The sequence below is a fragment of the Acipenser ruthenus genome, chromosome 40 (assembly GCF_902713425.1).
Source record: "Acipenser ruthenus chromosome 40, fAciRut3.2 maternal haplotype, whole genome shotgun sequence".
Classification (NCBI taxonomy): Eukaryota; Metazoa; Chordata; class Actinopteri; order Acipenseriformes; family Acipenseridae; genus Acipenser; species Acipenser ruthenus.
This window is the reverse complement of record NC_081228.1, coordinates 1,409,237-1,476,992: the sequence shown is the minus strand read 5'-3', so window position 1 is coordinate 1,476,992 and position 67,756 is coordinate 1,409,237. Positions and strand designations below refer to the sequence as shown.

Genomic DNA, 67,756 nt, shown 5'->3' with positions numbered 1-67,756 from the left:
GTTCAGTCCAAAATCAGCTGCCATGCCCTGAATAATGCATGTAGGCCTTCAGGTAGCGATTTCTGTGATATTTTTCTCCAATATTTAAAGCCTTAGGAGGATGTCCTTCAATAAACCAGTGGGAGATCCTTCTGCGGCGAATACAAACTGTTTACCACGAACAGCCATTCAGTATGCTCTTTATATCCTGATATAATTCATCATCTATATACAGGCATTGGGTTCAATACAATACATGATAAAGGATCATAAACTTTTCTCAATTCACTTTTTTAATTTCTCATCTACAATTGTTTACCTAAACCTGTCAGTATTCGGGGCAGTTTTTATCAAAACTGTTCAATGAAAGTAACAAATAAAGTAGCCACACCTTTTTTTAAAAATTCTGATAAACCCATCCCAGTGACTTCCAAAGAAAATAAGACTTGCACATTCTTGCCCCTTATTGAACTCAGCCCATTCTTCTGTGTGCAAAGTTGTGATAGCACTGAGTCAAGTTGCTTTCAGACCTTTAACTTTTCAAATAGATCAGACCCTGAGGGTAAAATCTGTCTAGTGAGTTAAAGAAGAGCTACTTTGAAAACAGAAAAATAAAGAGGCCATCGAAGTACTTGGACCAGTTTCCACATTACAATGAAGGGTTATATACCCTTTCCACCCAGCCCCTCTTCTCCTCCTCTCTCCCCATGATGCAAACCAATGAAGACATTACATTTTTGACAATTTATCCTTAATGCAAAGATGTGTTGCTGTATGCAATATACCTTGCAACAAAGGCAGCATCATAAATCTGTAAGGAGACCTTACTCAGATGAATCTAATGAAACCCTTTCCGGATAAAACAAATTCTGTGGAGAATAACTCTAAGTTATTATCAGCCAAATAGCAGCTATTGATTTCTCTGTGACCTGCATCTTTCACAACAGATCGTAATGCTGAGAGATCAATACCATGATGAATGTGTCTACAGTGAGAAATATCTACAGTTAGAAATAGAGGCTATGTTAAAGAAGGCATATGAAAAAGATGAACAAAGGCTGTGTCACAGATCAGTCAACACACATTTCTTTAAATTGTGAGAGACAATTCAACTTCAAAGCTTCCAGTAGTTCCCAGATTGCATTAAATTGCACCATGCAGACCACTTTCCTTGGAATTGAATGATTCAGGAATTTGCATATGAATGCATTTTCATTTTTGTACTACACACACACACACACACATTATATATATATATATATATATATATATATATATATATATATATATATATATATACACACACACACACACACACACACACACAATGTTCTATTCATTGTGTAGAAGGCTTCAATTTTTCTTATGATTCATATGGAAAGTCATTCTGTAAATCATTTTTGATTGTGCCTACAATACAGAAAGATTACTGGCAATGATTTGGATGCAGCCCCACATGTATTAGGGTAATATTCTAAGATCACGTTAAACATTTCTAAAACAAAGCTATACATATGAGATGTTATTAGAAAAACAACTGACTTCGCTACAATTGGCTTTTACTTCATTTTGAGTAAAAAAAAAGAAACCTGTAAGTAAATAGTATGTTCTGTCATTTAAAATGTGACAGATTACAAATGCAGGAGACCAAAGTGTCATTAATTTGCACTGAACAGGGCTTGTAAAAATCAATAAAGCAATAAAGATACTGCACATTATTTACAACTCTTTAAAGTTTTCACACTTCCTACCTCATTAAAACAGTACCAGAACACACACTGTGGTCTGCTGTGGTTCTTTTTTTCTTTTTGAATGTGACACAGTTTTGATTGAGGTAAGAGATTATGAAATGCATTAACTACAAATAAATATTTTAAGTAATATTCAGTCATAACTGGTGAAAATCTTGGCCTCTGATTATCTGTCTGCTCAACATTTGAGAACGCCGCTCCTCGATTGAGGACTTGATCACGCTGCTGAGACAACCAACCACAGCACAATCACATACGACAGCAGTCATTTCACATTTCAACCCCAAACAAAGGTGACTTCAGCTAAAAGCCTTCCTTACAAACTAAACAGACACTAGAATCAAATCCTAGAAATGCACTTTTATGGATTGAAAAATCATTAAGCTGCATGTGGAGTATATCTTCCCATACATTATTACTTACATGTATCAAGATGCTAATTTACTGACATCTTGAAGACATCTAAGCATTAAATCAATGAGGGTGTCTATGGTCTAGACATTGCTGGTTGCCTAAAAGAATATCCCTCGGTTCTTGAAGCTTGCTCCAGGAGACTGAGTTGCCTTTCAAGCAGATCCCATGCATATTCTATGTATTTCAGGCTCAAGAGACCAGAATAGACAGCATACTCCATCCTGTGTTGTTTTTAATGTCTGGGGCCATGACAGAAACTCATCTAGACCCCAGTAAAGAAAATGTCAACCCCAGATTCAGTATAACAGTACTGTAGCATGCTTGCCCTTCGAGACTGGTACAGTGGACTGATTTCAGAATTACATCTCACTGCTTCCCCACACCACAGTGGATTATACATATAAAAAGGTAATGTTAATATAAATCTAGTCAGTCAACATGCCTTTGAAAGAAAAAAAAAAGCTTTTCTCTGGGTGAATATTACTATATAATGCAGAATCATGTTTATATATGTACTATATATGCAATAGCGCTCACCAGTGTGAATTTGCATGGTTACTTTTGCAATGCTTTTCCCTATGGTTATACTGTGCTTTTACCATAGTTTACCTTGGTTTGCCATGTTTTTTAATATGCTTTACCACACCTCTCTGGGCTTTACAATGCTTACCAAGCACTTTACAGTGCTTTCAGTGCTCTTTATTACACTCTGCTGTGCTTTTACTGTGAGAACGTTCTGTAAGGGAAAGTTGACTACTGGGAACGCATTAATATGGTTAAGGAATCATGTGATCTAATGATCCAGTAAAATAAAAACAGCTGGGAAGGACCAGTGCTTGTTTATCCTCATCAGGGCTGCTAGTTTGAACTGCTCAAGCTGATTTAAGAGCTGATAATTATGGCTGAAAAGCTGGACAATTGTTTTTTTTTTGTAAAATCGAATTGCAATTTACATAACCTCCCCTATCTCGCATAGCTCAACAGCAATTGGATTAGGCAGTGGTATCTTCAAAGCCTTAAAATGGAAACATAAAAGAATTATGAGAACAGCAAGTATAGAATAGTTTCTGAGATCTTTGACACCATATAAGATTAAACTGCTCTGGGAATATGAAGGTGTCAGTGAATAATTATCACATGTTATTGCAACTGCTGTTCACATCAGTAAACCAGCCAAGCTTACTAAATCATAATATGCAGAAAAGTTCAGCTGTTAAAGGTAACTGAGTTGTAAAAGTTTATTTTGTTCAGTTCTTCTTTATATATTCTTGGCTACATAAGAACTCAACTATATTTGTCAGTTGCTCTATAAATTACAGTGCCTTATGGTTTATTTGCAATATTTTGGAAGCAGCAGAATTTGCCCGTGGATGATTTATTGGTCCCACAAAGCAGATATTTTTTAACACAACCCGGTAAGGTAACAGCCTTGTAAATATCAAAATAAAAATAGGTTTAAAGTTGTATGGGGCACTACACATTGGAAGGCTGTCATTGAAAGAGGTAGTTATTTTGAACCCTATGCTTCTTAAAAAATGCTCACATTGAAAATCAAGCTATCCCTTTCAATTAGGATAAATATATAATATAGAGACGTGAGGTTCAGGAACCTCAATCCCTCCTGCTGTCAGATGGGTGTAGAAATCCATATTCCATGTCACAAACACCCCACGTAATTCACACAATTATTATTATTATTATTTATTTCTTAGCAGACGCCTCTCTCTCTCTCTCTCTCTCTCTCTCTCTCTCTCTCTCTCTCTCTCTCTCTCTCTCTCTCTCTCTCTCTCTCTCTCTCTCTCTCTCTATAAATTGATTGCGTTGCAGTCCCGGATGATGTTTTGTAATGAGTTCCAGACCACCTGTGTAAGAGTATATAGAGATTACCCTCAGTTGTTATCGAACTGTTTTCCATTAGATACTGACCAAGGTGTTATCATTTGAGAAGGTGTGCTTTGTGTACTTAACCATACTCAAGACAAAGCCTAAACCAAATCCATCACTCCAGAAACAGTTTACACTGTCACTTTTAATTTACTGGCTTTCCGGATTCAAGGGTATTAGAGGCCAGTTCATTCATTTTGTTTGTTTAAGGCTGCTTCATGGCATTCAGGGACTATAATCACATTTTCATTAATAATGAATATACATTTACAGTGAAACTGTCACTGCTTATTCAAGGTCATGCACTGTAGGTGTAAATACACTGACAGCGGTTTTAGGAGAAAAAACTGAGACATGTATCAGATTCATATGAGAATGAAAAGAAAAATCCTCAAGCGTTTCTTGAAGAAGTGAAAGAGACCCTCAGAGACATATGAACCACCCCTCTTGGTCAGTTAACACCATGAGAAGAATGAAAGGTTTTGTCACGCAGAAGTTTTTCTGCTTTTGCTTAACCTACTTCCCATTAGGGATGCATCAGAGAGCTGAAATTGGTATACCAAGGGCCAGCCTGTGGAACAACAGGAAAGTGAAGTTTCATTCTGAGGATTATCCTATCAAAATGTGTTCCTCTCATTTCTAGCCCCACGGGATGCTAGAATGCAATAACCTTTACTGTAATTACTGTGATAAGCACTTTTAATCTTACCTCGGAGTCAGATATAACAGAAAGCTATTTCCAGGCTTGCCTGCAATAGAAGGTCATCTGTAAGAAGTAGAACCTGACACACAAGTAAAATACTTGATTAAAGTCCACACAAGGGGTCTCGTTATGTAGGAAACTTGAGATAAACCAGACTATCTCCCAAGATAATAACTGAAACAATGCAAGCACCAAAGTGTCAGTCCAAAGAAATATTATGTATGCACTGATTAATACCACCCGTTGAAATAACAGAGATAAACACGAGGCCAGAAAAGATTTCTCATCCTGGTTTAAAGTTTTCCTCGTTTTGTTTTGAGACACGTATCACGCCTGTGAAAGGAGAGACACAGGCACCTACTCTGAAAAGCAAGCATATCCCAATTAAACTTACATCACACAGGTCATTGTAGCCTCTCTTTTTAATGATCAAAGAATTAAGAAACAATAGTGAAAGAATGCAGATAGTGGGAATACAGAGGTAATGTGATGTTCTCTTACTTAATTAACATATATAGTACTTAACGGCTGATTGCAAATCAGTATTATTACCCATAAACAGAATGAGGCTGAAACTAAATTTGTGGCCTTGTTAGGAGCACAATGGGACCCAAGCTCATGCTTTAAATGTTAATGCAGAAATAAGCAGCAGTCAGACTCTCATCAGCAACCAAATATATCAGTTTGTCTCAGACCGCATGTAAAGAATGTATTCAAAATTTTGATTAGCCCTCTAGATCCAAGCTCATACATTTATTATTATTATTATTATTATTATTATTATTATTATTATTATTATTATTATTATTATTACATTTTGCAGTTGCCTTTTAAAACAATCTCATTTTGCAATGTTAGGACAGCTCTTTAATAATTGGGAGCTTGACTCTGAAACACAGAGAATAGAGAAGCTGAGCAATGTTCTCTAAAGGTTGACAGAATGAAATGTTTCACAAAGTTCGAAATGATATCTACATAGTTGTACTAAAATAGCTTTCTTGTTTGGAATGGAGTGGTCCTTAACATTGTGGCTGTGGATATTGCTTTACCTTACATTGTCTATCCTTTTTCAACGAGTTATACTTAGTGAGGATTAAGTGTGTTGTGTGAGAGTAAGTGATTTCTCTAACACTGAGCAGTGGTTGAGCAGTGGTTGAATGCTGATACAATTGCTCCTTTTCGCATGTACTTGTCCAGTATGACACAAGAGAGGGTTAACCAGTAGTGAAGAAATCTTTGGCCATCGATCTGTTAAAGAACCTGCAACACTTTGTTGATGATCTTTTTGCTCTTGCTTTTGAACACTGTGTCTCAAAACAACCAGCTATGACAGAACTGGACAGCGAGATTCACATCGTCCTGAAGTGATTCCAAAAGAGATACGAAATAGGTCAAACGCATTGTCTCCTAATCTAATCCAACAATGCACAAGCACTGTTAATATATAAACTAGTATGCATGGAAAAGTATCTTAAGGATTTTATTAAGCAAGGCACACTCACAATCCCTCCTTCGACACCATGCAGCCCACGTGGAAAACATTTATTATGACATAGCAACACTATCGATTGTGTCTAGGAATCATTCGGCAGCCGCTGTCCGTCCTTAGATAACAAAAAGGTTGCTTTAGCTTTGACCATGTCATTCTTTAATTATAAACAGCAATCCGGTCACATTAAATGCGTTCTGTCTGATGATGAGCCGAGTAATTCAAAATCAATAGAGTTAGCAATGGTGTAGAAAACATCTCGCAGAGAACACTATTGATGTGAGCTCTCAGGTCTGATCAATAATTCTGATCAGACGTGCGTGTCTCAACAAAGAAAGAATGCTATTGGAGCCTGGGGTCAGCACAGATTAATGTTGGGGTAATTGGAATTTTTGTTTTGGAGAAACATTTCAAAAATCCATTTACATGTGACACACAGAAATGGCTAGCATGTTAGCGTGTTTCACTGAACCCATTATTATGCAAATGAAATAATTCACACCCATAATGTCAATTAATTCTGGTGTCAGGAAGTATGCTAATTACACCTCCAATGTGCTATAAAAGTGTGGGTTTTTCTAATTAGATCCAGGAAAATGCCTTGGATTTCTTTTCTTGCTTTTGAAAGACAGGGTTTATAATAATAGTCTTTACATTACATTCCAATACAAACCTGATTGTGCCATGTGTTTGTGTTCAAACACATAGGTCTAGAAGGGATTTGTGTGCCAAGACTGTTCAACTCTAACAGTAAACTTGTGTCGTCATGTGTATTCTGGTTGTTTAAAAGTGATTGTTGCTAACAAAATAACCCTGTGAATTTCTCATTCACTCTACAAGTCTTAAATGTGTAGTTTTTAAAGATGTGTTTTCATTTTAAAACGTGATATCTGGTACCACACTAGCTCAAATAAATCTCTGTTCTCATACCATGCTTTCACACTGTCTTCAACTTTCATGGTTATTTTACCAGGAGGGTGAATGTGTCTCGACCCCTTCAGAGACTTCCTTCCTCTCAGTAACCAACCAGCTGCTCCCCTTAATGACTGACATGCTTATCAGCCAGTATATGATAAATATTTAAATATATATATATATAATTAAAGGAGCTAGTGTAATTGAATGTGACGTTTTCACGTTAATAGAAAATTCAATTTCTAACTATTGTGCAGCTGACCTTCGGAGAACTGTCACCTACAACCACCAATTTACAAGGCAGACTGTAAAATCTCATGGCAGATTAGCAACATAGTTTGCATGTATAGCTATGGCCAAATGTTTTGCATTGCCCTATACAATTAACACATTTTGCTTCATAAATTCGAATGAAACCTGCTGAACAATGTTACGTTAACTTACTGAATTACATGCCGCTTTGTAGTTTTCCACAAACTTAACGCAAAAACAATTTGTAATTTTTATTTTATTTTATGACATTTCAAAATCTAACATGAAATACTATACTACTACTATGACTTCCGGCAGACTTTTGTATTAAAAGTTTGTAGTTTCTTTGATTACATGTTTTCATAAATTGTTTTCATTTTTTTTTTCTTAATTATGTCACAGTCCTAAAATTGGTAATGCAAACATTCAGTCATAGCTGCACTGTAAAGAACCTAACATGAACTTTTTTCATCAGACAGTGACTCTTTATATTCCAAAGGAAGGAAGAAGTTTTTGATTAATGGCACAGAAAGTGGAAAGGACACTGAGTTAAACACAAGGGTCCTTTTCATTTATTAACTAACAAGATGTCGAAATCCTACTGACTGAACGTTCCAGTGGAACTGCTGTAAGGCGGAGAAATTAAAATGAAATAGCAAAAAACCCTACAGCATACAAGACCATAAATCAAATGCAGCACACCCCTCATTATTAAGAAAAAACAAACACGCTACAGTCAATTCTTGTTAGGACTACAGCGGACTGCATTACTGAACACACAATGCTAAAGTCAGGCTGGTCTCCATTGATACTTATAGAGCTTTTAATCTTCATCTCACTAACAGAAAACGTTACCTACACAGTGTTTATGGTGAGCAAACCTTGAATTCATACAGGAAAAAAAAAACATGTTGGTGTGTGTGTGTTGTTTTTTTCCCCCATTTGAAATCAGAATCTGACTTGCAATTTGTACCATTTGGTCGTCCAAGATTAGTGCTAATTTGCTTGAGTTACATTCATGTGGCTTGTTAATGTTTCACATGTTATTTTATACCTACAGCATAGAACTATAATGGACACAGACGATTCAACCAAACCTTGCCTACAGAGTGAAAATGTATTGGTAGTCACATGAAACAACAGGTGTTGGTAACGTTCAACCAGTTTGCTGGAGGTGATACTGGCAGAAGCAGAGTTGCTATGGCAACTCCACTTGGCCTCAGACTTAGAATGAAGACTGATAAGGCATGTGCAGAAATGTATGGGGAAGGAGAAAGGGAAACAAACAAGTTCATTCCATGTTTAACTACAATTTGAACCCTGACATAGCCTTGCTTAACACATTCTACTGTGTTTTGATTAGCCACATTTTAATTTTTAAAAGATAAATATGATTTATGAATATGGGTCCTTAATTATCAGTGAATACAATTGTATTTGTGACTATTAGGTATATTGGTGCAATAAAAAATAATGTGATATCTTGTAACAATTGTAAGTCGCCCTGGATAAGGGCGTCTGTTAAGAAATAAATACATACATAAATAAATAAATAAATAAATAAATAAATAAATAAATAATATAGATGCTTTGTTCATCTTTAATGCTTTGTTAAGAAGATGAGGCACATGAATATGAAAAGGGGAAAGCTATCAATTCACTTCAAACTGTTCCAATTAGGAAACAGATAATAAATTAATGCAAGTTCGGTGATAAACGGAAATCAAAGTTACTAATTATCCTGTATTCAGAAAATACTGATGTAATTATTGAAGATGAGATGCTGATTGGGAATGTGTAATTATATATCTTATTCAACACAGACACATTAACACATAATTAATATTTACATTGTGCTTACAATGGGATTTGAACAACATGATTTATACTGGCTTGGGCTCTTTGCAGTGAATGTGTTGGCAGCCGTCCTGTTCTTACACTTAGCACTTAATTGCCCGTTGTTTACCTACAAAGATAAAAACATGATCTGATATTGAGTATAATTACATTTGAACTAAGGTGGTGATGAATGTGGTGATTTTGTGATTGATGTAAAAACCATTCAACGGCATGATGTGTTTTAATGGTTATATCATATGGCAGTTTATTTTTTCGTTGATCAAATTCTTGATTTTTTTTTTTTTTCCATGGATTGAAAGAGTCAAAATCCACCAAAAAAATACAAACCAAACCAATGTTTTATTTAAAGAGTCGGTATCATGTCTATATAAGTTATAACAGTGCCTATTAGATGTATTGGACCTTGCTGTGTTGGTTGCTGTCTTTCCAGATCACTTGAAATAACTTTCAGTCATGGTTTGGAATTATGAACTGCTTGGGGCAATTCTGATTAATCTGGAAGCTTGGTGACACTCTCGTCTGCTGTCCTGGAATTAGAGTCGTATTCTTTCTGGCCAGGTAGCAGCATGGTGCATCCCCATAAAAAGTCAGTGGGGCGAGGGAAGGATTTCATTTACGCTTCTTAAATCAGGAATCTACAAAAGGACATCCTGAAGTGGGGCTCTCCGATAAGGGAAAACGAGAAAGGCCTAAACACTTTTTCAGGTTAGTTAAAACTCATAATTGAAAACGAAATGCCTGTACAACACTGTCTGTTTCAACGCAATAGTGGGTTTCTGTGCTTTAAAAAAAAAAACTCTGACTTGCTATTACAATGAAAACCGAACAAGTGTTAAGTTACTTGAACCCCCCCCCCTCCGTGGTTATGTTAAAGGAAGGTCAGTGAACACATGCATACGTGCACATCCCCAAACCTGTTTCATGTTTGTGCATGAGGTCACAAGTCCAAGGCTCTGTGTAGACTGCTCCAAATCCACCGAGTTGTATAACAGTATATTTTTAACAGCATTTCCCCAAGCCACATGAATAGCATTTTCTTCAGTAGTTTAACAAAAACGTTCAAGGTTATTAAGGTGTGACTTTGAAAACTTGTGAACTAAATATCCTTTTCTTCTCTTTAGGAGAACCCTGGGGTGGGTGGGCATGAGAATAAAAGCTGCTGAGCATTTTCTATTTTTATGTTTTTTGAACACCAGGTGCTTGCCTTGTGAACTTTCTAAACCACAGTATAAAGCAAATGCACTCGGGGGTTTCCAGGCTTTTTAAAAGCAATAGCGACTCAGTGTGTGCTTTTAAAAAAATAAATGCTAAACCAGGGTTAAAGTTCCGTGGACCACCCCAGGCTTTGGAAAGTGTGTCTTCTTGATCTTTCAAACCAAGGTTAAAGGAATGGCAGAATTCTGAAGACCTGCTATAGTTTCATATCCCCTGACTTTTCTAATGCTATGGGAGAAAGATAATTTTCTTTTTTCTTTTTTTTTTCATTATCGTACACACCACTATGACAATACCAGAACACATTATAAATTACACTTGAAAACATAAATGGACGTACTCATATACTTTAATGTATCAAAAACACCCTGTTAAAATATTAGGAAGAGGAAGCTGACCAGATGAAAGCTAGGGAAGAGTTTGCACAATATCTAGCATTACAATAAAAGGATCTTTTCAAATATTGATATCAGTAGGGGTTATTTTAGGAGTCCCCGTCCCCCCCCCATATAGAAATAAAGAGGACAAATGTGTTTCTTGCAGTTTGATAAGTGAAAGGTTATGCATATCGTCATCAATGTTTAAGTAGAAACCATTTAAAAAAATCTGCTAATCTCAGTTCAATGACACTGTGTAAACATGTGACTCAAACCTTACAACCTTACTGTATGCTTTGTTTATCACATTTTGCAACTAAAACATCCCCGAAAAGCTGCTGAAAGCATACCCCCCCCCACCTCCCCCGCTAATGTCCAAGGTAAATATTTGGAGTAATAGTGTTTAGTGGATGGAAAAGCTACTGAAACCAGCTCAAGTGTTTCAGTGACTATGTAAAGCTCAGGTGACCTGCAAGTTAAACAGATGGCATTGCACTTAAATACACAGATAAGTATTACATGAAAAGTCTTGCATTTTCTGAGCGCAACAAGAGCACGAGGGCTCCAGTGTGAACGCTCGCAGCACAGAACGGCCTCTTCCACTCTCCTCACTGCAGCAGCATGTCTAATTTACATGAAAAGCGGCCGCAGCTGCCTGTGTCTTTTGTAATTGCTATTACTAGCAGTATTAATTCCAAGGTCAGCATTTCCACATGCTCTTGAGGCTTGTGTTTATGAAGGCCCTTTCGCATTCCTTTTCATTTGTTTTCTTCATTAAATCGTTTAAATCTCACAAATACAATGTTGTTTTTATTATTTCTGTCATTTATGAGCACAATAGTTAATTGTGTTTCAACCTTAAGCCTGTCGACATCCGTCAGAAATAAATGAAATGGAACAAATACGCAAGCTGAATCTGTTTCTGAGAGATGAAATGTCAGAAAATGTGTGACACGGAGAGTCACCTACAGTTGTTTCAAGCAGAACGGATGACTGAAGCATTCTCCATTTTAAATGACTATTTAACACTTCCAAAAGCAATCTATAGTGGGCTTTAGTGAACTTCAAAATGAACTGCCCTTTTTCATTAAGTTACTCCATAGACCTGTGGTGGAAAAACTCAATCCGTCAAACTGAAAAAGAACAGTTTAAAAACTGCTGCTTGCCCTTTCTTTTTTTTTTTTTGATCTTCAGGGATTCTTATAGCACAGAGAGAAAAGGTGATGATAAATGTTTTGAAAAAGAACAGGGATGGAATGGAGAATGACACTAACAATCTAACCGAGGGCTCTGTCTTCTATGATTAATGCAATACATATATACATCCAGTGATTCAGCACAAGAATTAATTGGATTTAATGTTAAGTATTAAGTTTGGAGGTCTGCACATAATAATAATAATAATAATAATAATAATAATAATAATAATAATAATAATAATAATAATAATAATAATAATAATAATAATAATAATAAATAACCACAGTGAATTTAAAAAGGAAACTGCATGCCATGAACTGTTAAGCTGGAAACGAATATGTTTCTTTGATTCATAAGTACATTATTAAATGCATCAATGACTATAATTAAAAAAACACTTTCTTGAAATTGCACTTGCAATACTAGCAAGCAGAAAACATTGTCAAGCATAATCCTGGGGTGCTGTCTATAATTTAGTTGGCATTACATTTGCTTTTAGATGCTGCTGTCAGATTCATGCCAGACCGGTCTTATGCTGTAAATTGCTGCAGCTAACAACATTGAACGTCAGTGATAAAAATGCATTTATTTTCTCAGCTTGGGTTCTTTTTGTCCAGCTTTGCCAGCGTGAAACACACATTCCTCCAGGTTTCTAAAAGTTGTATACTGCTGTGATGTATTATGCTTCACAAAAGTAAGAAACTTAAATATTTAATTCCCACTTGTGCCAAGTACAATGTTGACATATGAATTCTGAATTATATTACCGTATAACATATCAAAGGTTGCAATTTGCCAAGAGCCTAATCCTTAACCGGCTGTAACACCTGACTCATTGGAGCACCACCAGCAGCTGTTTACTAAGTTGTATTGGTTGTGAAGTGCCACAAGGCTAGCACTTTTTTCAACCTTTTAAAGACTTTTGAGGTCACAGGTGAAGCATTTACTAAATTCTAAGCAATTGAGTGGTGAGCATCCAAACTCCTAATTGACCCAGTGTGCCCAATTATTTAACCCCAGAACTGTCTGACTATGACACCCTGCACGTGCCTGTATCAGAGGAGCCACTGGGCAGCCCGAGAAGGGTGCTCATTCTGATCACATCTACGAGCTGTGCGCTTGCTCTTCCTGTAGAACTGTGCTGGTGCCCCCTAGCATGCCAGAGGGAAGAATGGAAAGCCAAGCACCTGTCACGCCTATGATCTCAATAAACACACCGATTTAAACCAAGCAGCTTGTTACAGTAACAGACAACTCATTGGTATGTGGATTTTCCTGCTGACATTTCACTTGATGGGAACTTTAAAATTGGAATTCTGAGTTTTGTCTTTCTCCCAAGTCTTACCAGAAGCTCTGAATTCCAAATGACATCGACCCGAGCGACCGGAATTTAGAATGTAGTTGCATGGTCCTTCAAACTGTCAGGTATAATTGCTCTGCAGAAAATATTTTTTTTTTCCACCCTGAATTACAATGTGCAATCACACCGAAATGCACTAGAGCGGGCTTCATATAAAATGCATGGCTCTGTTCATTAAATGTGTATAACCATTCAAATACAATAACCTCAGCAATTGTATGTTTAATCAAATGTAAGCCAGTGACAGTGCTTTGTGTCCCTCAGGGTCCACAGACAGTAATCAATTTCATGATTTGATTGACAATCCGTTGTAGAAAATTCATTATAAAGCAGCTGCATGAGTTCTATTAACAGTACAATGAAAGTAGATTAATTGTTATAAAGAGACAGAATTTAATGGGTCTGAAATAAATTGCAACGGGTTCAGCTTTTTTAAAGTGTATAGTGCTGTATCCAAAAAGCATGTTAATTAGATGCTTACGTTGATTTGATAATATTCGTGTGGTTGATTATGCTGGTTTGTCAAATTCAATTGTACTTTGGTGTAGCTGTCTAAATGTGGCTGCCCCTGGGGGTCATATGCACTAATATAATTGTTTTCACTCCTAGATATGTTGAATAAATCATTGATTACACAGTGAAGAAGAGTATTTGGGTATTTCAGAAGAGAAACTCCATTAAAGCAGTTCCTTCTGTAGCATCTGGGCAACACAGATGAAAATAACTAGCTTTCATTCCATTATGTATTATAAGAAGGACTGGATTTTTTTAAGGTAACAAATTGCTTATTTCACTGTCAAACAATGCTCTCCAATGTTCCAAAATATTTCAATGCTTACCTGAAAAACAGTAAATGCTAAATTGTAGAATATGTTCTTATGTATGCCTTTCAAAAACATTCTATTTTCACCATCAGTGAATTATCAAACAAACTAAAAACATAAATAAAAAATAAAAAACAACAGACACCTGAAATATCCCCTTCTTGTGCTGGACAGAGCGATGTTTAGCAGAAATATTTCTGATCTTTGATGCAGCTGCTGTCTTTTACATTGAAGACATTTTAAAGAAATCTTGCAGCTCTATGCAGCGTGTGTTCAATCATTTACCGTAAGCAAACTAAATCTGCTGCAGAGTTCCTAAACGCAGTGTAACAATTAATCTGACGTGTACTGTATTTATTCTTAATGATAGAGATATGTATATTTACACTATTCTTTCAGAAATGGGAACTTTCACAGTGAACTACATATTGCACGGCAATGGGTACATTTCACGGAAATCATAAAATCCGTAATAAATACAGCCTTAATTATATAATTCATATTGCAAGCTGAAAAATTAGTTTTCAGAATACATCAGTGAGAAAGCATACATTTCCCTTTGTTAATATAACTTTTATTTAGCCCTAGGATCTTCATTCAAACACTACCCCTCACAGACATTTCCAAATCCCTGTCCAGCAGACTTTCTCTGACCCATGGGTTTCCATCAGTCTTTGGAGTCCTTATTAACACATTGGAAAAAAAACAAATAAGCCAGCTGGCACTTTGTACAGCAGCCTCAGCGTAGTATATAGAGAGAAACTGCCATGGGGCTCTATCAGAAAGCAGAGATTAAAACGGCAATGTGATTAACGTTTGGTCAGAGATTTATTATTATTATTATTATTATTATTATTTATTTCTTAGCAGACTATTAATGCATTCTATTAATCCCAGCCAAGGTTATTTCTGAGTTGTTCATTTTTGTTTTGTATAAATTAGATTAACGTGATTGTAGCTAACAAAATAATTCAATACCTTTTCCCTGCCATGCACATCCATTCACTATATTGGTACCAAATGTGCAGTTTTGGAAGAAATGTACTTCCAATGCGTTGAATTGAGAAAAGTAAAACTGAGGTCCTGTTGTAACTATGCAGTTGTGATGCATAGTTCAACCCCTAGTCTCTGTAAGCCACTTTGGATAAAAGCATCTGCTAAATGACTAATTAATGACACTACTACTACTACTAATGAACAAAGACTCAGTTTAATCATTTCTAGGCACAAATCTGTATGACAAAATGTAAAAGGTTAAGGTTTGATTGTTCTGCTTTATGCTTGCCTAGCAACATCTTTCTGACATTGATATTTCGTTTGTGCCTCACAAGTTTCAACAGAACTGCAAAATCTCTCGAGTGTCCTTCTGTTGTGTTGTACTGCCTCCAGCACCCTGTAGCCCTGCTCCATCCAGCTGCGCCTCACTCTGTACACTGTGTTCAATCCAACAAAGCGCTTGCCCACAGCAGTGCTGTCAGTCTGCTCTGTGGCTGCTGCATTTTCACAAAAAGAGACGCTGTTCTGAGCAGGGGCTTATTTGTCTCACTGATTTTAGTTTGTTTGATTTCCCTCCCATCCCAATTGAATGATGCCCAGTGGTGCTGCAGTCACACTGTACTAAGAGCAATGGTCCCACAAGGGTCGTGACCTTTCCGTGAATGGAGGTGCAAGGCTAGCCCCAACTGTACGGCTATCCCCAGTAACACTTAACAACACTGCAGTTCCTGGTACAGCCTCAGAACCAGTGTGCTGCCTTATTGGAACCCCTGTGTAATACTTGTTTGAAATGCTTTGTGTTGCTGTTGGTGGTGTGTTCTGCTGGAGTTTCTTCAAAGCACTTTGACACACTGTCATTCCAATGGTATACCAATGATCTTATTTTTCTGTAAAATGACTCAATCTCATCTTGTTCCAAGACTATATATCTGTTGAGGCCAGTGTTCTTGGCTGCGATTGAAGGCGGCTATAGAATCCAGTTATTAAGTAACTACACTGAACAGCTTCTCTGGGATGAACAGCGGTGTCAAAGCTCTGCAATTATTTCTGCTCAGAGGGTCAGCCTGGATAAGCTGTGCGGTATTTTTTTTTTTCTTTTCTAATCCACAGTGCTCCTTCTTCGTGATACAGGTCAATATCAGTCCCATCTTGTCCCTTCCAAATTAAAGCATCTTTTTCATTGTCGATTCCACTCCAAGTGTCTTTCTTCAGACACAGGTCTTCAGGGAACAGCAGCAGCATTTAATGGCCCCTGTGGCACTCATTAGCTTTAAGAAGCTGCTGCGGAATCTATGTTTCAGGTTCGGATTACATTCATATGATAATTAGGTGCCAACTTTGACCTGTTTTCATTGTTAATCTATTCTAATTGATACTGTTTATTGCACTGTTTAAACAGACTTTGTCATCGCTGCGTTGAGAGAAACTTTTACTTGAATTCTGATTTAGAGTTGACCCTCTTTTTAAGCCACAGAATGGATTATACTGTTACAGCATCTTTAGTTGGTCACATTTCATTTTAAAGTAATTTACTCACTAGGTTGATTTACTCACTAATTATTTCTGTGTGAAAGGGTTACCTAGGTCTGGAAAGGACTACAGTCATTACGGTGTTTTACATGGTAGGATCAGTTGATAGAAAAATGAATTGACCCAGGGAGCAATGGCAACTCAATTGTATTGGGAGGTACGGTTCAAAAGGATTTTAAGGTCAATAATGTAAATAAATAGTTAAGTCAAAGGTCAAAATTAATTGATTATGTATAATAAGTGGAGGGAATGTCATCAAACTCAAATTTGCTGTTGTGTGCTGTATGTAAAACAGAAATGAAAGGTATAGTTAGTGCAGAATTGGTTGCCACAGTAGCGCTACAGGGGGTGCATCCTTCACCAATGGCCATTTGGTATTGTTATACAAACTTGTATTATGCTACTGACACCAGGGATTGCTGATGTAATTGAGGCTTCAGTACATTTATCACATTGACAAACCTCTTGAGAATTGCCAGTTTCGTAAGACTTAGGATGCTGCCAACTCCATTAGGATGCAGAATTTTTACACTTTTTGTAAAACATCAGTCAACTTTAACAGTTTTGCTGCCATCAAATATTACAAGCCAGGCAAGCAATAATTCTCTGGCCTGCGTAACACTTTGTGACAAACTAAATTTGACAACCCACCAAATACTCTGAAACAAAGTGTCAGCTTTAGTTAGAAAGCAAAGGCAACTGCTTTGAGTGACAGCATCTGAAGATCTCAAACTGAAGGCACCTAAGATTAGTCTCACTTACTTTGCAATCTAGTTGCTATACATGCATTACACTCATGGTTAGTTATAGAATCCCATCCATTTCTTGACCTCATCCTCAGTGATTTGGTATTCTTAATAAAACTGCAAAATGAGCGTCACATGCCTTAATCATTGAAGTGTCCGCTGATGGTGTGATAAAGAAGAGGCTCTGTTTATCTCTGTCCGTGTAGTTCAGGGGTTAAATCGTTAATTATACATGTGTTATTGATTGTTTAAAACGGATCTCTAAAACAAAGTGCTACCAATGAACCGGTTTCTTCACAGTCTCTCATAAAGAGCGAGCTTCTCTGTCTCCCAGGATTACGCATTCATGAGCGGAATCAAGCAGAACAGAATGAGATGCTTTACAGAAATGAAGCATTTCACTCTGAATCAGACAGCATGTAACAATCACAGCCCTGTCATTTTAAGATGAACAGAAGAGCTAGAACAACGAGCATCAGCTATGAGTTGACCATGGCGAATTAGGAAACACTGCTGGTTCCTATCCAGCTGTCAAGTAAAAGGAGAGGTTTATCTGCCAGTTTAATTGTGCTGAAACGTGGCCTAGTGGAGAGCTGTTCACTCAGCAACAGGGCAAAGACACCAAGCATGCTTCTAGTGAGGTAATGGGCTTCTGCAATGGAAAAAGGAACAAGACAGGACCTTTAGTGCTGGACATGATAAACTGCAAACTGTATACTGCATGTAGGGTTGTGTATAGTATGATAACGTGTCAGTGCGGCCCCACCATCTGTTGTGAGTTAAATGAGCTCAAATCATTTTGTTTTAATTTAAAATAATCTTTTGTTATTATTATTATTATTATTATTATTATTATTATTATTATTATTATTATTATTATTATTATTATTATTATTATTATATTGTATAGTAATGTGTTCAATTTGTAGCAGCATGATTTCTTTTGTGTTACCATTAGCCAGAACGTGCGCTACTGTCGTACTGTCCAGATTTCTCATTTTACACAATGTAATGTGTACAGAGAACACATTCATTTTATTGCACTTTAATCCTAAACTCCACAGCTGTGTTTGGAACTAAACAACGTCACAATTTGATCATTTAAAATAAAATGAGCATTATGAATGTGTGGGGTTTTTTTTGAGTTTTTTATCAGACATTTTAGTACAGTCAAATGAATAAAACCATCACTAGCTGGGAATGACAGCTTGACATTATTATGCTTTTACAAATTCATATTTTACTGTGAGTGCAGCCATCCAACCATGTGTCAAAAAGATATATATGTATAGCTTGCAGAGACCCCTGGATGATAAAATTGAACTTTTGCCCCAAATTTAAATCTAATCTTCAAGGAGATTAGCAATCTTCCTCAACACTGCTGGGTCACTGGTGCTAATGAATACAGGCAGAAGATCAGAAGCTATCATCTGTCTTCACTAGAGAAATCCTCTCTAGTGTCTTTCACAGCATAATAACTTTTGGTCTATAACATATAGAGTACTCCTTGGGGGATTACCAGAACAATGAGGCTGGATGCCGACCTAGTAAATAAAACAGTAACTGTTCTACTTTCAAGCAATCAGCCGGGGGTGCTCCTGTGCCTTTTGTTTTGATGCTTGTTGTGTTTTTATTTTATAAGGATCAGGTTAGGTAGAATTCACTTCTGTTTGTGTAGATTAAGTGCTACTCTGAATGTTTATTTTCTGTTGTCGCTTATTTGTTCGAAAGTCAAGCCCCAAAACCAGCACTGCCTCTTATGCATTCTATTTCTCCCAAGAGATAAAACAGCAGGCCCTTCTAATGATGCACAGTTTAGTATTGTGCACCTCCAGGCAATGCTAAAACTGCTCATTAATACGATGGTCGATAGCACTGTGCAGCTTTGGAAGTTCACGCTGTTTTTAGGAGCATGTTAACAATACATATACATTTATTATAAAGAGCCCCTTCTGCTTTTCTGTTCTAGAATTGCACACAGTAAATTGAAACGGCAAATTAATACATCAAGATGGATGATCCAATTCCCTCTCCTGATCAAATGACTCTTTGTATGATGGGGTATTGATTAAACAGCACAAACTATTTAAGTAAAAAAAAAATGGCACAATTTAACAACTATTTATCCTATGGAAATACGTGGCATGTCTAAAACTGTAAACACCTTAGTCAAGGTAATTAGTTTCTTTAATGTTTATCTGCCTCCTAACTGGGTTGTCAAGAAAGAGACATAGATTGATGTTGTATTATGCAGCAGCATCTCTCATGGATTCAAATTACAAGAGAAGCATATTCTAACTACGTCCTTTGTGGTAACACTTTATATTAAGGTGCTGCTTATTTATGTTTTATAAATATTTTATAAATATATAATAGACACTTAATAACTATGCATCCATTTCTACTTCCCATGAGATCGTCAGCTGACTTGAACCCTTTTAAATCTTTTCAACACCTCTAACTGTGTTTAAATATGATACGATGAACCTGTAGTACTGCCGTGAAAGGAATTTCTCGAGACCTTTTACTAAGGTCTCGAGAAATGTACCAAATTTACCAAGGTTTTTCAAGATTTCTTTTTCGTGTACCATTTTTTGATACCGCACTCAGATAGACACTCAGATAGACAAGATTATGCTCTCTTTTCTAATGCCTGTGTATAAAATGGTACGGATGTGCTGAAACAGCTCTCTTTTCTAATGCCTGTGTATAAAATGGTAGGGATGTGCTGAAACAGCTATCTTTTCTAATGTCTGTGTATAAAATGGTAGGGATGTGCTGAAACAGCTCTCTTTTCTAATACCTGTGTATAAATGGTACGGATGTGCTGAAACAGCTCTCTGGGTCTTTATTCCTTCAAGTCTCGTACAGCTTACAGTGTTGTGAGAGGTGGAACTGCTATTAAGCTGTAATATCCACTCATTCCACGCAAGCCTGTAATTATATCTTAGGAGGAAAAGAATAATAATGCCATCTAAAAGAAGATGCGCTTAGTATGCAAATTGCTAGTAATGCCATGGTTTGTGACAGCTCTGACGTATGATTGCCTGTACCTAATGATATGGGATGACATGATTATGTTTTATTCTGTTTTTTTATTATTATTATGGAATAAAAACGATGTCTTAAAAATGTCATTTGTTTATTTTATTATTTTTTTACCCAGAAAATATTCAGTTATTAAAGAAAGAGTCGTTTAGATGTGCTTACATCCTTTATAAAAGTTTATTGTGGTATTCTTGCAGTTTTCCCATGCTTTTCCCATGATCACACAGTGCATTTACTATAGTTTACCCTGGTTTGCCAAGCTTATTAATATGCTTTACCATACCTCATTATTCTTTACAATGCTTGCCCATGTTATTACTGTGCTCTATCACACTTTGCTATGCTTTTATTATGGGAAACTTTTATAAGGAAATTTTGTCTCATTGAACAATATGGTACTGGTCTGAAATATCACAGTTACTGTAGGAAACGTATTGAAATTCAAATAAAAAACCCAAAGTCTTTATTTGACATCTATTTTATTCATATATTCAATTATATTACAAAATATATACTGTGAGATAAGTACAATTACAATGTAGATGCTTCATGTTCAAATGTCAAATTGTGCACTAGATGATCAAATGATACAAACCCACGGGGACAAAATGCATTTTCCTGGTGCAGAGAACATTGACAAGAACATTTACAAAACATTTTACAAAATCCATGGGATCAAGAGAGACCCCCAATTCATTAAGTGGTACAGTCGTTTACAATCTTTAATTATGCAAGGCTCTGTTTCAATGGCCTTAACACTGTTGACGATAAATATCTCCCCTCTTTAGTTCTAAATTACCCACGTGCGTTTCTTTCTTTATTCCTTTTGACCCATTTATTACTTTTTATTTGCACCACTGTAGACCTGCGATACAGATCTGGGAAATATAATTACGCTCAAAACTTCAGATGACTCTGGGAGTAAAGGAAAGCTATCAGAACAGAACTGCGGCCAGTGACATACGCTAATATATCAATGTCCCCTTTAATGTATTGTTCAGTGTATGACACTGAAACTACGATAACACCTTGTCTCTAATTACTGTGTATTTACACAGTTGTTACATGCATACGTACACATAATTACAATGTTGTTTTACATATCAAGTACATTGTAAGTATGCCTAATAACATTGTAATTATGTGTAAGTACACATGTATTTGCAAAGTAACTGGTATGTAAATACACTGTAGTTAGAGACTCTTAATGTAAAGTGCTACCCAAACTATTCAACTAGGTGTCCAAAGATAGTCTTTCTGTAAAGATACTCAGTGGTGAAAGGGTTAAGGGTTTTAGATCAGGGGGTATTTAGATCAACCCTGGGTTAGATCCTAAAAATAAATACTTCATTTTGTGAATATAATAAAAAAGATAGATTTGGGTTTATTAGAAAAAATAAAATCGTCTGAATGGTTAGACCCTTTCCCATTTGACAGGCCAGCTCAGTATTTAACAACAGTATTAAAAACACATTTGAAGATAAAACATCAGATTTGGCTTACGGCCAGTACAGACTTGAGACTATATATATATATATATATATATATATATATATATATATATATATATATATATATATAGTTATAGTTTTTTTTTATCAAATGTACCTGTTTCCTTCCCAATTTTAGACTCGAATGTCGACTGATTGTTGCAACCTACTCGCTGATCATGTGATCAATGTGACCTCCCTTCCTGTTGTCAAGGCGATCACTTCTTTACACCTTCCAAACCTAAGAAAGCAGGTGATTCCAACCCACTGCATCCTGGAGACAAGGGCCCAACCTGGGAAGTCTCTTGCACATGTGACCAGTATGGGTTGCCAAAATGTGATGGGGCAAACTATCCCAAGCCCAGGGGTGGCCAACGTTGTCACTATAGGTCTTTGTTCCTGTTCTAAATTGTTTAATTTAACCAATTAAACCTCCATCCAGACCCTGAAGTAGTTAATGATATCACTGTACCTGTTAAACCTGGAGTGGAATGGCCCTCCCGGGTTGTGATTGGACAGCCCTGCCCTAGCCGATTTTGCTGAACAGTTTATTTAGGTGCATTGTGTATATCTTTCTGTTTAAGCAATGTATGAGTTCTGAGGTTCGCTTTTTTCATGACTTGAGTTTCTCCCTAGATGGGGCTTCTTATCTGTGAAATCGACACAATCTGTAAGAGTCTAAGTGTAAATGTTACAGGTCAGTTCACTGCAGTGATTATACACGTTTAAGCAACTTTTAATGACCCTGCTAACAAAAAGCTTGTGTGTTAAATTCATTGATGTGACACCAATCTGTGCTTTCAATTTGAGAAGAACACAAGCTAAAATAAATGGGATGTACAGCAATCCTTTATCTGTGCCGTGTCAGTGATATATAATTGCAGCGTCTGTTTTATTGAACCCTTTCAGTCATTATACTCCTCCCTTAATGCTCCAATGACGTGCCGTTTCTGAAACGGATGACAGCACTCTATTTAGCGAGGGGAGGAGGAATGTGGTGCATAAGAAACACACTTCTAGTATTCTAGTGGTATTTGGCACTTAGCTGTGGGTCTGTATTGCAGCTGGGCACTGTTTCTGATTTTGAATCTGGCTTTGATACTGTTAGGGAACAGTTAGTGGACTGATCCGCGTTAAACTTTCGCTGATTGTAACTGTTTGTAAGAATTCTGTGCCAATAAACAGCTGAGGTTCAGCCGTTGAGTGTGTGCACAGGAGGCGTGGAAACTGAAAATGTTCCGGTTTTTATTCTTCTTTTTTCTAGGAAATATATTAGCTAAAAATACATTCAAGGGTGCAAAATACATGAGCCCAGCTCTTTTATTAACGAGCACTTGTGATCTCTTCACAAACATTATGTCCAGAGCACAATCATAAAAAAAAAATGCTACCTCAGAAACTGATCACTCACTCACACTGTTAAATTAAAAACAGGGTTTGCACTTTTCGTTTTATTTTTTGCTGGGGAATAAATCTAAAATCTGATATCCTTTTTGTACAGACCAGCAGGTAGCTATATAAAACATACTGTATGTATGTGCTGTGCTGTGGGCACGGCATGATCTTAAAATCCCCAAAACAGCTGTAAACCCACACAAGGATATGGTTACAACTGAGAAACTCTGTAACCAATTCAGTTGGTACATACTGACCCTGGAGAGGATGATAAGCCTTGTTACACACAACATGTTCCCTATTTGAGTGCCTGTGTACTTCATGTGAGTCAGAGAGTATGATCAACAATGAAATAAAATAAAATACAATCAGAGATCATGTTTCCTCTCAGTCCTGGACCAAACACAATCTTAGGTAAGACTACAAGAACCGTCCTGCCTTTTTGATTATTAAATGCAGGCCGTTCCACAATCATGTTCAGTTTTACACTGAAGTATAAATCCTCTGTGTTTGTTTGCTACATTCTTTGAGAGTTTTGTTGTGCAGAGCTAAGGCAGCAAACATGTCTATTCGGGGTAAGCACGAATTCAGCAGTACTCAAGTAGATATGGAAGGCACACATCTGAAATGCACAGAGGGTGGCTTTGGAACCTGCCTATCTAACCCTATACTGTATATCAAGTCTTAATCACATGTGGCAAGGACAATCTGAATAAGATATTGAAATACAGGCTTTAAAATCCGTGCCACGCCTGCGTTTAAAGCCTGTAAATCCCGCATTCATGCTTGGCATCTCCCTCCCTCAGATATAAAAAGAACGCCGCCTCCCTCAGACTCGACAGACAGGCTTTTTGTCTTGGTTCTTCTTTTCTTCAGTGTTCTCTACAATGGAGCATACGCAGTACAAATGTTTTATGTGATGGACACAAATGCAAGCAACCACAAAAACAAATAGAAACTGTGTCATTGCAAAAGAGAAACTCAAAGGGTCGTAGCAAGATCCTGTGAGCTTGTCACAGAGCTGTTCCATCCTTCCAACCCCTCCAGGTATACCTTTCTTAATACAAAATCATATCAACAGAACGGTGAAAACACATTCTCTGCATGCGAAAAAAACCTGCGATGCGTGTTTTTCATTTTTGTCATGGGCTTATATTACTTTGTACTTTATTTACATGTTTTTAGCTATGTGCTTTGAGGATTACTGTACAAGGAATCAGCAAAAGAACCTGATGGTTTTCCATCAGTAAAGCTGATACTGCTGTTGTTTTGCATTGCTTTAGACCTTTCTGTGGGGTCGCTCAAAGACCGAAGGCATGCTTAATACATTGTGCTTCCTATAAATCAGGTTGGTAAGACTCTTTCCTGTAAAACACATCAGACATTTAGTGTAATACTGAGGAAAATAACCAGAACAGCTTCTTTTCAATGCGAGGTCACCTTATTAAATGAGGTGTAAGCACTGGATCTTGTGGAGTAGTGGTTAGAGCTCTGGACTCTTGACCGGAGAGTTGTTTCTTCAATCCCAGGTGGGGGGACACTGCTGCTGTACCCTTGAGCAAGGTACTTTACCTAGATTGCTCCAGTAAAAACCCAACTGTATAAATGGGCAATTGTATGTAAAAAATAATGTGATATCTTGTAACAATTGTAAGTCTGCTAAGAAATAAATAATAATCTTCAGGCTTGGCTGCAACAAGCTAAGAACAGAGAGGGATTCCCACTTCTTGACACATTCTTTCCATCATGTAAAGAAGTGGCGTGTCCCGTACCGTTCCAACAAATCCTTCCTTTGTGAAAGTTCCTTTAAGATCATTCTTCTCAGCAACAATGCAAACACAGATGTGCGAACGCAAGGAGGCTGTCATTGTGGTTGTTTGTCTGTACATCAGTCCAGGCTATGCTGTCTTTTCTTAGCAGTGAAGTATTTTGATGAAAGCCTTCCTGAATTCGATGTTGAAGGTGGTGTATATAATAGGATTCACAGCGCTGTTCACGTAGCCGAGCCAGGTGAATGCATTGTACATTTCTGGAGGAACCCTGCATTTTGTGCAGTGGGTGTTGAGAATATGGGTGATGAAAAACGGCAGCCAGCATATGATAAAAACACCTAAAACAGACACATCAAAGGATTAGTGGGGTAGTGAGGATACCACTGGAATAACATTACTAATTTGGAAATAAAGATTCTACAGTGGTTTTGATATGATATCAGGATACTACAATAGAATACCAGTGTGTTTTAATTAAAGCCATTGCCTTGATATTCTTCTACCACAGTACTGCCATTGAAGGTCGCCCGGTAAGGTTAATACTAAATCACTCTGTAATTACAAAATGTATACTACTGTTAAAAATAAATTAGTTTCAGACTGTTGAGCAGCCTCAAGTATCTAATGCAGTAATACATCATCAAGTATTTCGTACAATAAGTGACTTCTGAGTAATACAGCACTGCATAAAAGACTACTTGAAAATGTACTTTTAACAGCTCATACAATTTAAACTTATGATTGTATGATTTGATTTACCCTAATTTAAGGAAAACAAGCATTTGACGGATTAAAAAAATTATATATATATATAAAGAGAGAGAGAGAGAGAGAAAGATAGACAGACAGATGATAGATAGATAGATAGATAGATAGATAGATAGATAGATAGATAAACAGACAGACAGACAGACAGACAGACAGACAGACAGACAGACAGACAGACAGACAGAAAGATGAATAAACTCGTTCTTTTCTTACCCAGTACAATGGCTAACATTTGGGTTGCTTTTTTCTCTTTCTGTTGTGAGATTTTCCTCTTGCTCAGCATTGTAAGGGACGTCTTTGTTTTGCCATTGGGCATGGCTTTGATCTCAAAGGCTTTGGGCGCTTTGGGGAGGATGATGTCTTTCGAGTGTCCGTTCTTCTCTGCCTTGACGGGACTCTCGATGGATGAGGGCAGGGCAGGGCTCATGCATTGGCTCGCTGTAGCAGGCACGGCGAGATGGCGGTTAACCGGGGACAGTTTGTGCTTTTTCTTCTCTGGAGAGCTGCAGCTCGTCATCGGGTCCATTTCCATTTCTTCTGGATGGTGTGCCGCTTCCTGAATGAGAATCAGTAATACCAAACAAAGCCAGGTAAAGATACATATAGCAATAACAGTAAAGCTAGGCATGTGTCATATGCTGGGGATACACCATGGTTCTTAGTGGGAAATGCAAAAACAATGAACATAAACACAGAGGAGGTTCAGCCCTGACTGGCTTATGTCTTTACTCAAATGTTTTTAACCTTTTAATTTTCCGTTGCTGTGGAAACTCAAAGCTCAACAAAGCCGCTATTGTGACGTCACAACTACAAGCTGGCAACTGAAATATAAAAAAAGTGAGTATGCTTTGGAACAGCCATGTTCTTTGTGTCTCAGCCAATCATGTGGCAGCATTGAAACTGCACTGTTATTGCAGAGATCAACATACAAATGGAATCTTTCGCTTACCACTTTATTTTTACTGACAGGGAAACTGCCGTTTGACTTTACGATAACTGTGCAGAGCTTCACATCCTCGGGGTGTGTGCATTTGTCCTATGGAGAGAAGAGAGAAATGTTGTCATAAACACTGAGGAAAAAACTATCAAAAACTGTGTTTCTGAGAAAGAAAATCAATTACGATTTTTACATTTTTTTCCCCAAGAAGTATGAATCTTTTAAATTGTCTTAGGTTTTTTTTTCTTTTTTTTTTTTTTACATTTTTTTTAATGATATGTTCAATCATTAAGAGTGATTCTTTAACTGTGTTAAAACAGAAAGGAAAGTTAAGTCTGTGTAAAGGTGCTTTCAGGAGCTGCTCTTCAGTTGTAATTGCCTGCAATGGAGGTATATGGCACAGTCGGGATCATCCGAAGTCCAGTCCTTTACACATGTGTAGTGGTGTACACCTGTATATTGCATGAACGTTTTGTAACACATCAAAAGCATGTAAACTATGCTACATGCTGCATGCTTTTACATTGTGGAATCTGCCACAGCTAGATCATTTTAGAGCCCTTTTGCAAAACCGGGGAATCGCACTGTATTAACTGTAAAATGCTCTAAAGAACCCAGCTGTGGTTCGACTGATCAAACCAAAGTTTCTTTAGTTTCCCATTGATTTTATTGATGGAAGGATGGCAATATCAGCCCTCTGGCCCCTGGTCACCTTCAATGGAGCGTGCATTTCAGACTCCACCCCGCGGCTGCTGCGTTTGGTGTTGACACGCTTTCTTCTCTTTCTGAGCACCACGTAGATCTGGACATACACCAGCAGTGTGATGATGAAAGGGACATAGAAGGACACAATAGAGGAGTACACTACAAAAGCAGGGTTTGCAATGACACACAGGGCATCATCTCGGGTGGCTGAAACAAACAAGACAAACAGCTATTATCAAAGCAGATCTGCTCCAGCTGAAATTACTGAGGTTGATTCTGAACACCAGGGCCAGATTTACTACACATTCATCCAGTGAGAAGCAGCCATTGGTTTCTGTACTAGGAGCAAAGACGGTACTGTAAAGTCACAGAACATACGCTATTCATATCATATTGAAAGTGTTAAAGAACACATGGCGATGTTTACAAGACATGCATTTCCTTCTCTTAGCTGTATCCTGTGTTTTCCATATATATATATATATATATATTCGGTAACACTACATTAAATGTCTCAAATTACTGTGTATTTACATAGTGGTTACATAGTGTACTTACACATAATCAGAATGTTATTATGCATAGTTACAATGTACTTAATGTGTAAATTGTTTTGCAAGATATAACCCTCATCCTATCCCTAACTCTAAACCTAACCCTTTTCTGATACAACTGAACACAAAGATATCCACAGAGAGGCAGGCTTATTTTATCAGCCCTACTTTGCCAACAGCAGATTGTATATATATAGTGATAACATTGAGCATATTGCTCAGTGCTTTGCAGTATATGCTAGTGAAATCTGAATTACCTGTGTTGTTCAAACCAAACAGAAGTGGGCAGGATATTGCAAAGGACAGCACCCAGACCACAGATATCATGACTGTCACTCTCCGCTTGGAGCTGTACCGTGTGTTATACAGCATCGGCATGGCAACGGCTGTATACCTGGGGGGGGGGGGGGGGGGGAGAAGGTCATATTAATTCTACCATCGCTCAGCTTCCCTGGGGCTTTGTTTTCTATGACCACGGGATCCCTCACACAGTCTTCCCATGCTGTTGTAGTCTCTCAGGAAATATTTGTCTTTCATTAGTTTTTTTTTTTGGATACTGCATTCAGGGAGTGGTGGTAGTGGTGGTGGATGCATTTTGTTTCATGTATCTAATACAACAAGTGTTGAGCGTTTTAATATTGTTTTTTTTTTTTTTTTTTACCAGAACTCATTTTGGAATCTATGTTACTTTAACTGAATGCAATGAAAGAATGACGGACCAATCACATTGTTCCAAATCATGCTACCCTGCTAAGCAGAGCCTGACCTAAGGAAAGTAATTCTCTGAATCCAGCTGTGTAATACATTGGTTTCGATGCACTGTTCCTGTGCATCGAAACAATCCTCAACAGAATACTCATTTGTGGAATAACTGCTCTATGAATATACATTATGTACCCTCTGCATATCATTGAAATCACCAGAAAAAGATTTTCTTCCACAGCACCCTTTCGAAAGTCATAGTGGGTTGTGGACGAGACTCATTCAAAGAAATCCCCATGCAGTGCTCTTACCTGTCAATACTAATAGCACAGAGATTGAGGATGCTTGCCGTACACATCATTACATCCAAGGTGACAAATATGTCACAGTGGATTCTACTAAATCTCCACTCGCCAACAACCTGGAAAACAAGAATACAACAGAAATAAAGATGATGCCACGCAGAATAAATGCCAGAGAGCTACTGAGTGTGAAGCTATGCTGAAATACACGTCTAAGATAGAATGTGTGATAAGAAAAGATTCTAATCTCACACATTCTACACAAGATTCATGTTTTAGCGATGATTGCTTTTCAAGTGTAGTTTATGAAGAGGTAAACATTTCACATTTTAATAAACCACTTTATACTGCTCATGAATTTCCATGAGTTATTTTTATGTGATGTCAGTGCGTTTAAAAATCACCACTCTTCTACACCGTTGCTTTATAAACAAATATCTTAAAATGTGTTTCATTTTTTTATACTTGGATAAATCTAGAGATTTGTGCTTTTTGCTTCGTTCTCTCCTGTGGTCTCCACGGTAGCTGCAGTACTGGAATTATTTTTTTTTCAGCTAAAACTAATTCGATTTCATGAGCGACAGAAATCAAAAGCTGTGACGTATCCTGACGTAGCCTACAGCAACGGAGCGATCTGATTGGTTCGGAAGGTTGTCAAGGTGCAGAATTATATACCATTATTATGAAGGACCGATCAAGAATGGCATTACTGTAGATTAAACATGTTATACACTGACTTTGGTTAATTTGCTACATGACGGCATTACAACTAGTTACATTCCTGGCAGTATTGTAAGCATCTGTTCACATACAAAGAGTTGTTATGAATACATGCGACATGACAGTGGAATCCATCAAGACCTGGTTATTGCTTTGTTGCAATATGAGAAAATGATTGATGAACTCACAATGTAATTACTTTGGGATTCTCAACTCACACAGCATTCTAAATTTTTTCCACAAAACCTATAAGCTTGCATGAAGAAGGGTGCGCTTTTAATTCCTTCTGATGCCGAAACAACATTATTCATATGCAGTACTTCCATTCTGAATACAGTGTGACCCTTCTTATTCTGAATATGCTGTTTACATGGCTGCAATACTTATTCTATTTTTGTAGTTTTGGATACTAGTGAAATATTATTAGCCATGTATAGAACCATAATATATTATTATTATTATTATTATTATTATTATTATTATTATTATTATTATTATTATTATTATTATTATTATTATTGTTGTTGTTGTTTAAAACAAAACTATAGGCTACAGTACATGTTTCAAGTCCAATTAACTTCCATTCTTGAGTCTCTAGACGCTGTTTTCCATAATGCTTCAATATAAAGCTTGACTTCTTTATCCCTGTTATCCCTCAAGACACTCAAAGCATTGCAATCATTTACCAGTAGAGGGTGCACATTACATTTCCTGTCCAATCATGACAACTCCATCCAAAGCAGTGTCCCTTGAATATTCCCTTTAAAATAACACAGCTCTCAGTCTTGTTCTGTACATGTGACATGCGAAATTCACAAAGGACATCATAAATCAATTCTGCAAGCAAAAAGCGCTGTTTCCCCCTTAAAATGATTTCATGTCAGATGTGATTAACCGATTCATCACTGAAGACAGACGCCAACGCTAAGCTACTGTTTCCTTTGGCAACAAACTAGTCTTTGATGCACAGGACACAAATGAGTTTCCTCCAGGAAAAACCCACGCGCTGTGAGTTATGTTTTCAAGTCAGTTAGATTCCATTACGACCAGCCATTGATCTTGTTTACGTCACACAAGATATCAATACGCCTATGTAGGTGTTGCAGAGTCTCTACTTCTTGTAGCGCTTGTATGAATAACACTGGAAGGCATTATATGTATATGTTCTTTCATGATGGTAAACAGTAAGGTCTGGTTCACAGTTAACACGTGGTAGTCCAACACTGGTGCTTATCAGGGTCTGCGGTACCCGTTACAACACAAAAGCACAAATATATTCCTCAACTAACATGAAATCTGCTTTTAATCCTTGTTGGTGATGAATGATTTGTATTTTAGGATACGAAAAGTGAACAGACACAACTTTGGACAAATCATATCTCAGAAAGAGAGAGAGAAAAAAAAACACAGGACCAGAAACTACTGCAGAGAAGATAAACAAAAAATAAAGAAGGGCAATCTCAGTTTAATTCAACAGCCAGCAATGCAGAGCCTAAACTTCACAACCCTACTGCAGATTACACTGCGTAATAAAACGTGGCACACTTACTTCAACGCAACACAATGTGTCCTTTAAATGTCAGAGATGTGTCATGAGATATAAAAAGGAACACACTTGTAATGCATGCATTTGACCTTTAAGAACAACAGCAGACATGTCTATCTTCAGGACAATGGACTGGGTGGTCATGGTAGTGTGGCTCCGAATAATCATTTAAACAGCTGATTTTAAATGCAACTAGGATAAACACATAAATAAGTGAGGCACACATATAAATGATACTCTAGCCTAACAGCATTACTTTTTACAAGCTCTCTTGCATTGTACAAAAAGAACACAGATAAATTGCATACATAATCAACAGTTTGCGGCTGACAGTTCGGAATGAGACTAAATATTTATACTGACTTGTTTTCATTTTTGCAGGGCTGCAGTAATTGCTCCTTTCAGCATCATGTGGTACGTTCATGTGAACCAAAAATAAAGGCTGAAGCACAATGTGAAAATGAGACTGAATTCATGGAATTAGGAATATTAAGCCAATATGTGAGTGCAATATGTCTAGACGAAGTAAAGCTTAGCCATGAAGTTAATGATCCCCAGCTACCCCTAAGAAAGGGTGACATGAGATATGAGACGGGAGCTTTTTGTGACAAATTCCTTTAATGCATCCGTTATAAGAGATTATTAATACAAAGCGTCAACAGGATTTAGTTTTGAGGAGTGGACCCCCCAAACTCCATCCGTGTGTCTCAGAACCTCTGCCTTTATTAATAGACAAAGCTGTATCATTTACTGAATACCCACTTTTCAGAGCTGTCGGGGTTCAATCACTTGTCACTACATCACTATGTGAACCAAACAGTTAAGGGAACTACTTTCAGCAGTAGGATGTTCTACGCCTTCTTAATGGGTTTTTGCTATACCATTCTGTATTCTGTTTTTACAGTACCGTACCGTAAAATTTATTTTTAATAGCCTGTGGGAAACTACGCTATTAAAATACATATCCGATTATTGTGCTGGAGTTTTCTTTTTAACACTGTCATTTTAATTGGTAGAGTTGGGATTTCAAAATATGATTTTCTATGCACAAGTTCCTGCATTTTCTATAAGGTATTCCCTTCACTGCATTTCACACATACCAGTCTTCTATGTCAGTTTGAGTGGTACATTTACTGCATGCATGTATGTAAAGATGTATGTAAAGATATATGCATGCAGAAACTTTATATCTATATATATAAAGAAGAAAGTTTGTCTGTCTGTCTGTTCCTTTCTTTTAAATTTGAATCTCTGATTCAAGATACACAGCGATTACAAATGATCTTGCATTCCATTTTAATTGCATTTCTACACAAGTCCCAATGGTACCATTTAAAAGTTATCTTCTAGAGTTGAAATGGAAAAGTGTATAATGTCCACCCATATTTCTACCCAAGGGTTTATCACTGTACTGATGGGGCATTAAATAGCACGATTACTATAATAAAGGCCTGAGTTATTGTGTGCCAGGAAAGATAAATAAGATAAGACCATTTAGAGGCTTCATTGATTAAAAACTAACAACACACTAGATAATATAAATATTAAAATTTGAAAAACACGATTGAGATAATGAATAATTACACTGTAATTCCCAGAAGCAGATCAACACAACGGATTTGAATCAATTATACAGTGCTCCTAATAACATAGATAACTGGTACTATATACTTTCATTCTAGTGTCAATACATTACCATTGAAAAGCATTCCTGTATGTTGAAGAAACTAAAGAATGGTCATGTTACCTGCCAGTATATATTGGCAGCCATTTTTGAATGGGCTTTTGAGCTACAGTGGGTCCTTTTGTTCAAACCATCCTAAGTAAAGCAACCCCTATGTTTGTATGGTTACAGGAAACGCCAGCAGATCTGTAGCTTCAGAGATGAGAGACATGAGAAGCTGATTAATTACAGTACCTTGCTGTACAACCCTTCCTGCTCATTAATGTCTTACTAAAAGTTTCCAATCAATTAATATCTGTGCCCAAAGTATGTGGGATTGTAATATTAATGCAGCAAGTATACAGCTTATATAAGCCTTTGTGTTTTTTCCCTTGAAGAATATCAAACACTTGCTAAAAGAAGAACTTCTCTAATGCACTCTACTTTGTTTTAGATAATTGGTATGAAAGCTTTATTTCTTTCACAAGCAGTTTTTCTTTGGTCTTGTATCTCCTGTTAATGGAACAGAAGGAGGGGGAAAAACAGATGAAGGTTTTCATTTTTGTTTTAAATTTCTTCCATCAAAAGAGCCCCTTAACCTTTCACTTTAGCAATATCCTATAGGGTTACAGTCTTGGATCACAGACTCCGTTCTTACCACTACTTGTAAATGCATGATTAACTAAATAATATTGATCCTAGTAACACAAGGGAACATCTTTGTAAATGTACACAAAGTAAATGAATTAATCCAAAATGACCAAGCTTTTAAAACCAGGCTTTAGATAAATACTTATGTCCCATGAATTGGCATCTCTACTGTTTCCACTGTATAATCTGTTTGGCTTTTATTTTTTCTCTACCAGCAGATATCGTTGGCTAAAATTCCATTTCTATGTAACTTATTGAAAATCTATTATTTTCAAACAGAATACTTCATGGCAGCTGTACATCGTGTTCCACAGCGGAAGAACAACAAGCTTTGATCAAAATGAGCTTCTGGGGAGAAAATGAACCTTAAAACAAAAGACAAGAGATTCGGAGTCTGTGTTTCACCCCACCTGTAGTCCCCTGTGCACTAACATGACCCTTACGCTCTCAGAGTTCTGATTTCAGGATGATTTCAGGACACATAAAACCATGAAAATGTGCTCCGTGCTCAGTATGAAGTTCAAGATTCAATGGTTCGCACCTTGACGTGATTAGCGGAGAGAATCTGTTCGCTTTTATAATTCCTTGTTGTGAATTAGAGGTCTTTGGGATTATACTAGGTTTGTTAAATCTTGTTACTCATGTATTATTAATCAAGCCAATATGCCTGTATGGCTGTAATCTTTGTTCGCATCGCACTCAGGGGTGGCCTCGTGTAAATGCCAAGATGTAATAACACAAACTGTATTCGTTTTCCAAGACTCTTGGACAGATTCCAATTCTTGTCCTTGGCTTTTTTTTTTTAAAGGTGTAGACCCTCATACATGTGATTTAATATAAGAAGGATTTACATCACGAGCACATGCTGAGAATATGAGTGTTAGGAATAATTCCAATGCAATGTTAATCTGCACAAAAACATTACAAAAATGCCCAAGTTAAATGACTTCACATTTCACTGCTGCCAATAACAGCGGCTGGCCTTGTAGTGGAAGTGGAAATGGGATTGGGTACAATGTGATAATAAAACAATGTGACACCCTGAGGTCTCACTCTTAACTAGAGTACAGGAATTGTAGGTCTTACAATAAAATAAGCATGACAGAACATTACTGGCAGAGCCTGAGATAAATGTCTATAATCAATGCATTTACTTGACCCTGTGACATGCTACACACTAAATGGCGCTACAAAATATGAGGTCTGCTTTATCAATATAACCAGCAATGGTAATAAACCAAACCCATTCAAATGGCTGCTGAACTGTGATTTAAACCCACAATTCTCTTAGGGATCAGTCTTTGACTGATAAAAAGACCAACATTTAAGATAACTCAAAGGAAAAAAACAGCCCCCACGAAATTGGCAATTATCCTGCAAAATCTTTACAAAAGAAAGGTGTGTTTCAAAACAAAATTAGACTGTATTACTAAATATATATTATGAAAATACTGCTATTGTATTGAGAACCAGTCTTGATATGTATTATTTTGACTGTGATATGAGCACATCAGTAATAATTATTATAATATATTAATATTATTTACTGCACTGGAAAAGTTTCCTCCAATTTCAATATTATTGTTTGTTTTAAATGTCACCAGTGTAACTGAAGAGTATCTGTGAAGAAACAACACTGAGCATTACACTTACTGCTTCAAAGTCTGAAGGACTTTCCACGTTCAAAAAATGACTGTGCATGAGTGTTCTAAATCATTGCCCAGCAGCTATAAGTGAATACTTTGACACAAAACTGCGAGGGGTAGTTCTGTAACCGTGATTCACTTGCTAGCTTTGCCACATCAAGTGTGGATTAAAACCAGGCGACATGCTGAGAAACATGAATGCTTTTTTCAAAGATCACATTTTCTGGAGTGGGGGTCCTCAGTTATAATAAGGTCCCAATTGCATTAATTTTTAGCTAGGAACAAGGGTTTTTAGAAAAAATACCTGTTCATTAAATAAGCATTTATTTCCTTAATTGCATGACGTTAACAAATGGGGCCTTTAATAAGGGTAAAATAAAACAAAAAAAAGAAAGTAGACTAATGTTTTATTGAACACCATCATAAGTCATAATTCTGAAAAAGTCATGATTTACTTGTCTTTGGTGTTATCGTGGTAAATTTGCACTGTATTTTTGCAGTTTTCCCATGGTGATACTATGTCTTTACCGTCGTTTACCATGCTTTTTAAAATATGCTTTACCACATCTCTCTGGGCTTTGCCATGTTTATCTGTGCTTTTACCACACTTAGCTAAGCCTTTGCTATTGTATAATTCTATAATGGGTCTTATACAAAGAATGTACGAGACAGCACTCGATAACCCTGCAAAACATATACAAATATGAATATGCTAGTATTTTTTTTTTTTTTTTTTTTTTAATAATTTAGAGTGGCCGATTATTTTACCCAACATTTTTCCCAAATTTAGAATGGCCAATTATGTTCCCTCACTGCAACAATTCCACACACAGCTCAGGAAAAGTGAAGGTTCAGTGAGCGTCCTCTAATCCCACGGCCAAGCCAGTTTCCTCGTCTACACCCAGGAACTCGAGAGTGGATGTCAGTGAGCTACCGGCCTCTGGAGGACAAAGGTCAGCTATGCAGGTGTCCACCTGAGCTCACTGGGCTCCTGACCGGTCGGGTCTGCTGTAGCGCGATGAGGAGAAGCAGTCTCTGCCGGGTTTGCCTTCCTAACCTGCAGGAGCACCAGAGCCAATGCGACACTCCCTGGAGAATTGAACCTGCACTCCCCTGATTGTATGACTCACCCTGCACACCACTCTGTGAGCCACTCTGGGACCCAGGATATCGTTTTATTTTAGTTTATTTATTGTGTTAGGAAATATATATATATGAATTAGGTGGTCAATATATCCTTGATGGAGGAACATGCCTGACAGATTAATGATAGAGTCAATGGGCTGCAGTGTTAAAACCCATCACTCTTTAAATCATGTTCAGACCCTGATAAGTAAAGTGCATGGGTCAAAAAGGACCACACTAAAAGTGATTGTCTTTATCTCCAAGGTCATTCTGATTTTGGAGAGTGGGTTTAAATTCTTTGAACATGTTTAAATTCACAAATTACCATTGACAACAATACAGCATCTGTTTCCATTTTTCTGTGTTCTCCAGATTCAGTGATGTACTGACATGGATAATAACTGTGTCCAAATGCATTATGGAATTAAACCAAAGAAAATGTATTTTGGTCCCCTTTAATACAAGTCCTGATTACCATGACAAAATAAAATAGTCAGAAACGAATAACTACGATCAGCTAAATAACACATGAGTGTTACTAATTTCCATAGTTTTATATTTGGCAAAGCTACTTCGTAGTTGGCCTTTGTCAGATAAATGCCCTTGAAATAGTTACTTGAGCATTAACTTGTCTGTTTTTTGTGCACGTACAAGTTATGTCTAGAAACAATGTTGTGCAAACATTTTCTTAGTTTCAAGGTTTATACAGTGCCCTTAATTCCTCTTGACTCTTGTCATAGAAAAAGCTGTGGATGTTATTTCAGTGTAACCTGTGAACAGCTGACCTCCATAAAGCATTGTTGGGTTTCTTTTTTAATGCCAAAGGCTAATTTCTGTTTAAAGTTTGATATGTCAGGTAGATTTTGGGTGATCTTCATCCTTACATGATATAAAATGCACTGCACTGTCTGTACTATTCAGTCTTCTCACAATTGCTTGTCCTTATTATGCAATGGGCTTTCATGTGAGCTCTTTAATCCACACACAAGCATATTAGCATTATCCAGCCTCTATCCAGAGGAGAAACCAGAATGTGCATGCTGTCATTACGAAAGAAAACAATGCCTGCAGATTTGCATTCATGGGTATAGAGCAGCCAGAAAATGTTGTAAGTATATTACAGATTATTATTATTATTATAGACAAGTTAATACAGAATTTCAAATATTTTTTAAATGGTAATAAATTTCAATAACTGAAAATACAACTGAAAACATGTATTAGTAAAATATTATATATGAAGGCATCCAAAATGAAAGCCACGGTGATCAATAATTGATCGTTACATCTCAATAAAATAAACAGAATTATAAGTAATGCATGCTATCCATTGATCTAGTAGGAAACAATCTGGAGGATTTAAGATTGTGAGAATTTTTTTGTTTAATAATAATGATCAAAGCGCTTTGACTTTCAAGCTACATTTGGAAAGAAAACGATTTGGGCTTATCAAAGATTGACTTTTTTCCCCCCTCCCTTTTCCACTTCGGAAAGAAGATCATCATCTGTTTCAAGTACCACTGTGAAACACATCAGAGGAATACAGCACTCTTTATGATCAATGGCGGGGGTGGAAAAAATGGATGATAAGAAATACAAACACCTGAAAAACAACAAGAATATATAAGCCCAAAGATAAACCACTCTGGGCTTTCCATTATGGATATCTCTGTTTCACAACTGCAACCGTGCTCAGAAGATTGGCAGATTATCATCCTTCACTTCAAATGCTTAATCATGAGAGAGAACATTAATAAATTCAAGCTGACAAACAGACACTGATTGAAAATATTAGCTATGAAGTTGGGATACTATAGGTCCACCTCAGCAACACAATTGTGCTTGTACTGTAAATAAAACAGGCCACTTATTCGAGTGGGGAAGGGTGTCTAATGTAATGGGCTGGCTGTAAACATGCTCTTTCCAGAGAATGGAAATGGATTTTCCTGAGGCAGTACACTGCAGCTCTGACCTCAGGTACATCTGACATGGTTTTATGAACTCAATTTACTTGTAGGACAGCAGGACATTCAGTAGATGCAATCTGTGGGAAGCACGTTTTCATTTTGTCTGTGAATTCAATGCATTCAAGACATAGAACAACTCGTGGAGATCAGGGTTGAGGGTTAGGATTAACATTGCTCTTTTTCAATAATAAATAATACATCATGCAAATTTGATCTAGGATATAGTGTTGCACCTCTGTTTTCATAGATTGTGAGATGCTGGGATAGAGGTAGCACACAGTAATGGAAATAATGGCATTACAAAATAGTCGGTGTGTGATATTAGCTCCAGCTATGGCCAAAGGTTTTACAGCATCCTATAGAATTAACTAATTTTGCTTGATAAAGGTGAATGAAACCTGCTTGATTTTAATATTAGCTTAACATATTGAATTGCATACTGCTTTGTAGTTTTCCATATTGTTAACGAAAAACTGACAGAAATGTAAAAATGTGACATTTGGAAATCTAACATTAAATACTGTACGATTATTATGGCTTCTGGTATGCTAGCTTCCTTTTTCCACATGGGTACTTTTGTCTTCACAGTAATGAGGTCTTCAGTGATCTAAACTGGAGACATCAGATACCACTTACCTCTAAGTAAACAACCCAAGGCATAACGAGTGTGGCTACCAGCAGATCTGCCACAGCCAGACTCACAATCAGATAGTTGGTTGTTGTCTGTAGCGCCTTCTCCCTGGAAACTGCCATACACACCAGCACGTTGCCAAAGATGATGACAAAGATGAGCAGAGTCAAAAGCAGTGCATAGTAATTGTACAGCTGCTTTTGGTTCCCATCGGTTCCATTGAAATTGTCAGTCCAGTTCCCATCATAGGTTTCGTTATATGCATACGCGGCAAGGGTATCCATGGGTATCGAGTGAATGGGGCCACTGCCGCCTCCTGAAAAGGGAAGAACGAAACAGTGGATTAGAAGAGTAACAGAACAAAATGCTACACTGGGTGATACACTGCTGTTAGGGATTCTGTGATTATTATTATTATTATTATTATTATTATTTATTTCTTAGCAGACGCCCTTATCCAGGGCGACTTACAATTGTTACAAGATATCACATTATTTTTTACATACAATTACCCATTTATACAGTTGAGTTTTTACTGGAGCAATTTTAGGTACCTTGCTCAAGGGTATAGCAGCAGTGTCCCCCACAGGGGATTGAACCCACAACCCTCCGGTCAGGAGTCCAGAGCCCTAACCACTACTCCACACTGATGCCCCACTACTCCACACTGATACACTGCAGTTAGGGATTCTGTCCCCTGTCGGTGAGATGAGATTGAAAAGCATGAATGCAGACGAGCCCGGCTGTGGTTAAGACGCCCGCTTGCGGTGTGTGAGGTCGCCGGTTCACACCCAGCCTCTGCCCTGTTACATGAACAACAACACAAAATAGCAAAATGTTATTTTGGGTCACCGTTGGTAGATGCAGGTACTATAAAACCCCCTTTCATTGGCCTTCCGTTCATTTTGGCTTCATATAATATGCCCTTAAATAGCTCCTAACTGTGCAGTGCTGTATATTTAAGCAAAAACGTTTCTGATGAAATCAGAAAAGCTGTTGCTGTATATGACAGATGTTTAGAACCAACAGTGTCGTGTTGTAATCACAGGATAGCATGATTTGGAAATCCAGTGGAAGGGAATGGCAGAGAGGAGCCACTTCTCATATTCAGCAATATGCTGGAAAATAAGGAGCTGTGGAAGTAACATACTGTATTGGTATAAGGTTTGCCAACTGGAGGTCCTTTCAATGAAAAAATACAGTGCCCCCCTTAGAAAGGTTTACCATAGTAATTTGCAGTTAGGAATCCTTTTCCTATGGTTATACTATGTAAGCATCGTTTACAATGTCTTGCCGTTTTTTAATATGCTTTGAAAGCACCTGGCTATGCTGACTGTAATATCAGCAATCTCAAAAGAATAGTACTTTATCTATTGAAACAGATGTATCTTTTTTTGTCAAAAAGATAAGAACAACATTCACACAATGTGTTCATGTGTGCTTTGCTAATTTAAATGTGCTTACAAGTTAATTAATAGTGTTAAGGCACATAAACACAATAAAGAGCAGTTTACAAGCTGCAGGGCAAATGTTTAAAAGATGAGTTTGGCTCGTCAGTTTTATTGCAGAGATGCCTGGAAAAGCTAATTATGATCCCCTTAAAATTCAATTTACATTGGGAATTGAGCAGCTGACAAGTCATTACGTTTACACTTTCTCTGGGTGAGACGACCTTTTGAGGTTCACAATCTCATAACAAATCCATGTATTAGGATTTAAGCCCAAGAAATGACAATGGGATGCTTTATGCTGGAATTGTTATTGTATTTTTTTTTTTTTTTTAAAGTTATAATATGGATTTCGACTTCCTGTCTTAGGCTTGTGTTTTAAACCTGTTGTCAGCATAACAACAGGAGTCAAAGATAATTCAGTTTCTGTTAGACTGCTGCACAAATACTGACTGACGTTCTGCACTTAGCGCATTGTTAAAGAAAACCCTGGCATTTCCTGTAAGGTTGTGAGTTTAACCTTTCAGAGCATCCTAGTATTACATTACCAATCTGTGTTATTAACTGCCACACGGTAACACATATGTTTCAGGAGAGTTTGACATTACAAGGTAACACAAAACTATTGTTTATGTGCCTTGAATCTGAAGCACCGTGTTGAACTCTTTGGAACGCCAGCAGGAGTACAGCTGGAGTCTGGAGTTCAATCAGGCTGGTACGAGACTGGATTATCTGCACTAAATACTCCATTTGAGGTCACTGGTAAGAATTACTAAGGCTATTGATCTCACTGCTAAAGAGGAGTCGAATTTGCTGTCATATTGATTCTCACATTTTAAGAATGGCTTGGTAGGACATTTATCTTCAAGGGAAAAGCAAAGCCGTTTTAAGCACTGTACACAAAAGCATGTTACCACAAGAAAACCTCTTTTAATTACTGCTTTAGCATCTGGTTACATGGTTAGGCACCCCAACCCCACAGAGAACCTATCGCCTAGGCCTAATTAGAACCATCAGAAAGAAACATGTGTTTGACATTTCTTGTGGGCTGTGGTTCTTGCAAACCTGTAGGCTCCATATAGGGGCTTAAAAAAATAAATACTGGTCGTCAGGTGCTGGGATACTCTGTTCTCTAGAAGGTGTCGTGATTTAAAGGCCTCATTTATTTATTTATTTATTAGCAGATGCCCTTATCCAGGGCAACTTACAATTTTTAGAAGATATCACATTATTTTTACATACAATTACCCATTTATACAGTTGGGTTTTTACTGGAGCAATCTAAGTAAAGTACCTTGCTCAAGGGTACAGCAGCAGTGTTCCCCACCTGGGATTGAACCAATGACCCTCCGGTCAAGAGTCCAGAGCCCTAACCATTACTCCACACTGCTGCCCTAATTTATAAGCATGAATAATCTGTGTAGCCAACCGACTGCCAACTAGGCTTTCAAGTTGTCTATTTCCCATTATGACTAAATTCCAACAGAAGTATGGAGATTCCTAGGGTCAACAAAAGCAACACGGGAGGCAGGGCGTTTTCTTGTAGAGCTCCTAAATTATGGAATGCTCTGCCTTCGTTTGTCAGGGAAGCTGGGACCAATAAAGTATTCAAGTCAAGACTAAAAACACACTTTTATAAAATGGCTTTCTCATCTTAGTGGGTTTTAATGTAACTTTAAAATTGCTGCTTTTGTATTATTATGTGCATTTAAATGGTCTGACTGTGGCAGTTGTATTGTGTGGCATGCTATACAAATGTATTGTGGTTTGTTCTGCTATGTACTGTACAGTGCTTTGCGATACTTTTGTATAAAAAGCGTTATTACATATATACCTGTATATACATTTAATTCACTCTCTTCCAAATGCAATAGAAAGCATGTGTATTTTTGGCATAGTGTTTTGAGCTTGGTGAAATGGTATTTTGGACAATTTCTTTTGTCAAATGACTTGTTTTAGCATGGTTGATGTAACATTACTGTACAGTGTATCAAAGGCACAGATTATAATACTATGTAAAGAGTACAGTGTTGTGTTCCCAGAAAAAAAAAAAAAATGGGATAAAATGTAATTTGTAATTGCATGTGGCAACTTTCTCATTTAGATGAATTCCACCCGCTATTATTTAGAATGGCTATATTTAAAGAATGACAGAATGATTGCCAGGAATGTTCCACTGGGCTGCGTAAATTAAATTCCTTTAGAGCCATTGCTCATGTATTGAATAGCTCATGTTTTTTTTCTTGATGGATCATTGATTTTAATAATATGCCATGTCAAGCAAATCTGCATTTTGGACCAAATAAGAAGTTCCCTATTTATTGTGCCACAACATCCGTTGAATATTAATTAACTAAACAAAATATCAAAAGCAAAAAAATAAATATAATCTATAAGGCAATTACTGGAATTAATACAAAATGGGAGGACTATCAATATGGAACAGAAATATGTGAATATTCAAGATTTACAACTCAGGTCACAAAGGTGGAAAAAAGAAAAGTGCAATGCGGTCATGGTGGTTCTTCTTTTCCGCCATACAAAATATATATTGTTTTTACAAAAAATAATGTTATTAAAACATGGGATGTTCAAAAATATCAGTTATAATAATGAAACTAATGACAACAAAGGGAGTCATGACTCCTTGATGAATGACTACAGATAACACAGGACTGTATCACAGTGATATTGCTACTATACACCTTCAGGACTGAGATTTAATCTTTAACAAACAAACCGAGAAGACAGACGCATTTCTTTGCTAAGTTGAGATACTGGTGGAAACTGCATTAAGGGGCTTGTTTGCTGCTGAAAGATTTGTAAGAAACACATGTGCTGAATTTAAATTGTCCCCTGAGATTACCATTAATCCAATATATATTTTTCAAGGTCTCTGAGCACTGAACAAAATCACTGAGTATAAACCCTGTCAAAGAGAAAAGCCTTGAAGCGTGAGAACCCACAACATAAACTAAAAGAAATGATATACTATAAAGAAATACTGAGAAGATTGTAAAATGCATGCAGAGCAGGGGCATAGGACCTGAAGGCATGGGCTTTGAATATGGAGGTACATTAATCAATGAAGTCTAAACAAAACAGGACTGAAGGGGTGATGAACCAGCGACTAGGCGGTTGCTAGTGATGAACCTGCCTTTTAAAGCTTACAGTAATCCAGTCTTGAGGTAATATGGGCATGTGTAAGGGTGCATAGCAGTGATACTGTCACTTCATGTGTCAGTAGAAGTTTGTAGACAAGCAAAGTGTTCACCAGAGGACTGTTTATGAGTCATGTCCCTGTCTGAAGGGATACAGCCAGCATTACATGAGGCCACTAATGAGTACTTTATCGGTAGTCAATACATTAATGTCTGAAGAGAGAAAAAGGGCAAAAGTAAATAACTTTCTTTTTTAATTGTGCTGTTCAAAATCACCTTGAATCAATAGAGATCCAATGAATCTTCATAGATGCATTGTAGCCGAACCACCTCATAGAGTTCCCTCTCTTGAATGAATTAGAGGTGGTAATCACAGAGGGATGGGCATGTACAATTTGAACTCATTCATGGCAAGCGGTTCTTTTTGTTTGTCTCATAACTACATGAAAAGAAATAAAAACACACATCCTAGTGAATATTATTTATAGCACAGTGTTTCCATTAAATTTCATAATCCATTATCAAGGCTTGTTTTTTCTTTCCACCCTTCTGCAAAATTAAAGTTAATTTTCTGCCATGAAAACAAAAATGCTCTAAAATATTAAACAGAAAGAATAAAAAGATATATGATACATCCCCATGAGAAGTAACCTGCTCTACATCTTGATTATGCCAATGCTGTACTTCCATGTAATCAAGACTAGCCTCCTGCAGAGAAAGACTGCTGCCTTTTTGGTAACCCCAAACTAATCAAGTCTGGTTCAGTATGTCCGAAGGCAAGGAAAATCTCTAATTGGAATATATATCTGTTGCATACTGAGCAAATAAATTACTTCGAAAAACACAATGACGCACACGCTTTATGGTGTAAATGTCTGCTATTCGTTCGTGAGTTTGATTTTACAGCTACACTGACAACAGAATTTCTCAATCATCAAGAACATGGAAATCCTTTGGAAAGTGTGAGGACTCTAAACATTGTCAGACCACTGGGGATCCCTGTGTTTTCTGGTTTTCATTCCAACTGAGCTCTTAATTACTTAACTAAACCCTTAATTGAACTGATAATTTGTTTAATTAGACCTTTTTTTAATTGTTTTCAGCTCTTAAATAGTTGCAGAGATCAAGTTACTTACAAAATGTTACCGCTAACTTGAAATCTGCAACTGTTTAAGAGCTGAAAACAAGCACAAAGGTCTAATTAAGCAAATGATCAGTTCAATTAAGGGTCTAGTTAAATAACTGCAGACACAGGGGGTCCCCAGGACCGAGTTTGAGAAGCCCTTCTGTAGTGCAATGAGGTAAAGCAGTCCATGCTGTTCATATCTCTCCAAACTGCGGGAGCGTCTAGGTAAATACACAGTAATTGGAGACACTTTGTGTAAAGTGTTAGCCATTAACGATACTGTGCTTGCTAAATGGAAATACTTATTCTAGTGACCTGTAACCATGGTAATACTGTTTGTTTGACTGTAAATCAATACTGTTGTCAATGGGGATTTTAGTTTGTTCAAGTCAAAATGAAAAACAGTGAGGAGAATGTTCAGCACATTTTCGGCAACAGCATCTTTGAAATCCTTTGACTAAGTCAGTGGTTTGTTAAACAACGCAGAGATGTGGCGTTAACCTTGGTTACGCAGCAATAGTTACCCAGATCAATAAGCGATTTAAAAATGTTTAAGACATGCTTTAAACTGTAAGATTCATTTCAGTGACCTCATCCAATTGCCTCTCCATCAGTCAGCGTTCATGCCAACGCTGAATTGTCAACAGTGATTTAGTGCTAGTAATGCTGATAGAAATCTTACTTACTAGGGCCTGTACTTCACTATATAATCCTATTTTCAGACCCTCCTTTTTATTCCAAAGCGTTGAACAGGTGGATTAGACTGTATATGATTTACCTTTCCTTGTAAGATTAATTCAATTAAAATAACGACGTGTTTACCATCTCTGGCCTCACTAACCTGACTCACTGATCATCTTAGCACCCTTAGCATTTCAAAACATAACCTAAAAACACTTTAATACTCAATTTTCTTTTTAGGTTTGAAATAACATTAATATCTTCTGCAGCGGTAATGCAGATAATGGCTTCTGTACCAAATATGAATGCTTGTGGTTTTCTGAATGTCAGTGGAAGTCACTCTCCCTAAATAATGCACGACCCACATAGATTAGCACCACATGACTGCCCTGCACTTTATTTAACATGTGATTTATGTGCATTATTTAGTGAGACTAGGGTAGGAGTAAGACGCTTACAGGGATTCGTGAGACATGCAAACAAAAATTTTTTAAAAAAAATCAGTGGCCATGTAAGTTATTAATTAGAAAATTAAAATTAAAAAGTGATCTGACGACTTGTCGTCATTGAGACTGAACAGCCGTTAGCGTCTCAGTTTAATTAAAGAAAATCAAGTGCTTCATAATCAATCCTATAACATCAGGCATGTTGTCAGGTTAATACGGGTCAAGGGGAATGCTTTATTTATGATGTTCTCCTCACCTCCCTATGAACACAGGCTTGTCAGTAATCCAGTGCCATGTTGGGTCTATTGCCAGGGGATCCACAGCTGTTTAATCACACATTTCCGTTGGGTATACATTAAACACAGTCTGGAGTTCCCTTACTTTATTAATAAAATCAACTTCAAACATAGCACGGGTTTAGCAGAACTGCACAAGAAGCCAATACAGCAAGCCGTCTCACCTGATAACTGACTGTGGTAACTGAAGTCGCAGTTTGAAGTCTTACAGACATACTGATTTCATTTTAAGGCATGGTTAATGGTTTTTATGTTCAACTATCGAAGAATCTACTAAACTGATAGCGAGGATTTGATTTTATAATTTTTTTTTTCAGTGTAGAATTCAACATGGTTGAGGGGAACTGCAACAAGATTTAAATGAGTTTTATTATTATTATTATTATTATTATTATTATTATTATTATTATTATTATTATTATTATTATTATTAATAATAAAGCTCTAAGTAATATTCAAATATAATTTTAAAACTGCAGTCCAGTATCGCGCATGTATTTTATCAGGTGTAGTTCTCTGTCCTAAATCTATATACAGGTCTGCAGCATTGAAAGAGTTAAACATCGTAATGCAAAAACATACATGTTTGCAACTAATCAAACGTTTCCAATGCAGGAAGATTTGAATGGCTTCATCTAGCTTGAATCAGGGTTTTAATTGGTTTTAATCACTAGGACAATTGCACCATCTCTATGGAATATTTTCATTGAAAGCATGGCAACTGCTAGCAAATTTTAATGTTCCACTTCTTTTCACACACACACATTTCACCCCCAAAGATGCTTGCATAATGCAATTGAATTGTGTGTGCCAGTGTATGCTTCTCGTATTACACTCATTTACAGTCTTGCAAAAACAAGGCTGGTGGTACATGGTCCTTTTAATTTAAGATGTTTGATTCAGGTGTGGTGACTTCACATGCAACACATCTGGCATGTACATCTGGCATGTACATCACATTATGAGTACATCAAATGTGATTACTACAGTGTATGAGCCAGTGATGCAGCAATATTGTCGAATGGATGAAATAAGATCTGCCCGCCTTCTTGTATTATGCTGTAAGCGACAGCACAGGACATTTTCATTCATTTAACTTTTTTATTTTTTATCAGTCGTGTGATGAGCTTACAGGTGTTTTACATAGTCATGGATATACATGATTCACTGGAGTGTGATGATCAGGGACACACTGGTGTTCATCTATGCATTTCAATCCATTTCGTGTTGAAGCTTTTTATAATTTTCCATACTGCCATGTGCTCATATGCTAAGAAAAGTGAGTTGGGTGGAAGACACTGTATGAAGTTATGCAATAAGCCTGAATCAATTTCCATTATATTCCTAATCATTTCAAAATAAATATTACTGTAGATTAACTTAGTAAATGCCAAAATACGATTTCCCTGATGAAATGTTGGTTCAGTCTTTTCTCTCTGCAATACTCAGATGTATAGGAATTAGGTGGTTATGTCCAATGTTTTAATCTAAACATATATCGTGCACAAAAGCAATATGTACTGATCCATTAATAATCTACTGCAAGAACATATCTTATGCAGTCGACCTTGCATGTTTTAATGACAGTACATCTCTTGTAAACAGATTAGCTATCTGTGTTGCTGAACATGGAAAAAATTGTTGTTATGACACAATGATGAGCAATCCCTTAAGAATATCTTGAAAAGGAGAACGGCTGTGAGGAAATACATGCAAGGAACTGCTCCTGAGTGATAAGCTGTACATTTCCAAATCTGCTTGTATGCATTGCTAGATCTTTTATGATCATAGCCTTATTTAACTTCAGTGTTTCAGCCAGCAGTCAATGTAGTCTTAGTCTTAAAGGAAATGTTTTAAACAGCGGACTCTCCTGATAAATAGGTTGAAAAACACTCCAGTCACAGCTAGTGCTCTTGTGTAACTCACACATACGCTTGCATATTCATAAGCTGGCTGTCTTTTGTTTTTAAGCCTTCAAACTAAACATGCATTATTCCACTGGGTCAAGGGAGCGTAGAACTATCGAGTCCAGACTAGCATGGTCTATTTATTATTCCTGCAGAATTCTCAGAAAACATTTGTGGCTGTTTTCACAGGTCCTGACAGAAGTTGGGTTTCACAGACGGATATTAGCACTACCTCACGTTATTGTTGGTAAGGTAGCGTGAAGTCTGTGAAGCCAGCACATATAGCTGACATCTTTTTGGTGCGTTAGTGCTCTGTAACGTCAGTGAAAAAGGTTGAGTTTTCTTCTTCAATTACATATACAGCAAAAGCTCCTTTGCACTTCTGTAAAAAAAAAAGGGAACGCTGAGAGTCGAGTTACTAAACAGCCGCCCACAGATTTCAACAAAAGGTCTGTTCGATGTGTCTCATACGTCTCCAGGAGGTATTCAATCACTGAGATACCATCAACAAATAGAATATGTTTCTCTTAATATTCACTGGACTTTAACAGGTACTTTACTGTTGTTGTGCTTAATGGCATGTGCCAGTATTAATGAACAGGCAACTTAGCATAATGGTAATATATATATATATATATAATTTATTTTAACATTGTTTACAGTGGATTAATTAACCTTCAGGTTGGGTTCAGCCATTTTTTATTAAAATTAATATAATTTATGGAAGTTTATAGCAAAGCGTTCCTTTGGTTCAAACAGTCTGGCATGATTTGTTAACTGTCTTCATATGTATGTATGTATATTTCTATTCACATTATAAATGTCATATTATCAATCCAAGTTGCCTCCCATCGTATGCACAGACTCGATCCTGTATGTGTGAGGAGAGACAAAGAGATATAAACAGGCTGTGATGACTCTCAAAAATGAGCTGAATTTGTCTTCACTCAAAACACTATGAATAACAGAGGATTGGAACAGAATATCCACCATTTATAATCCTCTCTCAGCATTTGGTACCATCACATCTGTATATTCTTATCGCCCGTGTGGGTTCAGTCCTTTCCTGTTGGTCTCAGTCCTGTAGCTCTATTTTACTGCAGTGTACATTCGTCTCAATAAACCTCCACAGTGCCATGATCAGTCAACATTACACACTTGGCCAGCAGGGCAACACTCTACTTAAGGCCTTTTCGGCATCTCACCTTCGGGCACTAGTACCGATATCCTCAAGCTCCCTTATACTGAAAAGGTCGGGACCCTGGGGCTTGTGTGAGGTCACAACGTGTGCCTTATCCCTGACAAGTGCTGGATTGGGAAATCATACAGTTACCAGAGCATTTACAAGCTAGTACAAGGCTCGCTGCCTCCATAGTGTTGGATTTAACCTGCCCACTCCCAGCACTGTCTGTTCTTATTTATGTGTTAACACGTCATGCAAAAGGTTATGTCAAATGGAGATGTTCTTGTCGTTGCCTCCGAGGATCCACACAAAGTGCATGTCTTGGGAACCTGCACACTTATAGACTTGTCGCACTGACTGACTCCATCACACAGGGTTCAGTGGCCTGCTCGGGGAATCCAATGGTTAAACGCTCAGCATCATTAGGACATGTATGGACTCTATTGCCACAAACTGGAGTTTATCTGAGAGATTACACTTCATATTAGACTGTGAAAGAGATGCATCCGTTGACACCAGGCTGCATGGGAGGTGATAGTTATTCCTTTTAAGCAATAAGCCACGACAGGGCGTGCACTGTTGTCAAGTAATGCAGATCTTGTGCCTTAAACTATCTGGGAAATGCATCACTTGACAGTGTGCACCCTTTGTAATTATAAAATGGTTCAATGTTAGTTTTGTTAGGTTTTTTTCATCTTACAGTTTCAATTTATTAGACCCCCTTTTTTATTTAAATCAACTCAATACATAACTAACTTTCAAGTTTTCTATACGTGGTTTAATGCAGGCTGGCTGACGGCATTTGTGACTAAAATCCAGAGCTTCACTATGACCGGCTAGATTATAAAGACAAGACCAAGGAAATAGATAGCCATATTCATCTGATGTGTTATTCATCAATACTGCAATGGCCTGTAACCCTTAAAGTCAATTTTGACAACACGTTCCCCAGTAAAATACCATTTTTTCCTATACAAATTACTTGATAACTGTAAAAGATAAGTAGTGTTTTTCAGCTCATTTCACTATGTATTTATATACTGTGTATACTTCAATCAATTGTTTCTCATCACATCCTGTTCAAACAACCCATCCTTGACTTGTCACTTGTTTGCGGTTGATGGAATATAAGTGTTAGATTTACCCAGAGTTCATGAACGGAGCAGAAAGTTCATCCTAAAAGGAGCTGCTTTTACAGCTCAGTAGCTTCAGGCTCTGTACAGTATGTGCCCTTTGAAATTAGAACATTTAAAACAGCTGTTCCAAACTGCAAAATAATTACATTCATTCTCATCAATACCATGATCATTGGCATAATGCCAATGGCACTAAACCAGAGAATTTCAGTTTACCTTCCATATTGATTCAGTTCGCTGCTTGAATTGAACTGAAAGCCTCATTAAAGAAATGACACGTGAAAGATTGACATGGATGCTACTTGAATATGTAACAGATGTACTGTACAGCTGGGGATTACCTTTACTCTCCAGAAGGAACTGCATTATCATTAACAGCGCAAGGGATTTAGAAGCCTGACACCTATTTAAATGACAGAAATCCAGAGGGCTGGATACGTCATGCTCATTCCACATGAGAAAGCCATACCTCTCCTGCAATATATTCTCCCAATATTGTGTACCCAGGTAGCGTAATCCCCAATACATATTCCACACCACAAACACACAGTTATCAGGATGGGCTAAATCTCTGGTGAAAGCACCTCAGGCAATCTCTGCCACTTAGTGTCTCATAACAGTGTCACTATATTTTTCGGATCTGCTGGAGCTTTCAGATGTGGCACATCAATATACATTTACATACAGTGTGTGTACGATTCGTTGGTAGAATGGTACCACGGTGGACATATCAAAGGACTCACAAGGGTGTACTGGAATACACTGGTGTTTCCCTGCAGTGCAATGCTCCCATATCATTACCAGGCAGTGCATTGCTGTATCAGGACCACCGTGCCATTATTGGTCCATACCCATTGTCTGGTAATCTGCAAGGGCTTCTTCTGGGTAATACACTGATATTATAATTGTATCCCAACAAGGTGTGTGTATATATATATATATATATATACACACACACTGTATATTGTAAAGGCCAATGTTTAGTATCTCACCCTGTCATTGCCTTTGCAATCAATTCACTGTTCTTTTTCTATTCTGTGTGAGACGTCACTGTGAGATGCCCTGAAGCAGATTAGGCTTTTTTCTACCAGCATGGCCAACACAGGATGAATCTGTCACTGTCGAAACCCACTTATTTATTTAAATTGAAACTGCAAACATATACCTGCTATCCAGGGAAAGCAGCAGGGCAGTATCAACCATACAACAATAACGGCACTCGCTAAACTATATGAAACACACAAAACTTTCTCTAACATCTTGAAACACAGTGTTGATTAACTCTGAATCATGCATAAATCACGGGAATAATGCAGATCTGTCCTAAAGGTAATCTGCAGTGGAAATAAGTGGCAACCCAGCTTTATGATTGTTCTCAGAATGAACCGCACAGTTACTGCACAGATGAAAATGTAATAACTGCACTCCTATAACTACGACAAACTACTTCTATATGCAAACATGTAAGTGTGACAGACAGACAGACAGACACCTCCATATAGACCCACAATCTGAAAATCTACAGCATATCCCCTTCCCAGGGGAGCTTCTACCCAGAGGGGGGTGACAATGTACCAGACTGAGTACACAACAATGGAACACAATGGTACCCCAAATACCACAGATACTTCTCTTGTTATACAGCACTGCCTCATCGCACTGCTCCGATACACAGGAGAGTCTGGCTGCTTGACTATGGAACTTACTGGTACAAAACCCCACTGGAAAAGCCCAGGCACGAACCCTGTCTCACCAAGGTATCTTCAAGCACTGAATAAGAGTGAAGGAGAGCCACCCCAATGCTAAGCAGTGGGAATCATTTTCCAATTCTACAGCAGAGGCTAGACTGATGATGCTATACTTAAGATATCATAAGAGACCACAAATACAGGGAGGGAACATTGTGAATTTATAAAGCAGAGCCCAGAAAGCATTTGATCATAAGCAGAAATTGTTTGCTGTTGTTTATCAGCTCAAAAGGGCACACACACACACACACACACACACACACACACACACACACACATATATATATATATATATATAGTAATTGGCAGTCACTTCCCCGAGGGGGAGCAAAGAGCGTTTCTACTGTTGGGCTGGGGATTTCAATTAAAGATTGAATTCATCATCCGCCTCACAGTTTTTTTTTTGTTTTTGTTTTTTTTTTGCAGCTTCAATTATAAAAAGATTACACCAAGGTTTATAAAAATCTCTAGGAACGTTATTTGCTCTATGCAGTAAATATCCATATAAATGTTCTTATATATTCAGATAGAAGCTCCTGAGTACCCTTGTCCCTATTTAATAATTATACTAATACTAATAATAATCAATAAGCTGTACGCAGTAAGGCTGTAAATCCGTCAAGGGTTTATGGTGACTGATAAATCCAGAGAGCAGGAGCTCAAGTGATGCATCAATCTCACCAAATTCCAGAGACCTAGTCCAATGACATCACTAAGTTGGGGGCCCTGCACCGATGTATTGACAGTGGATAAGACAGCAATAAAGCAAAAATAAAAAAGCTCCTTTCCTGAGTTTTTCCCTTGATCAGCTCAAGGTTGGCTCGGATTTGCAATAAAGCCGTGCATTTTCACCCATGCCACCGACTTCTGCATCAGTGTTAAAGGAGTACTAACCAATGCATCATTTTTTTAAATGAAATCCAATAGCATCCTGCTAAATTAGATACTGAGTTTTGTTTCCAGGCATGGGAGTATTTCAGGAGGTTTGATTTTGAACCCCACAACAGCTAAGAAGGAAACTTTTGAACATTTTTTTTTTCTTAATCAAATTGAATAAAACAAAGGTTTAGAAATACCAAAAAAAACAAAAAAAAAAACATGTAGGCTCCAGTTTTATTACAGGTCCAACACAATGCTGCTAGTGTTTTTTTTGTTTTTCTTTAAATAAATTTAAATTGTGCACTTAGTCATTTTAATAATAGAAATTAGAAATTAGAAAGACTAATTGCAGTGTTTGAAATGACAAGAAAAAGGGTTTTGTACTCCTTGACATATTAAAAAGAACAATGCAACGCCAATGCAATAAATGTCAGGATCCAAATCACACACATTTGCCAGTTGTTACTTTCATTCTAGTAAAGTGTTAAAATGTCAAAAGCTAAACACAAAAACCCCAGCCCTTTTAATGTAACAGCGAACACAACACATATGACATGCAATGAAATGGCAAGCTAGCCCTGTGGTAATCTCTTTTAACACTTGAGCGCCTTCTGAACAAAGACAAGAGAATGACCTGCTTGAAGTCTCGTGGTGCATGGAGCAGCGTGCAGTGACACGAATTCCACTGGGGTTTCTGTAATCAAACATACACAGCAAGTTTCCTTGGACGGCGCTGGAACCTTGATCTCTTTGTACGGCTATGGCAGACATGAAGACACTCAAGGAGATGGTAAATGCCAAGTCAAACCCAAGCACCAGGCCCCTTTAGCTAGAAAGACGGAAGCGTTCTGCTGGCAAAATCTCACGGGCATGGCGGGAGATTTCATGGCGAATCATATTCTCTTGCGATGCCTATTACAGGACTGTGGACTGAAATTGTGAAGAAACATGTTGTGGTGATAGGCTTTTCTGGGATGTAAATAGCCTGTGAAGCACCCACAGTCACGTTCAATTGTATTCTAAAATGCAATTCCACAGGGAGAGTTTACAACGGCCATCCTTCTCAACAAATGATGCTTGTAGGTTATCTGTTGGAAAGTACAATGTTGTCTCGCAATCAACCGTTGGCCTTTAAGAGAAGCAGCCCTGTGGTTTCTATGGCAATAGTAATTTAAAATATCACAGAGACTAACCAGACATAGGCTAGCAATTGTCATGAAAGATCTTTCAAGTTACAGCAGCATATGGCAGACCAGATTGGACTTATTCTGTAATGAATCAAAACACAGTCGCGTAATTATCTGCACTTAGTCACAGCATGAAAACAAAACATTAATGGCACTTTTATATTTCAAAATTCGATTAAACACACAACTTAATGAAGTTTGCTGTAGCTTGTACACTGCACAAGATAACCGACTCATCCTTAAGCAAAGACTACAATCCCCAAAACATGTCAAATGACTAACGTTACATCAGGAGCAGTCTAAAAAGTGTAAGCTCTGTGGGGAATTTTGCAGGAAGCAGCACATCCCTCTGGAAAAACCATACACTCTGAAGACACGTTACACACTGAAGCACTGACAGCCCCAGTTCAAGTTAACTATGGTACATCATGTTAAATCATAGTAAAAGAAAAGCACATGAATAAAAAAAGAGCAGGCTAGCATTGTAAACTACATATATGCACGGAAAAGCATTGTGATAATATATAGCATGATCATGTTAAACTGTGCTATTAATTATTATGGTAAAATAACATTGCTGTTTCTTTATTATTATTATTATTATTATTATTATTAGTAGTAGTAGTAGTAGTAGTAGTAGTAGTAGTAGTAGTAGTAGTAATATTATTATTATTATTATTATTATTAGTATTATTAGTAGTAGTAGTAGTAGTAGTAGTAGTAGTAGTAGTAGTAGTAGTAGTAGTAGTAGTAGTATTAGGCTGGCATTACCCATACTCCAGATCTGATTTACATGTATTCAGTAGACCGTGTTTGGTTTCATTGCCATCAGGGAAACTGAAGCATCTGCTTTTAGGAAAATACTGTGAATGTAACAGGCCTCCAATGGGCTCATTAGATTCATAAGGTCCAATTGCTTCGAGCTGAAGCTGTATCCTAACAACAGGAAAGGTCTCTTGTGATCCCTGCTTGTTACTCACTGTCCTTCCTGCAGCACAAAGCTTCAGACACAATGATTTGGTTTTGCAGGGCTCCTTTTTGTGTTCCTTCCTCGTATAATGGTGTCTGGGTGCTGTGCTAAACTGACATTTAGAGAGTCAGAATGTTGTTTTTGATGCCTTTTCAAACATTTATCTCCCAAGTCTTCAGCAGGCTGTAATTCAAATATATTTTTGCTTGGCGGTCCAGCCCCAGTTTTACAGGGAAACGAGAACTGATGGCTTGTTTAAGAACATTGCATGTTAAATGTTGATTGAGTTGGATGCTGTGAAAGACTGTTAAAGCAATTGTCGGGTGTTGCTTGTGTCTATTATAATTAAGGCTGAGCGAAGTTTCTTTTTAGTACTTCTACATGCTAGAAGATCACAGTGCCAGGCTTGCTGAAAAGCTTTGGAGATATTTCAACTGCAGTATAGAGATATGCTTTATACAGATGCTCCCATTATTACGCACCATAATGCAACTGTCATTTTCATATGAGATGCAGCCAATCATGAAAAATATTCTTTTGCTTGCTTGCATATTGTCTCAGAGTAACTGTGATTCAGATCTGCCCTACTGTTTTTGATGACAAAACATGGCCAAGGTTATCGCTCGTGTGGAGCTTACAGCAAGCCTGTGCTGTTACCGTTGGGTTTTTCTTTCACTAGACTGGACTGCGATGTGTTTTCCTGACTGCGGCTCTGGTCATATTCAAAGACTTTTTCAATCAGAATTTGTACCGGATAGTAGGCCACTCCATGATGTCTGTTGTTTCATATCAGTATAACCAAGTCCCAGAACCTCGGGTCATATTAAACTGATCTAAATGGTGACTGACCGAAATACAACCACTGTTTAGATCATTAAAACAGGGCCCTTTATGTACCAAGGTTTAACATGTAAAAATGCATCAGAGTCTCTTAGTGCAATGCTGTCTGTAAACGTTTGTGTGTGTGTGTAAAGCCAGGGGGGGTCCTATTTTAATGATCTAAATGGTGTCAGGTTTTATATCTGCCACCATTTAGATCAATTGAACAGAGCCCCTCTTCTCCATTTGTGCTTGTGCAAAGAAACAGCTGAAAACACACAAGGACCGGAATTAGCAGACAGAAGAAGAAGAAGAAGAAGAAGAAGAAGAAGAAGAAGAAGAAGAAGAAGAAGAAGAAGAAGAAGAAGAAGAAGAAGAAGAAGATTCTTACCCTGACCTGCATAAAGACACTCATATAAATCACCACATAAACCACTTGGCAGATAGCATTTGCCATAATATATAAACCCTTTCAGTAATTTTAAATACCATCCTTCAGATCTACCAGAGGTTGCACCATCCACAATGGCGTCACTTGGATTCATATGAGCTACTTAATAATCAGACACAGACATGCTGGTTTACATTCTCTGGTTAGGAAATCAATCAGAGACTTCATTTAACCAGGAAAAGGGATTCTTGCTTTCAGTGGTAACATGAGGAACAGGGGAGAGGGAGGGGAAGGGGAGGATTGTATCCTTCAACTGTGATAAATAGAAGTGTTTTTGTCACTGGCAGCAAGTGGAAGCATTATTCTGGGATTAGCCAGGACACCAGTATAAAGAGCGGCACCTCTTATAGCAGAGTTTCCAAAAACCATACTGGAAATTGAGGAAACAGAGCTCCATTCCCAGCATCCCAGCAGCACAGGATTTCTTTGAAGATCCCTTCAATGAAGTAACCCACTTCAATCTAGTCCTGCTTCATATTGCTTCACCGTCACTATAAAGGACGGTCCATTCATGCTCCTGTTTTCCAAAGGTCATTTCTGCAATACAGTACAGCACCTGTAACTGAGAATGATTTACCTGAGTGTGGGCTACATATCAAATACATGCAATGCATAAATAATGCAGGCACCCATGCATTTAGTGTAGCTGTAGTTGTTCACTCTGAAGTAATGTGAAATGGATGTTAAGAGAATGTGCTTCTTTTTTTTGTTGGCTTTACTGCTGTGTGAAAGACTGCTTTACAGATGAATGCACACAACCTTAAAACTGCAAAGCATCATTCACTATATGTTATGGCTTTAAATAGTTTTAGACAGTGATGTATGCTCTGATTTGGAAAAAGGGGGCATTGCAAGGTCAGAGTTGATGTAAAGAAAGAATGGAAAGATTAATGCAATATTTTTCATCACTACATTTTTAAACTGGTCATATGGGGGAGGGGCTATAATTATTTAACAAGCAGTATTTCACTGTATTGAATGCATTTAGATGATAATATTTAAACACTGGTGTGATAAATTGTGGGCAGCAAAAATACATTATGAATATTCAGTCATATATTGGGTTGAGCTGAATAAAAGACTTATCAATCATGCAGAAGTGCAGAGCCTAATAATATATAAAAAAGATATCACTAAATGCAAGAGAGGCACCCCGACCCTCTGTTAAAATGCGCAAGATAAGATCATGGCTGTCCTTGTTTTGTTGCCTGTATGTGAAAGGGAATAAGCTTAATTTCCCAGCTGTACTCGGGCTCTACGTACCCTCATTTGACTTTGATTAAAGGCGCACGATCCCATATGGTTTTAAATACAGTTTCAAGGAAAGGAAGCTTATGGGTGCATGTTCCATTACTGAAAGTGTGCATTTCATACAAACTTTATGTAAACCAAATGCACATAAAAACAACTGGCTTCATCAAACAATTGCTGTTTTTCAATTACTGTATTTGAAAAACAATGATCTAGTTTGAACACATACATATGTAGTCACTAGGCTTAACTAAAGTCTAACATTTGGGTCAAACCATTGGATTTAAAATGGCTTGTATCTGATAAGATTAGATAGATAAATAACAAAACTGCACAGAATGCATTATCACACCTAACTTGCCACTAGCCATACCGTATAAGATTGATGCAACCATATTTCGCCTTAAAGTCATTTTAAATCTTAATTACGCGATAGACGTGCTTAGGGGCACAAGCTATCTGTAAATAAAAAACACTATCTCATCTCTGGGGCCATAACGCGAGGCTTCTAAGAATCACGGTGATATGAAGTCTAGCTCTAAATGCCATAGAGAAGTGCTGTTTATATAGAATGCGCAGTATATAAAGTGGATTCTATGACTGTGAACCAGCTCCTTGGGAGGACAGAGGTTTGGGATTGAGAATGATGCAGGGACAGGCATTCAAAGATTTTTCTACCTGCTTGGTAAGAAGCTATTAACCGCTGGTTGGTTAATCGCTCGAATTAAACTTGCACGCACCGGGGCTGTCACCGAGTCCAAAGTGGTTAAATCCCATTGCACAAACTCAATCTCTTATAATACTTACCGGTACGTGAAAGTCTTTCATGTAAAAAGGAAAAAAATATATATTGATGAATTGTCTATTGTCTGATATAAATAATGCAACAAAAGCACATTATAGGTGGTACTGAATTAAATGGCATATAATAAGCTAGCGTCTATAATGCAGCCAAGTCTAATTACTGCAAGCAGAACATATAAGGCAGGGAAGGCGATGGGATGAAAATGTATTAGTGGGTACATTCACAATAGCAAGGACAAAGTGGAGAAAAATAAACTCGTCAGTTTCAATACAGGTTCTTAGAAAAGTTTTGATCCCAGTTGGAAAGCAATTGCAAAACCTAAAAACCAATCGCGATCTTACTTTGAGTTGATAAGAGCAACCTAGCTGACACCGATTCTAACTGTATATTTAACATACGTGGGCGTTGTCATCTACCTAAAGAGTACAAGTTGTTTTTTTTGTTTGTTTTAATGTCTCTCCCTTATAACACTTTGTTGTTTTCTATACAGCGATGCAAGTAATAGTAATACTAATAGTAGTAGTAGGTCATCTTCAAAACTATACATATTGCAAACATTCAGTCAAGTGTATTTAGTGCATTCAATATAATGCAGACAAAGAGAAAAACACAGCATGTTGTTTAATTACCCAAAATATACAAATACTGATATGTAAACTGTAATTTATCCAAATGAATGATTCCATCTGGTGTATGTGATTACGTTGACTGCCCCGTTTCCAGACGGAGATGCATGATGCAACATGTGCTGTTTGACTACGTGCAAGACGGTATTTAACGATGTTGTTTCGGCACTTCGTACTATTGAATGCATACTCTTGATAAGAGAGAAGACATTATGTCAAGCGTTTCTTAATGTGTATTAAAAAGAAAACATATGGCATAAATCATTCACAAATAACGTGAGCAGATACACTCACATAAGGTCCATTAAATAAAAAAAAGTATTTGATCACAAAATATTAACAGACGATAAACTGTAAAAACAAATAACTTATAATGCCTTTTAAGAACACACAGCGTGTGTTATATCTAACTCCACTAATGCTCAATGACATCCTTTAATACAAACTGAAGTCTTGCTTTGCTCTTATTTTTAACACGCATTTGTGGTGCGCAGTGAAACACACACCAGTTTCAAGAACAAATGTAGACAGCAGTATAGGACGCGACTGATCACATTCAATAATGCATAGTGCATAGTGCAGCATAGTGCAGTTTTGCAAAAGACAAACCTTCTGTATCGTTATTTTTATTATTTTCAAAAGTTGCAGTGTCTTACCTTCAGGCCATAAGATTTCCACAAGCAAAAAGAGTCCCCCCTGTCCAAGTTTTCTTTCTTCCAGTTAATCCACAGCTATCCAGAATAACATTTCTTCATGTCGCCTCTTAAGCGTATCCCATTGTCTTTATTTAAATGAGTTCTAGAATGCCATCGTAAAAACACGGCTTCCTTAATGATCGTATGAAGACTAAACTTAATGTTTTTGTTTGTGTTTTTTTTTTCTCCCGTAATTGTAGCAAACAGCGGAACTGCCTACAAGCAATGGGACAAACACGATGTTAGTCCAAGTACGGTGGCAGCATTTTATTTTGCAATATCATTCACCAAACATCAAAGACTATGCAGAATGCTCTTTCCCGCTGCACCTGAACTATAACTTTTTATTATTTTATTATTTTACTTTGCTCTTTTTAATATGGAGTCTCTCTTTTAATATCCACGGTATGTAGCAGGGTCAGTCTTTCTGTCCGACACTGTTGCTAGTTTCAGTTTTTAAAACTTTAGTTAGCGGGGAACAACTGAAATCAGACCTGTGCACTGGAGTATTTGAGTCTAACGACTGGCCTTTTTCAAGTTTGAAGTCTGAGCAACATTAGATTACCTCGCTGCACTAATGCACGATCCCCCGTTCTCAGCAGTTTCAGCACCGAGTGAGGGACAGCGACTGTGGCTCCAGCACAAACTGCAGGTGGAAGAAAGAGGCGGGGTTACCGCATCAACATCAACTAGGGCATATATTGCTGTCGCTTCTGAGCGCCTGCTACACATTCGGGTGCTCTTACACCCAGAGAAGTCAGTTTTGGGGTTTGGTATTTATGACAGTGGCTTTGCTTCTCTATTTATAAAAACACATAACTGACGTGTTTAATTCCGTAAAATACTGCAATCCTAGAGATGGCGACATAGGGCTAAAATGGGTTCATGGCATTTATTTGTGATAATCAAAATGTAGATTTCAGTCGTGATCTTTGAAATTACTTTTTGATAGTCTGGTAATTGCTGATTTTATATATCAATGATCTAAATAATAGCTTTTTACACTGCAAAAACTAAGAATCATCACAATACTACCAGTAATAATAAAGAAAACAAAAATTAAATAACACCTGTGTTACCCGTGTAAAAAATGAAAAAAAAATATGAACATTGAATATTGATGGCGCCTTCAAGCATACATTCAGTTATACAAACACAACGGCACGTTGTACTGAAAGGAATCGTTTATATCAGAAACATGCTCGAATTCTCTTCGTGCATTTGCATGGTAGTTACATTGTACATGCATGTGCACTTACACATAACTGCAATGTGATTATGACTATTTGCAATGTACTTGACATGTAAATAGTTTAAACCTTCGTAGGGATACTATCTCTGATCTATGACTCCAAAGGCATTTAAATTGTATCACATACCTCCGTGTCACTGGGTAAGGGCTGAAGACAAGTAAGCATCATTATAATTAGGGAGCTACTGCAACTTTTATAACATTCACCTCAATTTATGTAACTTGTGATACGTTCTCATCCTCTATCAATCTTTAATAAGAATACACTGAATATGCATAACTGAATCATTAAATGTTAATGCAGCCTGTTAAGTATCAATGATGATGAAATTAACTCATGTGGTTAAAATTCAGGGCAAATTTAATAACCAGCACACATGCTTTTCCTTTAAAGAATAGTTAGCCTTTTGATCTTATATTCCTGGTAGCCACTGTTATATTAATCAGAAGCAAGTGTAAATGTGGTGCCGTGTGGATTCACAGATGAAACTGCTGTACATTGCACAGAATCAAATACCAGCTCCGTGTACATTGCCTGTGATGATGTGATCTTAAAGTTGAACTCACTTAGAAGTGGAGCGCAAATATGTCCTGACATTGTGAAATGTGTTCTCGTTTCCTGATTTCCAGTTACCCTTTCGGTTGGCTATCAGTGCATTTATCAATCTGATTTAAATGCTTTCTCAGTTTCTTCTGTGCTCGCAGTTCTTGGGATGTGAAGGATTGTGCAGTGCAGTGCCCAGAGGTGGGAGCAGCATTGTCTGTCATCCGTCATGTTCGCTCCAGTGGATCTACAGATTAAGATTCTCACACCATTGTGTAACCCTGGTGGCATCACTGAATTGGCAGGGCCCAATTGGGTTTGGGGTAGAGACAGAAGAACCAAGATGACTTGGTCTCAATCCAGGATCAAGATCTCCTCTGAGTATCATGCTGCATGCTGCTACCAAGGTACTTAAACATGTGTCCATTCACCTCTAGGTCATGTGCTTCTATTGCACGGTTTGCTGGCTTGCCTGAAAACGTATGTACTCGGCTTCATCTTATCCACAGCTTGGATGCTGACCCACACCGGACGGTCTGAACAGGCCCTGTTTGGGTCGGACCACAGAGCCTCAGAAATCTGATCACAGGCTGATCTGTTTGAGATGCATTATAGTTAAAAAAGATGCTGGTAACACTTTACATTGTGTCTCTAATTACTGTGTATTGGCATAGTGGTCACTTGGTAAATACATGTGCACTTACAATGTTATTATACATAAATACAATGTACTTAATGTGTACATTGTTTTTGCACAATATAACCCTAACCCTTTTCTGATACAATTGTGTACTTGCATATATCATGCAAAAAGATGTACATGTTAAGTACATTGTACAAGTGCATATATTGATTTGCCACAATTCAATTTCCGTATCCCGTAATGCGATTCATATTAGGTATAATGCATTGGGAATCGGTGGAATTAATAAGCAGCTGAGCTAATTCCCCTTACAAATGTGCAGGCTACAGGGATATATTCACCTACACACAGTTAAGAATGCTGTACAAACTTGGGGGCAAACATACTGTACAGGTCATATACTAAAGCACAGCTTAATGGGGCATGTATCATGCAGTGTGCACTTACTGTCTGCTTTCTACAGAGAGGAAACATCTGTAGTGTCACAAACCTGCTGCTTCACGGGCTGATGAGGAAGCCAATCAGTGGAAATTACAGCAGGACTTTTGAAAGGGAAGATAAGGAATTTGAACACACTCACTAAAAAGGAATTTGATGCAAATTACAGCAGACTCAATCTCTGCATAACTTATAATAAAGGTAACATGAGATTTGATTTCTATGATATTTTTATTTAGTGTACATACAATCGTTAATCAGACCATAATTAGGCTATTTTACCAAAAAAAAAATCCACATGTTTGTAACATCATTAGATTATTTAAATGTGTTCAGCAAGAAAGACAGATACCAAATAAAAAATCTGGAAGTGACAAATTTGTGTAACGATACCATGTTGTACCAGGGCCTACTTTGCATTTAAATATGCATGACACAATCAAAGCTCAAGGTGGCATACAGACAGTGTCACTAAGAAGAATACTGGTGCTCTTCAAAATAGATCAATCAAAATGTGTGTTTGTGTGGGTCACGATAAAGTAGAGATGAAAGAAACAGCAAGAGTTTTATTTTACACATTATGTTACATTATGCCAAGTACTACACCGTTAGGGTAGTGTACATGAAATGTGTAATTAAAGTAGAGTTAATACAGGAGGATGTTATACTCATGTAAAACAAAAACATGGGAACTACCGCCAATGCATTTGAAAAGGACCCGTTGTCTATGGAAACCAGTCTTAACTACATTTCTCCATCACTTTGATAACACTTAAAAGCCTCTTTGATGAGCGCAACTGGATTATCCACTAATTTGAAAACGTAGGAATATTTATGAAGTGCTAAGCAGGTAAATACATTGCTATGTTTTGAAGGTTCCTTTGAAAGAACATGTGCATCTTTTACCTGTCTCCCAATAGCACATCCCTCCCATAGTGTTCATTGACAGTTACTACAGTCTTTGGGAGACCAGAGGCCCTATTTTGACAGGAAAAAATACAACAATCTGACCTATTTTATCTCAGCATTTTGGTCAGCCTTTCTGAGATACAGCATCCCATGACCAAGACAATTGTCTCTTTACACCCACAAGCTAACCGCTCCTGTAGGACAAAGACCAGCCCTGGAGGTGTCAGCTTTGAACTCACAGAATGCTTGTCCAGTATGGTCTGCTGCAGCACAGTTAGGAGAAACAGTTCCTGTTGATTTTGCCTGCCTAGCCCGTAGAGCTCCCTGTGGACCGGGAAGCCTGCACTGTCCTGACCTTGTAGATGCATTCTGTGTGCACAGTATGCAATGACAGATCCGCTGTCCTATACAGCAGGTGGGTCAGGCTGGGCTCAGCTTAATAAAGCACATGCTGCAGCAGATGTTTGTCTTTGGGGAAACAGATCAGTGACCTCTCTGTCTTGAAAAATCAGATGCTACCTGCTGCTTGAGACATCTGTACACAGTTCAGTCCTGTACCTAGAGTAAACCACATCCCCGGCAGACTTCACAAACTTGTGCCATTCTAATTTAAGGGCTGTGCTTATATTCTCATGTGTGGGTATTGCTCTTGATTTCCCAGCGGAGATTGTCAATGTCAAGCAGACTGCCATGAAAATATTTTTGTGTGTTTCTGTATTTGCAAACAGCATCAGACTAGCCTTCCATACAGAATCTAATTGTTTGCTAACATCTTCTCTTCCCTTTAAAAATGCTCTTTAGATTGGGATTGGGGTAATGATATACCAAAGCTGTGTGTTATAAAAGTACATCTAAATCCCACTTATGAAAATCCAGTACAGAGGAGTAATAAAGTTGTAATTTGGTGGTTTGTTACACATGTGCATTTCAGTGTACTTATCAGATGGTACAAAACTGAATATTTTAGAGACCAGGAAAGTGATCAGGCGCTCCAGATTGGTTTGTTAGACAATGAAAGTAAATGTCAACACGCATCAGTGTTTGTTAGAATGAAAATGTCTTCAAGACTGTATTGGCACAGACTTCAAAGATTAATCTCAGATGAAAGTAACTGTATTGGAAAATAGCCACGACTGGCACTGATCATGAAATATTAACAAACTGGCTATCTGAGAGCAAATGCAGGAGCCTACAGACTTTTAATCCCTGACTTAACAAAGAAACAGTTAAGCACTTTCCCTTTTGTGTGCATTGGTCATTTACCCTTAAATGTCTCTCAAATGTCAGTTCCCAAGAGTTCGAAATGTAGGTTGTTTAGATGAATCATTGCTGTGGATGCTAAAAGAAATACGTTGGACAAACAACATGATGCATTTTGTTATCTTGAAAGTGACAACTTTCTTTCGATTTCTTCATTCAGATCAATTCCACACTCCCAACAAAAATACAAATTATTCAACACTTCAGAACAATGAGGTGCAAAGCATCCTGAATGCACACTGATTCCCAGGCTGAATTATATTTCAATTGCTGGGATCACAAGAAACAAGAAGATTGGATGCTAATTATTTAAGAGCATGGATTTACCAGAGCGTTTCTGTTAAAGGAACACCTCCCCTTTGCATAACAGCTGAGCAAGCAGTGCACAGCAAGTAAATAAATACAATCAAAAAACATTAGACGATGCCAGTTATAAATATTGGCAGATATTGGCAGATCCAAAGTGACTGTTAGATAGTTAAGAATAAATAAACAGTAAGTACAATAGTTATCAGTAAATTAACTGAAAAACGGCCCAAATATGTTCACCAATGATGTAAGGAAACAGGTGTGTATGTATCAGTACAATACAACAGCCAACAAAAAAAATTGCTATGGCATCCGCAACTCCAGAACTGGGTGAATCATCAACTTTCCCTTTATGCTGCTGCCATTTTTAGCACAAACAACACCAACGGTAATTAAAACGGATTTTAATTAAATCCTGTACATTGCAGATGGGATCTTAGAATTCATTGTGTCTCGCTTGATAACAATTAAAAAGGTGCACATTCTCTTAAATAGGCTTGTCTGAGCAAATTCACCTTATAAAACATAACCCATTATGATTTCCCCTTGTTGTTCCTTAAAGGAAATGCAAATGCCATAAACACTGGTAATAGGTCATAAACGTTTGGTCTTTAAACACACGTGGTATAGAGAAATGCTTTAATTGCTCTAGAGAGATACATGCCTGTTTCTTAATGTAGCTGAGGGTGGGACTATGCCTCAGGTTCTTTTCATACAGCCCAATGAGGCATGGCTTTTAAAACTGTTCCTATGAACACCCAGCAATGTATGCAGTCTGTGATCTCTATCACAGTCTGCTTTCATGCCTGTTTATTCAGTGGCAGTTTGTGAGATTAGGCACATGGGACGCTGCCTTGCTAATTTTCAACAGGTCACAGACTAATCAGATAACAAAGTAAAACTATCACCATAAAACTCTGTGGGGATTCAGTTTACATGCAAACCAGCAGTAGCATTTGAGTGCCCAAGTAAAAAAAAAAAGAATCTGTCTTTGTTTTTCCATGGCAGTCTTTTTGTAAGTAAGTTGTATGTGCTTGATATACTAAATGGACTTGGTACATTAGACTGCATTCTAATGGGTATATAGAGGCGATGGTGTTAATAAAAAAAAACATCTGTGCGTTTTAAAATAGCTTTATTTATTCCACCAGGACGGAAGCCTCTTCAGACTCCCATGCCTGGAGCAGCGGGAGTAAAGCAGTCTTTCTCAATAAGGATGTTAAATATATAACAAGACAACGAGAAGCAACACAATTCTATTTTGTATTCAATAACGCAGCATCCGGTAAAGGCTAGCCGGAGCTCATGTAGTTACCACACAGAGTAATAACGTCAAGCCTGAATCTCCTCTACAGTAAGCACTCTGCCCCTTGCCATTCCACTAACACCCTGGATACCTGGATTCACTTTTAGATTGGTGTATCAGACCTGGACTGCTTTTTAACCCATACCCTATCCACGGCTCCCTAATCCTTACCCTTATCCTTTTCTGATATAATTGTGTACTTACATATATGGCGCAACACGATGTACATGTTAAGTACATTGTAACTATGCATAATAACATTGTAATGACACACTTAATGTAAAGTGTTACAGATAGTAGAAACGGGCCCCACAAGCTCCAACTCATTAATGAAGATCCTCTCCCTCTATAGAAGTGGTTTCAGCTATCAAAATCATTTCACAAATCTTACCTGACGTGAACTTCCAAATCGCTATTTAGGTCTCAAATGAGCATTTTTATTTTTTTTAAGTAAATATTGATGTACAACTATACCTCATGTGTACAGCTGAGTGTCCTCGGTTTGTTATAAACATGTATTAATTCATTTAACGCATTCCATTTTTGATGATTTTAAACAAAACATTTCAGACAAGGTCATTGAATGATACGTTTATTTCTAAGGTTATTTTACATGAAATTAATGTAGCATTTTAAAATGGATGACTGTGTGCGAGAGGAACATTGAGACAGCTGGTCTGACAGCTAATGATTGCACTGAGTGTTCTTGTGTTTCTGTAGTCACACTACAAACACATACAAAAACAAAAACAATACAAAATAAACCAGCCCCTTGTACACTTTTGCAGTTTGTAGACAACATTATCGACACTAAATCATTTAAAGACCCTTACAGTTTTATTATGGAAAGACTTCGCTAGTTGTACCCAGTGTTTGAGAAATGCACAACATCTCCAGTTTTTTTTTTACAATGTTAAGGACTCTTACTTCATCTGTCAGCACTGACATCTGGCTGAGTTAGTCTTTCCAAATGAAAACAGATGGTTGAACATTAAAATCAACTGAGAGACTGAACCTGTGGTCTGTTGAGATACTATCTAACACTGAAGTCAAGGCAGACAGACAAAAGCCCTTTGCTGATTTTTAATTGCTTTCAGCGTACAAATATTAGGAGGGATATTTTATATAGCTACTGGCCACAGATCATACTGTTTTTCAGAGTA

General features: G+C 37.5%; 1 protein-coding gene across 1 annotated transcript; it reads right to left on the bottom strand.

Moving 5' to 3' along the window:
* Window positions 1-22,136: 22,136 nt before the first annotated feature.
* LOC117397142 (D(2) dopamine receptor A-like) lies at window positions 22,137-60,531 on the bottom strand. The gene is made up of 8 exons (XM_059010223.1): window positions 59,894-60,531; window positions 39,123-39,433; window positions 29,178-29,287; window positions 28,422-28,558; window positions 27,618-27,817; window positions 26,920-27,004; window positions 26,182-26,538; window positions 22,137-25,538 (listed from the first exon to the last, which is right to left on the bottom strand). The coding sequence occupies exons 2-8, from the start codon at window positions 39,399-39,401 to the stop codon at window positions 25,342-25,344; spliced, it is 1,365 nt and encodes a 454-aa protein (XP_058866206.1). The 5' UTR covers window positions 39,402-39,433; window positions 59,894-60,531; the 3' UTR covers window positions 22,137-25,341.
* Window positions 60,532-67,756: the final 7,225 nt, after the last annotated feature.

Bases quoted from the DNA above. Each gene is read 5' to 3' on its own strand.
- LOC117397142 (XM_059010223.1), bottom strand. From the start codon at position 39,401: ATGGATACCCTTGCCGCGTATGCATATAACGAAACCTATGATGGGAAC. The intron at 29,288-39,122 runs GTAAGTGGTATC...CTTGTTTTCCAG, and splicing joins CTTGGGTTGTTTACTTAGAG to GTTGTTGGCGAGTGGAGATT. The intron at 27,005-27,617 runs GTGACCAGGGGC...TTCTCTCCATAG, and splicing joins AAATGCACGCTCCATTGAAG to GACAAATGCACACACCCCGA.